The sequence below is a fragment of the Mytilus galloprovincialis genome, chromosome 11 (assembly GCF_965363235.1).
Source record: "Mytilus galloprovincialis chromosome 11, xbMytGall1.hap1.1, whole genome shotgun sequence".
Taxonomy (NCBI): domain Eukaryota; kingdom Metazoa; phylum Mollusca; class Bivalvia; order Mytilida; family Mytilidae; genus Mytilus; species Mytilus galloprovincialis.
The window spans coordinates 14,590,085-14,648,462 of NC_134848.1; the positions used below are offsets into that span (position 1 = coordinate 14,590,085).

At 33.9% G+C, this 58,378-nt stretch overlaps 3 protein-coding genes across 3 annotated transcripts; all 3 read left to right on the forward strand.

Annotated features, from left to right (window-relative positions):
* The first annotated feature begins 15,947 nt into the window (after positions 1 to 15,947).
* LOC143051686 (uncharacterized) lies at positions 15,948 to 27,886 on the forward strand. The gene is made up of 2 exons (XM_076224597.1): positions 15,948 to 16,159; positions 26,050 to 27,886. Exons 1-2 carry the CDS (start codon positions 16,070 to 16,072, stop codon positions 27,262 to 27,264), a joined length of 1,305 nt encoding a protein of 434 aa, XP_076080712.1. The 5' UTR covers positions 15,948 to 16,069; the 3' UTR covers positions 27,265 to 27,886.
* A 2,670-nt stretch (positions 27,887 to 30,556) lies between these two features.
* On the forward strand, positions 30,557 to 32,270 carry LOC143051681 (uncharacterized). Its single transcript, XM_076224590.1, has one exon. The coding sequence runs from the start codon at positions 30,753 to 30,755 to the stop codon at positions 32,265 to 32,267; it is 1,515 nt and encodes a 504-aa protein (XP_076080705.1). The 5' UTR covers positions 30,557 to 30,752; the 3' UTR covers positions 32,268 to 32,270.
* A 411-nt stretch (positions 32,271 to 32,681) lies between these two features.
* LOC143052046 (uncharacterized) lies at positions 32,682 to 38,932 on the forward strand. The gene is made up of 2 exons (XM_076225019.1): positions 32,682 to 32,771; positions 37,835 to 38,932. The coding sequence occupies exon 2, from the start codon at positions 37,880 to 37,882 to the stop codon at positions 38,930 to 38,932; it is 1,053 nt and encodes a 350-aa protein (XP_076081134.1). The 5' UTR covers positions 32,682 to 32,771; positions 37,835 to 37,879.
* The last annotated feature ends 19,446 nt before the right edge of the window (positions 38,933 to 58,378 follow it).

Here is a 58,378-nt window from a genome sequence, read left to right on the forward strand (position 1 = left end):
ATTACGAGGTCCAATTTGTCAGCCGTCATCACGTAAAAACGACGAATCAAAAAATTCAACTTTATATATAACTAATATAGTACAAAGGTGTAGATTAAAAATTACACCACTCCAGGCCCTTTTGTTTTCCACGTAATTAATATTGCCAATAATTAAGAAGTTCCGGGTCGAGTCCGATACCGATACCAATAGTATATTCACCTGTTACCGATTACCTTATCTGTACGTTCCGCATCTGACAGGCGCACCACCAAACGGTGTATTCAGGATTAATATGCTATATAGTATTACACGGGTCATAATCACAGGGTTGACACTATCTAATTGTCAAATTGTTACCTATCGTAGTATTTTAATCAGTTAGACTTTCTAAGATAACAATACGAATACTAAAAATCTGGACTAAAATAAGGCGTATAGGTACAATTTTCAATTTGTTAGCGGGCATGACGTAAAACAGCGAATCAAAGAATTCAATATTTATAACTAATATAGGACAATGCTGTTGATTAAAAAATACTCCATTCCAGGACCTTTTGTTTTCCAAATAATTAATATTATCAATAATTGATAAGTTCCAGTTCGACGGGTTCAAACAGAAAGATTTGAAAGCAGAGAAAACTGTGTATCTTATATTCAGCATGACTTTATCAGATGACAATACTAATACTAAAATAAGGCTTGCGCATAGTTATATACTTTAATTAAGTCACGGACCCGCGATATACGGGTGTGTTCTAGTATTTTATATACATGTACTTCGATGTTAATTGTTAACGTTTTGACAACAGAAGCAAGACTTGTACATTTCGTTCAAATCTAAGGGAGCTTCCATATGTCATTGAATTTTATTTTTATGGGGGGAGTAAGACCGAATAGAGGGGAAAATAAAAAAGCTTGACAGAGAGTACAACTAAAAGAAATGCAGAACAATGTGTTTCGTCCTAGCCCGCCTAAAATTCATATGGTAGCTCCATTTGCCTATTCCGAAGTACGTATACACCATTAGACTCGATTTTTTTTTTTAAAGTTTTTAAGTCTACTGTCACTAGACAAACTCCGGGGAGTAATCGTTTCCGTTCCGGAACTATTTTCATTTACTCCATTAGTGTAGAGTATAGGGAAAACGGTAGTATTACATTTTCGTAGCATTAGGTTGGCCTTTTGTGTACCCAAGACAGGTGAAGGAAGTCAACTTAGGAGCGCCGTTATTGGATGTAAGGGTACAATATATTTTTTTATTTATCTATGAATAACTGCAGTGTTTATATTTACAATATAAATTTTAAAGCCTATTGAAATATTTTAGAGAATTATTTGAAAAGGCTTTCAAAATTTTATAAATTTGCTGCAAAATGAGGGTGGCCATGGATAACACAAACAAGCTCCGTTGGAAATTGGTCATGATACTATTTGGCTTCAATTTTTAAAATAGAGTAATAAAGTACTAACACCACACATGACTGTTTTATCCCGGTTTTTATTATAAAAAGTGGTAAAATTAGAAAATGTTAGTATTGTCGCCTATGGCAGAATAAATAGTACCGTTTTCCCTAGTATGTAAACTGGAATCCGCTTGTATTACGCTTCACTTAGACTATGAACCAAGTGCAGTAGTCAGTCGAGAACCAGCTTTAAAGTAGTATGCGGACACGTATTCGGATCGGAACTTGAACTGCCGGGGAGTTTGGTCACTAGATAGTTCTTACTTTGAAATGTCATTAGATCGATTCCTACTTTTGACCATGAACTACTTGGTATTTCGTGTGATATAAGTATTCTTAGACCGAAAGTGGTTGCCCCGAATAAGGTACAAACAGAATTAACGAAACAAAAACAAAAGCAACAACTCTATTACAGTGAAACCTGTTTAAACCGAACCTCTTCGGGACGAGATTTTGTTCGGTTTTTGTCGATGTTCGGTTTTATCAGGTTTACAACGCATACCATTTGATATGACGGTGCTTAATAACGTGTTTGGTTTATACAGGTTTTCGGTTTATGGAGGATTCGGGTAAGCCAGGTTTCACTGTACAATCAAAGAACAAAAGATTTGCCAACGTTAAAAAATGGAGAATTAAACCGTAAGAATACAATCATCAGAATTCAACAAAGAGTGGAATAAATAGACTATCAAACAACAGGTCAACATCGGGCCATGTGGTCATAAAACTTTGGAGTTAGTTTTTTGTACTCGTACTCGAATATCAACCAATCAAAATGTTGGATTTCATGTTTCAAGCATGATTTTTGTGTTCCAAGCACTGAGAAAAGTTTTATGACTTCAACCCCAGATCGTATGAAGTTGATGTTGGAGCACCAACCATACGTAAAAATCGTCACCAACTTAAACACACACTAGAAGATGATAATAATGAACACACAGAAATTAAAAGAGACAATTCCTACTTTGAACAAGGAGAAAAAAACAATCAAGACCATTGTGAAAATTATTCAGAAATCGAAAATGCGAACGAAACACAGATAATAACACGGTCTGGAAGAGTAGTACAATCACCCAATCTCCCATACAGACAGAGTTGTCGTCCTTTCCTCCTCTATGACGACAACTCTGTCTGTATGGGAGATTGACAATCACCAGCACAATTTAAGGCTTTTGTTTGCGATTAGATCACAAGTGCGTACAGGGCACGATAATCTCTGAAGTGATCTCGTGTAAATAATGTAAAAAAAATATATACATACTCGTGTATTAGAGAAGTATAGTGTTTTCAAACAACCGCTAGGATATATTTCATGTATGAAAAGCAATCATTATTAGGTCTTTCCACCTTTCCGTGGAAAGACCTATTGAATTTGTTCTGATTATTATTATTATTATTATTTTTTTTTTTTTTTTCTTCCGCCTAATTTTTTTTCTTGCGTATTATTGATGTTTCAAAAGATGTCGCTTAGATATTTGGAATATGGTATCGTATAGTTTATACGCTTTAAAAATTTACAACTGTGTAACAAACTACTTTACGTTGTAAGAGTTATCTCCCCAAACACTGTTTTTCTTGTGGCCACAACTCCTTCGCAACCGTTAAAGATTACGACAAATTTATTTTACCAAATTGCTCGTTGCATCTTCAGGATTAGGATATTCATTTGGACCGAAGCTTTACGGAGACTCCATATGAGAGTTATTCCCCCTTTTCCCTTAAATTAAGTGATATGCATTTCTAAATGGTAAACCATAAGTGATAAAGACATAGGGTCTTTAGATTTGGGGTCCTTGGTCGAAAATAATAAAAATGAGGTCAAGGTCAAAGGTCAAGGTCATATTCTAAATTTTGATTTTGGCTTATTTTCATTTATTTTCAAATACCTTATGACATATCGACAAATAATTTTTCATAAATTGTTAGTTGCGACATGTCCTTACTTGTATATTTTGATTGAAAGGGTGCGCAGACAATAAATAGGAGTTTTTGCCCATCTTACATTTAGAATTACGCGTAAAGTGATATTACTAATAAACCAAACATATTAAAGACCTTGGGTCTTTTGATTTAAGGTCTTGGTTTGTGAACTTGAAATTGAGGTCAAGGTCATAGGTTAATATGACGTTCTAGATTTTGACCTTTGCTTTAAATTCATATAAATACATCATACAGCCATAGGAACTAACATTTTAAACTGATTTTTAATATTTCAATATCAAAATAGATCTTTTCTAGTGGAAAGACCTACAATTGTTCTCTGAACAATTGGTTTTTAATTTTATAATAATACTTTTACCTTAACTTTATATTTCATTTAGTCAGTAAATTTCATAGGTGTTGAATATGACTAATTGGTAAAATAAATTTTAGGTAATTATTTTATTTAAAGAAGGAGAAAAAGAGGGACGAAAGATACCAGAGGAACAGTCAAACTCTTAAATCGAAAATAAACTGACAACGCCATGGCTAAAAATGAAAGAAGACAAACAGACAAACAATAGAACACATGACACACCATAGAAAACTAAAGAATAAGCAACACGAACCCCACCCAAAACTATGGGGTGATCTCGGGCGCTCCGGAAGGGTAAGCAGATTCTGCTCCACATGTGGCACCCGTCGTGTTGCTTATGTTATAACAAATCCGGTAAATAGTCTAATGTAACAATACTATTAATATCAGTCAGAATTAATTTAGATATACCTGCACAGCCAAAATGTAGTAAGGTAATAGATTGCTGATCACTGTAGCATGCGCACTCTCTTGTTATCGTGATGCTAATAAAATATGTAGAATGGAACTGCCTTTGTGTTCATCGCCTCAATCCATTCCGAAACACAAGACACGGACATTTTACACTAAATGGATGGATGTGTTAAGCTTTTTATATAACAAACAATATTCTGATTTCTAACTTCTAAATAAACAATTATTTACCTTTGAATGTCATGTTTAGTTTTCTGAGCTTCAATTAAAAAACATAAATGATTTGATGCTTTCATGATACGGAAAAAATATCAATGGAAAAAAGAGCATATAAGCTATCCACTTCTCTAAGTAAAATGGTCGTTCCCTTTCTGAACTTGTTCGACTGACATACCATGTAACATACATCATACAAACACTTACTGATCTTTATAAGAGGGTTTGGATGTGGTTAAATGATTAAAGAATAATGCACTTAAAAAATGAAGATTAGAGAATAACGGGCAAAAAAATTGAAGATTAGAGAAAAAAGGGGTTAATTTTTTGAAGATTAGAGAAAAAAAGGGTAAAAATTAAATGTTTACAGAATAACAGACCCCCATCCAGACCCTCTTATAAAGGCGGGAAGCAATTATTAAATGTAGAAAAGTACTACTAGTATCTATGTCATCTTCGCTCGCCAAGGGTTCCGACCAGTCCCCTTCTCTCGCCAAGGGTTCCGACCAGTCCCCTTCTCTCGCCAAGGGTTGCAACCAGTCCCCTTCTCTCGCAAAGGGTTGCGACCAGTCCCCTTCTCTCGTCCTAGCGAAGATGAATCATTGTTAACCTTAAATCTTTTAAAAGCAACAGTAATGTCCAATTTACAAACAATAATATGACTTTTTTTGTCATGTGTACATCTACCTAAAATATGATAAATGTAAACTATGTTTTTAAAACTATGCCAAGAAGGATAACTCTAAATGGTTTCTTATTCAGTATCTCAAATCACTATCAATAATTGGGAAATAAGGGAAGCACCATCTTACTCTGAAATTTACTGTCATACAAGTGAGAGGTTTAGCTAGCTATAAAACCAGGTTCAATCCACCATTTTCTACATTTGAAAATGCCTGTACCAAGTTAAGAATATGACAGTTCTTGTCCATTCGTTTTTGATACGTTTTGTTATTTGATTTGCCATGTGATTATGGACTTTCCGAATTGATTTTCCTCTGAGTTCAGTATTTTTGTGATTTTACTTTTTTTTTTAAAGGGTGGGTATGGTTTTTCGCTGAACAAATATTTTAATACTATATAACATATTTCTTCATATCATCATCAGGGGAAAGAAAGACAAATCGACAGATTTTGACAGTTCTTTAAAATAATAAATAATTTGATAATTGCGTGTTCAAAGAATTTACTCGTTCAGAGAATAAGTACAAGTTGTACACAACATAGCTTAAGACGGTGTCAAAGGACAAAACTATACACGGTAGTGAGAGGTCATTATTTAAAGTTCTGAAGTTAATAAAGGAACGACCATTAACTTCAAAATGGGAAGGGGGTGTTATGTTTCTTTTTTTCACAAAAAACTATTCTAATTCCCAAATTGTCTGAAAAATATTTTGTTCAAGCAGAGGTCCAAAAAAAATCTGAATCCGAGTTTTTTCATACTTTATACATGTTATAGTGTTAGATTTTGAACATGTAGCTTGATTAACAGCGTTGAAAAAGTAAATAAATGTTTTCGAGCTTTGACTCAAACAAAAAACCATAACCACTCCGCCCACTGTCTTGATGTTAAATGGTTGCTCCCTATAGAGAATCAGCCCTCGTCGAAAGCTTTGAATAATGTTAAGAAATTGCTACTCGTTCGTCAAACAGTTGAATAATGCATGATCGGTTAAACGTTTCTTTTCAAAACCCTGGATCTGAAGCTGCATTGTGCATCCCAAAATGTCCAACTGTCTGTATATCCTCATTATTACACTAAATAGATTATACATTTAAAGGAATTATAGCCATTAAAACGGAAATTTAAGAACTATACATATAGAACTAAAGTATTTTTTTTACAAATACAATAAACTGTATGTTACAGTCTAAATGGGAAAGAAAAATGATCTATGTGTAAAAATTATGGACTTTTTTTTGTCAAAATAAGGTCCTCCTCAAGCTCCTTATTATTGGAAACACCCCGTTAAACACCAATTCCGCACATGTTTAAATCAAGAAACATGCTGCACCGTTTAGCCCTTCAAGATTAAAATTCTAAAATAAGACACTATCTCTAAAAGAAATTTTCAATCTCGTGCCCTTGAAACACATTTTAAAACTTATCAGTAAAGTTCGATAAACTTTAGACAAAGACAACATGGACATCAAAATAATTTTATTGTGCACTTTATTTGGTAAGTTTTCTAAAAGGCAAAGAACATACAAATCAAAATATAAAATATAAAAATAAATGTACATTGTATTACCGGTAGTGTTGCGAATATTAAATAATTTTCAACTAAAAAATCTTATCTATTGTTTAATGACGCAAAATAGGTTAACAAGTGTTGAAAAACTGAATCCACCATTTTGCAAACGTTAAAATAAGGGGGCTAGGGATCCCACAATTCCTATTAGGTTGTTCTTTTTTAATAATATTTGAGCTGATGTTGAAATTCATATTAAATTTACTTACTGTCAACAACCAGCTTATCAAATGTTCAATAGATCTGAGACTATATATATACAGTGTTCTTAGAATAGTAATATTAAGACAACTCTCAACTCAAGTCACAATTCATAAAAGTTAACCATTATCAGTCAAAATACGGCCTTCAACGCAGGGCCTTTGCTCACAACGAACAACAAGCTATGAAGGGCCAAAAAACAAAAACAACAACAAATAACAACAACATTCAAACAGGAAAACCAACGGACTTAGATATAGGAAGATGTGGTGTGAGTGCCAATGAGACAACTCTCCATCAAAATAACAATTTAAAAAAAGTAAACCATTATAGGTCAATGTACGGCCTTCAACACGGACTTATCTATATAAAAAAACGAGAAACGAGAAACACTTATGCACCACATCAACAAACGAGAACCACTGAACAACAGGTTCCAGACTGGGGACACACTATAAAGATCTATAAAATGTCAATTGAAATGGCTTAACTTGATCAAATGACACATAAACAAAAACCAGTAATTACTAAACAACTCTGAACATGTCAAAATGTTTTACGTTCTATAATTTCTGTTTTCAGCTGTAACTGTTACAGGTGAGCATTGTGGTGCACCGTCAGATTGTAAAACAACAAGATGTGCGCATACACATAATACAACTTGCTTGTTTGGAACATGTGCCTGTGTGGAATATTTCGGCAATGGTAGGTTGTTTTAACGAATAAATGAGGTTTCGCTCTTTGTTTTGTGAATAAGAATGACTGTTATGTGGGATGAAATAGGAAAATGTGGTATGAGTGCCAATGAGACAAAATTGAATAAAAGCAGACAACTCTGCATCCAAGTCACAGTTTATAAAAGTAAACCATTATAGGTCAAGGTACTGTCTTCAACACGGAGCCTTGGCTCACTCCGAACAACAAGCTGTAAATTTCTTAAGGGCCCCAAAAAATATTAGCCTTAGTGTAAAACCATTCAAATGGGGAAAACCAACGGTCTTAACTTAATATAAAAAACGAGAAACGAGAAACACTTATGAACCACATCAACAAACGACAACTATTGAACATCAGATTTGTTAGTTTTTGTTTTTTGTTTTTGCTTTTTTGTGTCCCTTTTTGTATCAATATTTATAAGCACGGGATATTGCCAATTTAATTGTATATAATATATTTTTTAATGTTTTTTTTTCAGCATGTAGCGACTTTGAGGACTGTAAACAGGATGACTGCGTCAATGGCGGCCATGGACATTGCTTTGAATACAAATGTCTCTGTCTACACCATCCTGTTGGTCATGGTCAATAAAACTATTGTCATGTAAATGTTTTTTGTTTTCTTGTGTATATTTCGGAGTTTAGTATGACGTCCATAATCACTGAACAAGAATACATACGTGTTTAGTGGCCAGCTGATAGACGCCTCGAGGTGCAAGATTTTCTAGCTGCATTAAAGATCGACCCATTGGTGGCCTTCGGCTGTTGTCTGCTCTATGGTCGGGTTGTTGTCTCTTTGACTTATTCTCTATTTCCATTCTCAATTTTATGTAAAATATATTTTGTTTTGAATATAATACTCGATTTAATTAACATCATATTCATATATTCAATTCAAAAATCGTTTCACTTCAAGTCGATTTTTTACTAAAAAGTAACAAAGTGCCGCTAATGGTTATCAATAACCTACGCAATAGGCATGACCGTCATCATACAACAAAACAAAATTGAATGAAAGCAGACAACGAAATGATCAAGGAAAAACTAACGAAAAGACAAATAACAGTCCACAATATACACCACACAGAAAGCGCAACACGAACCCTAGACTGACGAGTGTTTTCCCCTGGTATGATAGCTACGATTTGAGACATACTTATCAGTCTACACGAACCCTATCAAAATAAATGAATTCGAGTGCTACGTACAGATTATCATTTATTGCTCCGCTTGTTAGCCATTCCAAGTCCAGATTAATGAAACTAATGTACAGTGAGACCTGACGTAACCGAATCCTGTATAAACCGATAACCTGTATAAACCAAACATTTTCGTACATGTAAGCACCGTCATATCAAATAATGTGCGTTGTGAACTTGATAAAACCAAACATCGGCCAACATCGAACAAGTCCGAAGAGGTTCGGTTTAAACAGGTTTCACTGTAATACTTATCAATATACTATGAGAATTGGCCTTTTCTGAATCTAACTCTAGGACTACTGACTATGGGTAATATTATTGTTCGTACACCAATATGAAAATAAAGTAACGTCATTGTTTTTAAAATCCATTCACGGTTTAGAACGTTTTAAACCAATCACAACGTTTTTGGTGTACGCTTTTGCCCAGAATGCATTAGATTCTAAAACGGCAAATTATTGTCGATGTACAAAAGTGTATCAACAGTCATCAAACAGTGCTACTGCTTGTGGACAAAGGCTACGGCAAATAGTTATGTACGGAGGTTTTTTGATAGTTGAAAATGTAAATTATCTACGAAATACCTTATTATCGGATCTGCTCCGCCTCTTCTAGTTTGTTTTAAAATTGCTTAATAAGCGTCTAGTGGCAAATATTTGAAGCACGTTCAAAACCACATAACGTCTTCTGTGTTATCAATATATAAAGTGAAACCTGTTTAAACCGAACCTCTTCGGGACTTAAGATTTTGTTCGTTTATAAGGTTTACAACGCACATAATTTGATATGACTGTGATTACGAACATGTTTGGTTCATACAGGTTTTCGGATTATACAGGATTCGGTTTAGTTAGGTTTCACTGTTCACACTTAAAAAAAATGGTAGTCTCAAAATGTCTATCTTTAATTTACTGTAACTAATAACCACAAAATACGATTTTCACAACAAGTATTTAAGCAACAGTTTCTCGTTTTTATCTATCAAATCCTATATAAAACAACGACAAATATCAAAAATATGGCGGTGATTAGTATGGAAGCGTATTAGCGCCACACAAATGCTCTGACTTATAGTTTTACTTGGTTAAAACGCTTCCGTACATTATTCATGTTAATTAGTACTTCAAGAATTCAATTGACACATATCCATTACAAGAACGGTATACAGCCGTTTGATTGTATGGGAATTATAAATACACAAACAAGTCTATTTTCAATTGGTGCGTCAATAAACAACAATGCCCGCTTAGGACATTGATAACAAGAATGCTATAAAAGTCGTTTGGTTGTACTGGATTTAAACAAACACGCCTAGATTGGTGTTCAAACAAACAAACAACTATGTCCGGTCAGGACATTGGCTCAAATTAAGAAACTTAAAGTTTAGAGCCCACTGAACTCCAGCTAAATATACCAGAAGCTATGGCAGTATGTTAATAAACCTTCGGAACTGTACGAAATACGAAATGTAGTATGAAAGTTTCTAAAAGTTACATTGCGAATATTTCAGAGTTATAATAGTATTATGTTTCCTAATTTTACCGAATAGTGATCGCTTTAGTATCGGCAGAACACCAATGCATGGTGATATATTATGGCGATGCACCCAAAATAATTGCAAAGGTATTTCAGCAGATTTCTCTCTCCCCCCCCCCCTACCATTTCAAGTCTTAAAGCATCCCTTCAGCCAGCAGAATCTAAAGAAAGTATTCAAATTTCGTATTTACGTACACTTCAGTGGCGGATTGGAAGTGCGGCTCTTTTATGCTGTATGTTCCCCTCTTGAAATAGACTTCAACAAAATCGTATCTCCACGCTCTGTGATATTTTAACCATTTTGGCCACGAACTGTTATGCCCTTCCATCGCACCCCGGGTCGATTATGTATTATGATAAGCCATATGTAAAATTTTAGTTATTTTTTAAAAGTTTTTGAGAACTAAAACTTGTCAAGGATAAAGCAAAGAAAAGTTAAGAGAGAACATTTTCCCACAAAAATTTCAATGGCTAATATCTTGAAAACAAGCACATTGACCTATATTTTTTGGCTCTTTTGATTCCTTTATTGATCCCCTATTCATATAAACTAGTGTTTTGAAAAGTTCATTATTTTGAAACTGAGAAGCGAACTCCCTTAAGAATGTTTGCTTCTCTGTTTGAGGATAACTAATAGCTTTTGAAACGACTGTTTTTAAATAATAGTATATAAATAGCAGAACTTAAAAAGTTACCCGGCCACGTCCACTTTGTGTTTGAAGTATTTGTATTTTTATCCATCTGATGAGTTTAGCCTTTTTCAACTGATTTTTATAGTTCGTTCTTATGTTGTACTGTTACACCACTGCTGTCCCAGGTTAGGGGAGGGTTGGGATCCCGCTAACATTTTTAACCCCGCCACATTCTTATGTATGTGCCTGTCTATGGCAAGCCGTTCTCGTCAAAACTATGTTTAAACCCTTTTTCGAAAAAATTACACAATGAGATTAAAAAACCTAATTTAACACACTGAGAAATCGAAATTACACACTGAGATTTTAAAATTACACCCTGAGATTAAATAAATTGAAAAACACACACTGCGAATTGTTAATAACACACTGAGATTTCAAAAATACACATTGAAGATTAATATGCAAATTACTAATGAATATTCATGAGATGAATAATTCAACAGATTACTATCTTGGTCTCTAGAACTCTTGCCATTATAATAAAAAGCGGTTCCTTCAATCAACGTTCATAATAAATTTCAAGACTTAACATCGTTTTTTGCAAACTCATATTCATAAGTTATTTGTCATATAATTCAGATAAATATTATTGCTAACGGTTTATCGGGATTGTTTGCTTAAAACTGTTTAAGCATAGGTCCTTTTTCAAAAGTCTTTCAACTGTTACCCTGATTTCGCAAGGTAATCTTTTATATTTTTGTTGTTACGTTTCTATGTAGTGGAGTTCGTGTTGTTTCTTAATTATTATTTATAACTGTTGATGTAAATGTCCTTTGGTTTTTGTGAGTCTTTGTTTACTCGATGGTTTTGATTGTTATTGTCTTATAATAGACACTTGGGTGAACATGTCATTGCATTATTTGTCTTTTTGTAGATTGTTCCAATGATTTCTTATAATTTTAATAAAGTTCCACCATTTGGTTATATCAGAGACATATAAATACATGTCTCTGGTTATATTTTGTAATGAGAGTAAGTGGGTATTTTTCTTGTTCTATTAGTCTTTAACGTTGTATTGCTAATGTATTTTATAAAACATTTGGCACCAGATTGAAGGACTAACGAGTTATGTCCCCTAGTTGTTTTAAGCTTGTAATAGATTAAGATTACGTATGCTAACTAGATATGTGGTTGTCGTTTGTTTGTGTGTTACATATTTGTTTTTCGTTCACTTTTTGTGCATAAATTAGGCCGTTACTTTTCTCGTTTGAATTGTTTTACATTGTCATTACGAGGCCTTTTATAGCTGACTATATGCGGTATGGGCTTTGCTCATTGTTGAAGGCCGTACGGTGACACATAGTTGTTTATTTCTTTGTCATTTGGTCACTTGTGGATAGTTGTCTCATTGGCAATCATACCATTCTTCTTTTTTATATTAAAAAGTAGAAAAAAACGACAGGTCCGCGTCATTGATTTTATGATATAATTAATTGAAAATTTGATTGGGAATGATTTTCTCTAAATTCTTTATACGTTTAACCAGGAACATATGTATTGACTATTACAAAAATTAAATTTTATATAATATGTAATAAAATCACGAAGGAGTTACATGTAGCTGGCAAAACAGTATTGACATTATATTGATAAAACTAGAGAATTGGAAATAACGGAATATCAGACTAGAAGTAAAAAAAAACAAGAGTATCCAACTTTATAAATGAACGCAATTGTGAGACATTTTAATCATGGTGTCAAGAAATAGGACAAAGTAACCTTGTAAAAAGTTCCTTACATCCAAGAAAAAAACGTTATTTGTGATGGTAGAGAAGATTAAATTTTTCCCAATCGTCACAACTCGGCCGATTCCGTACCTCATAAGGAGAGAAGTGGAGTCACCCGAGGATTGCCGATTGAATTTTTCCTGAATAACTTTCGTTGCATCGTCCAATAACCACGAAACATTTGTAAAAAAAACAACAGCACTGTACCTTACGTTTTTGGTCTCAGATCTCTAAATATGTAAAGTTCATTGAAGTAAATTTTTAGAGTAATTACACCAAAAAATTAGGTATCAGAAAAGGCTAGATGTGACCTCAAGATACATAAATAGTTACTGTAAATTAATTAACATTCATTTGGCGATTTGGTTTTTGGAGGATCGTTGCATGATGTCTCATAAAAATAAACCAGCTGAGACCAGTTCTATTTTTTTACAAGAAACACGAGATATAAATCGATCGATCGAACCTAGTATACATTCGGAACATTTAACTCGATTTTTTTCATTCAAACGATCGATACTTGTCCTCGGTGAAATAAAGATATACAAAGAGCCACCTACCAAAATACAAGTATGCGTATACGTAACTAATGAAATGTATTACATGTATTAATCACGTGGTATTAATACCGGAAACACCTTAATTTGATTTCCTGTCAACGTTATTACAGTTAATTATTAATTTACAACTAATGTGACCTCTGTGATGACCTCTGTCACCTTATCGAACAGAGACATAAACCGGCATACATGTACCTAAAAATCATAAAATGGAGATATGTATTATATGTATATATGTCTCTTAACAAACACATCGATCTCTCTATATATACCAAACGAGTTTTACAAAACCACAGATATGTATAAAAAGAAGATATAATATCACATGAGACCACATGACATGGCTTTTAAGTGTCATCTGGAATGGCTTTTTATCCTTGTTGAAGTTTGTACGGTTACATATAATTGCTTACATCGACCTCCTTTGGACTCTGGTTGATAGTGGTCTCATGGCTATAAAACCTATTTTCCGTCTTATTAGTGTCCTTATTTATAAATATACAGGGTTCTCACTAAGGCGAGTCCATGAGTCCTCACGGGACTCATTAAAATCTATCTGGACTCATGCAGCATTTTCAAAACTGGTGAGTCCAAAGATGCACCAAGAATGAAATATTTTGTATAAACTGAACACAGTTGAACACAAATATCATCATTTTGTAGCAAAAGTTTAAAAGTAATCTGAATTTAATGTCATTTAATTGCTCTGTTAGGTCATGGAAACTAAAATAATACACCATATTGCAATAAAATATCCTCTTCTTGCTGTTTGACACACCATGGCTAAAAATGACGAGTCCCTGGACTCTCCTTCAAAAATCCTTAGCGAGAACCCTGAATATAGTCAAACTGATACTGTCAACCAACTTATTATCCCGGATACTTTATTTTGCGTATAGTCCTTCCTAAATTATTTCGCGATGATTTAAATTCACGATTCCTAAATATACTTGATATAGTTAGGAAGGAAAAATCCAAATTTTACTTTTTCACCTTGCGAATGTAGCGGAAACAAATCGCTCGCGAAAATTAGTTTACAGAATTTGCCTGACCCTGGATGGTAGGTTACTAGATAAATTAAGATAGTAATGAAGGTGATAATTGAACATCTTTTTTAATTCAATATTTAACAGTTAATGGGCTATGTCGTAGATTTCAGTAAAATTTTGAATACAACCATGACTCGTTGAACTATAAATGAAAATCGAAAAAAAATTCATTTATCTCTTTTTTTGGGGGTAGAGGGGGGGGGGATTCTATGGAGTAGAAGTAGAGATTTCATAATTTTGAAACAAATTTTCGGATGTTTTGAGCCTCTTTTGTGTGCTTTTGATACAAATGTTCGCCCATTTTGAAAGAATTTATATATAATCAGTAATATTTCAAATGATAAATTAGTTAAATGCATCATTTGTTCGATTTTCAGTGGTAGTTCATCGAGCCAAAGTTGTATGCAAAATGTTACTGAAATCTGTGACATAACCCATTTACTGTTACTTGACCTTAAGTGGTCATAAGACTAATAAAAGAAAAATAGAAAATAAAAGAGGGATGGTCATTGATGTACAATTATAAAGGTCTGGATTTGGGTTACAGAATAAAGAATAATGGACAAATACTGAAGTGAAACGGGGGGGGGGGGGGACCCGAAAATGAATAGAAAGAATAGAACATGCAGAAAAGAGAATAACAATTTATTCAAATAATTAAAATGGTATATATAAAAAAAACAACAACATAAACGATGGAAACCAACCTCTTATTAGACCAATACAACAAATATTAAAAAGAAGAAAAGGGAAAGATAGAAAAGCAAAGAAACAATTTAATAAATATTAAGATTTAAAGAATGGAGAATAACAATCAACACAAATAAAGAATAGATAACATGGTAAAAAAGATACAAAAATAAAGGGCCCAAACTACACCCTCTTATTTGACCAATAAACTACAGTCAAACCTGTTTAAGAGACCACGTAAGGGAGATAAAAAAAAAAGGGGGGGTCTCTTAAGACAGGTGGTCTTTTAATACAGGTCCAATCTATATGAAATATACTACAGAGGGATCTAAAACAGTGGTCTTATAAATGGGTCTCATTGGGGTCTAAGCGTGACGCGGGATTGCCGATTTTTCGTAAGTGTGACACGTGAAAGTCAAATGATTGTGCCGTTAAAACGGGAAATGAAGTCTAGCGGGACACGGGAAATTATAAAAATAATTAGAATTGCTTACGTACATAGTGTAAGCGGGATATGGGAATCTAAGAAAACATTAAGCGGGTTCCGGGATCAGAATCCCCAATGAGATCCCCTTATAATACAGGTTTTCGCTTAATACAGGTGGTCTCTTGAATGCTTGAGCAGGTTTGACTGTATATAAATATTAAAATGATGATAATGGATGGAGTGCTAAAATAAAAAGAATAGAGAATAGAGAAAATGAACCCCAAAAAAATGAGGACCCCATCCAGACCAATAAAAGCAATATTAAAAATAAAAACAGGACTGATCATTGATGGACAAATATGTCGTTATAATTATATTTCTATATTATCCCATTTGTCATTTATGCGTCTTTTATTATATGGCTTCCGACATGTGCCCACTTGATTATTTTACAACAGTACACGTAAAATGGGTCAAAGTGAATGTAAACTGTCCAGAGTTATTGCTAATTGGTAAAACCGTATTACTAGTTAGACTGTTGAAGGTGACACATTCTGTCACGAACTGTGTTTGGACATTCGGGTCCATTTTGTCCTCATCTGACGTCAGGTCAACACTTGGTCCGTGGTCAAGACGTAGAGATATGGATTTAAATCACATTTTCGATTTTGTACTTTGTTGTTTTTTTCTACTGCAGTTGTGTGAGTTTTCACAGTCGCTTTATGTTGCAAAGGTAAGTTATTTTTAGATTTAGATTTAGCAGACGTTACATTTTAAGCGGCAATTTTACAATATAAAAAAGGCAGTGGCTATTCGTCCGGCTAGCCGGACAAATAGTCAAAAATGTCTATTCATCCGGCAAGCCGGACAAATAGCATTTTTACGGTTTTTCGCTATTTGTCCGGCCAAATATATAATGATGAAGATATAACATCGTGGTTTGAAGGTTTTGAATGAAACGGTTTGTTTTATAATATATTGTCTAACCTCGGATTATGAAAAAAAACTCATTCTTTAAAAAAAAAACAAAAAAACTATACATTTGATTCAGATTTTTTTTATTCTAATATTCTAAAGGAACTTGGGTATTGGATGGGGGGAGGGGGGCAAAAATGATTCTCTCTTTTGTTGTTCTGCCTATGAATTTCCTGTAAGGTAAATAGTCGGGCCAATCATTATTGGCTTCATCTATAATTTCAAAAGATCCTGAATTTATAGTTTCTGTGAAGTTTGGTTAAAGTAAGGTCCCCATATAATTATGCACGATTCTTCATTTATTTTTAATTCATATGAAATTTGAGAAGGGCAGGCACGTGTAACCTGTACCCAAAAGAAGGATTGTGTTTTCGATAAGATTTTTTTAGAAAAAAATGTATATTAGATACAACAGAAAAAGGGGGGATACCAAAACCCTGGTGTCTTATTCCCAGTCCAGGCATATCAGTATGTTTATAGATCTGCGTTGTAGTATATCTAAAAAATAATACATCCAAGCAAGTTTGATATAGTATTTTTTCCGAATGCGTTTTGCCTCCATAAGGTAAATGGAGGTAAATCATCAATTTCACTTTAATTTCAGGCTTATTCCTCACAGTTAACATATATCACTTCTATAGACATTTGTTTAAAGCAATCACATTCTCTCTGGTTTTCTCTGTGACATCTTTAAATATGAATCACGATCTCCAATTCTCAACACGTCCATTGCATACGCGCTTGTGTTATCCGACACCGCGTGTGTTATCCGACACCTCATCCGGGACACTTTCCACGTCACATGACACTTTTATTGATATTGAATATTTGCGCATCCGCAGACGGATGGCCGGACGAATAGAGATTTTTAACTATTCGTCCGGCTAGCCGGACGAATAGACACTCCGTATAAAAAATGACAACACACGTTATAAATTACATGCGTCCATCCGAAGCGCTTCCCTTTCTGGATTAACCTTCACCAGGAACTTCATCAAAATTTAATATTTTCAAATACTACAAGAAACCGACAAAAAAGGACGGATTTTAGAGTTTATTTGGAATTTTATATACTCATTCTGGTTATAATCTTGCCATTCGATCAAAGCAGAAATACAAAAAAGCAGAGGTACATCCAAACCGATTTTCTGGAAATACAAAGGTACTTCTGAGCGATCACTTAGTCAAACACAAAATATATAATTCAAATCATTACAAAATATTATTAAATACAATAAAAGTTCTACCACGCAAACATTGATTTGTATCCACTGACAAATCGAAATTTTGAGGTTTACCGAGCATTTAAAAAATTTGAAAATTAACTATCGATAATGTATAAATATTGAAGTCAATAGGGTTAAGTGGTAGATTCTTTATATTCTTAACTCGAATAATTCAAGCCCTTTCCGTGTCCGATTTTCTCCCACACGATGTTAATGTAGCCTTCGTAGATCAGCGGAATATAACGACTGAATTATTCGGGTTATTATATTCTTAGAATTTAATGGAAAATACAGAGTTCATTGTTCCGAATGACGAAGGTGGTAAATCAATATAGATAAATCTTATCGACGTGCGGATTATCAAAATTTATCAAACTGAATAAATTAAAACTCACACAGCATTATAGAACCTCGTATCCGGTTTTTTTAAACTTTGTTTGCATTGATTTTTATGAAGTTATGAGGTATCATAATTGTAAGATAAATAGGAATAAAAAAAACCCCATCAAAACGAAAATTTCTAGCAAAAATATTTGGTATCATATCAATGATGTCACCCGGAACATTAAAAAAGTAGCAGTCATCTTAGAAAATGAAAATGGTGGTCATCAGGGCTGTCGTGTGTTTACTATCGTCTTTAACTTTTAAGCACGTGAAAAGCCGGAAGTCGTAAATGAGACCGCAACTCAAAGAAATTAAAAACGAATCGACAGCACGTGTTCATAATATGTTATTTAAATATAGACACATGTCTTCATCGAAAACACAACTCAAAGAAATAATAAACCAAACGACAACACGTGTTCGGACTATGTTTTTAAATATAGTCACATGTCTATAAATTGTGGCTTAGTCTTTAAACTCCTTACAGGGATGAAAAAATTTGTAAAAAAGCATCATTCATAATTTTAAACTTTCGTGTCCGAATGACATTGTAAAATAACTTTCTTTAAATAACTTTTTTTTATCATGGTGCATCATATGTCTTATTATTTTATTGACCATGTTTTTTAATGTATAAACATATAAAGATATGATTACCATAGATTCTTTATTAAAGCACAAATTACACCCATAAGAGGGCCAAAGGCATGACAATTACATATACTACCAACAATGTAATGATGACATTAAAATTTACATAAAAATAAAAATAAACCAAAACATATTAAACATAGAAACAGTACAGACATCTGCAACTTTAGGTCAGCGTGCGGTCAATAATGCAGCCATCACGTTGAACTACATACATGTATATATAAATTAATAAAAAAACAAGTCTAAATTGAAAACAACGTTCAAACCTATGATTGCGTTGGATAAACACCGCAATTTGTATACGTGTGCATGTAAAACAAAAGAGTAGGTCCGGTAAGAGGGGCCGATTTTGGCCTCAAATTTCAGGTTCATCTGACGAAAGATTCTGGACACTTTTTAAACACTTAATTGTCTGTTTCAGTTGATTCAATTAGTGTATGTGAAAAATTTAAATGAATTTAGTCATAAAAAAAACGCCTCGATCCAAGCTTAAATATGAAAAATCTATCAAATATGCCCAAAAATTTCACTTTTCAGATGGTTTTTGTCATGAATGTGGCCGCATCCGTGTTCATCCTCAAACTTTATGTATGTTAGAGTATGTACTATCATCAAATACAACTTATATTTCAATATTAAGAATGAACACAAATGCGGCCACTTTCATTTAAGACGAAAACCGTCTAAAATTTAACTAAAATTGTGTAGATTTTAGTAATTTAGCATGACCTAATGATGCTACTACCCGATATATGTGCATTGTATTGTCAAAACAGCCCATATTTATGTAGCAGAAGCATTCTACTTTCCAATGAATAACTTAAAGTTAACATTTTAACAATTTTGTAAAACTGTTATACTTTAGGGTCAAAAGGGGGTTTTACTGGACCTACTCCTTTCGTTGAATAGGGATCTAAATATAGCGTAAACAACATTTTCCAAAAGACCAAAAAGTGAAAAAGTATATTTTAACAAAACTAACAGGTCGAACAACTGATGTTCTTTAACCCTGCTGACTGTCATTGACGATTGCTAAACAAATTGATCACAAGATGTATCAAAATGGATTCATTTATTTCAACATCAGACACCTTGACTTGATTGTATCGAACAAAGGCAAAATTGATTGATTCCGACTTTTTTAGTACTTGCCACACACAAGAACAAGCAATACATTTAAAACACAAGCCACAGACACTTGTCTCTAAAAAAATACCTATATAGGTAAAAAATTCTGTACATACATGAAATATGTGCCACTGGACTTTTAACAAGTAACAATTATGGTAATTGTTGATTATAACAATTTAGAAATTATTATATTTGAGGCAATTATATTTAAGGCAAAATTGAAATATTTCTGTACATTCTTGTCTTTTCTGGTTAAATTGCCAAAATTTGAACTTTTAGCTTATGTGTAAATGTGGACAATGCAGTATCATATTTCCCACTACACAACGGTAGTTAACTTTTTGTCCAACCTTCAACTTTTAACATTGTTAGACAAAGTTCTTGATTTACAAGTTATATTGTAAAAAAATGTAGTATAATTGCCAATGAGACAACTATCCGCCGCCGATTAAAGGTTAAGGGTTTAAAAAAACTACAGGTCACTGTACGAAGTTCATAATTTACAAGCTACATTGAAAAAAAGAAAAAAGTATGATTGCCAATGAGACAACTTTCCGCCACCGACTCAAGGTTAAATGTTTAAAAAAAAACTACAGATCAAGGTTAAAGGTTTAAAAAAAAACTACAGATCAAGGTTAAAGGTTTAAAAAAAACCTACAGATCACTGTACGGAGTTCTTATATTTACTTGTTTACAAAATTATATTGCACTTGTTGACAAACAAATGATTATGAATAATTCATGGCCTTAATTGGTTTTCAGGTCCACAACATTGTTTTATCCATGATTAGTAAATAACGCCAAGTTTTTGTCATACTATATATATAATATTCGTTGTTTTATTGTCTTTTTACCTTCGATAGTCTCAGAAAATATTGTCTGAACTAGTAGAAAAAAATAAACAAATAAACAAGTCGAAATGTGATTACTCATGCTACACCCACTATAAATATTCGGTAAATATTTAGTCTTCGATGCATGATTTTTTAATAAGTTGTTGGTGGCTTTGAACTAGCTGTCAGTGTGCGAGTACTCTCAGATCAGTACGTAGTGTCTTTTTGTTGTTAAGATGTACAAGTACCCGGCCACGTCCACTTGTATTTGTAGTATTTGTATGTTTATCCATGCGATGAGATAAGCCTCTTTCAACTGATTTTATAGTTCGTTCTTATGTTGTACTGTCAGTATACCACTGTCCCAGGTTTGGGGAGGGCAATCATACCACATCTTTTTTTAGGAAGTTGCAATTGATTGTAAATACATTTTTCACACAGGATAGCATGCTCACATGTCACGGTGTCGATCAGACCAGTAATTCAAAATCCATATCTATTCAGTAATGTTTTGTTACTTTCACAGCTTTAAAAACATTATACCTTTAGTTAAACGGAAGCAAGTTTGCCACAACCGGTTTTTTTTTATAAAATGCTACGTTTGCGTCACTTGTTTTAAAATCACTTAGAATCATTTCCGCCGAAACAAAAATATATGATTGCGAAATTAAAAGAAAAATTGTCTTGCTTCCTCCTTTATCCGGGCTTGGGACCGGTAGTTTACACTTGCAGAGTTAGAGTCATTTTAAGTCATTTTTTATAGAACACTTTGAAAGAATAAAACTATGTACAGATACATTAAATATATGTTATATTAAAGGCTGTAGTTTCTATTATTACACGCACAAAGTGTCTGCCGCTCAAAACTCCTTCTGCATATATCTCATACTTTTGAATGGCATTAAAATGTTTCCATATCTGAAAGATGTCTATTTCTTACTGCTGCTGAATTAATTGGTACTTCGCAATTTAATGTAACTATGAAGTAGCTTGTAGCTTTACTATATTGTCCTTAAACACAGACATTAAAGGACGGGATCCATAAAACAGTTGATTGTAATTCATTGTTATTTTTGTCGAATGCCTCTGCTCCATGTCATTTGTGCATTGTTGGTAAGTCTTGCGGTAGGTGGGATTTCAGCCCATACGGATTGAGGGACCAAAGCACTATCATCAAATATTTATTGATCATTAATATGTATAATAAAAATGTGTTTATATGTAAATTGGCACAATTCATACATTTGAAAGAAAAAAATGGCGCAAATGATACCGCTGAAAAACACTTTTCACAGTAATTGGCGAAAAATGTCTACTGCCGAAAGATGATGTTAAATTCAAAACATATACCTGGTTTTTGTGAAGTTTAACTGGCAGAAAAAAACAGGTATATCTTCTGAATGAGATATGTATCATCTTTCTATATGACAATTTTCAACCATTGTTTAAAGTCTTGTGAAATGCTAACTATTTCTAAAAAAAAATGGAAATTTGAAATATATATATATAGTCCTCAATTGTTAATGCAAATTCGGGGACAAGTAAATTTTTGTCCAAAACGGTTAAAATATATTTCTTTTTCAACAAAAGTTTAGTTAGTTTAAGTATTAAAACAGTTGCATCGATCAAAAGCAAAATTAATACACACTATTTTTTTTTAGTTGGAAATTTGAATGGGTAAATTGATGGTCATGCAGACACCAGTATAGCTAGTAACAAATTTCCATAAGTTGATAGCATATTTTATTTTGTTTATAAGGCCATCAAAGATACCAAGCTTGTAATTTGTATGCAATTCGCAGATTTCGTCTACATAAAACTCATATTGAAGCCTACTTTTTAAAACAATCCATCTCGATCATTCGGACATATTCAAACCTAATATATCTGAATACTAAAGAGTAGCCTGAAATATGCTTTTTGAATGTAGGGTATAATTGGTAAACTTGTTGGAACCTTGGATTAAGGGATAGAACAGTAAGGATGTGGGATCTGGGTTAACAACTATATATCACTATACGGCCTTCAACAATGTGCAAAAACAACTCAAAGTAACGAGATAATTAACTGCCTGATTTATCGGTTTAACTTTCAAATAAAGAACAAAAACAAATAGAATGAAATTCAAAACAGTGTGGCTGTGGCCATTGATTGACACATTAAATTCATCCATTGACTGGGACAATTTACATGAACGTTTGTCTGTAACGACCACTGTTCACGACGTACCTACGATAGACATTTAAACTGTGGGGTCACCAAAGGTTTCTTAACGCCTTTAATTATAAAATAATTCAAAAAATTAACCAGGAATAACCTTTATGTTTTTATTTGTATAATTGATATAAATCAAACCATCGTGTTATTTCTGATTAGTTTTTCGAATTTACTTTATTAAGGTGTTGAGAACCTTTGGTGACCCCATAGTTTAAGTGTCGTTAAAAAGTACATAGTGAGCAGTGGTTGTTACATACAAACGTTCACCTAAATTGTCCCAGTCAATGGATGAATTTAATGTGTCAATCAATGGCCACAGCCACACTGTTTTGAATTTCATTCTATGATTATCAGAAACAAAGGACAGCCACTGAATTATAGGTTCCTGAGTTTGAATTGCACATACAAAATGTGGTGGGTCTAAACGTGTTTGCTGGCGCCCAAACCCTTCCCCTAACTTGGGACAGTGGTGTAAAAATATAAAATAGTTACAAGTACAGTAACACCTGTTTTAAGATACCTCAAAATGGAGAGCAAAACTAGTGGTCTCATAACACAGGTTGTCTTTAAATACAGGTTCAGTCTATATAGAATGCTTTACAAACAGACCTCAAATTAATGGTCTTTTGACAATTGACATAGGTTTTGCTGCTTGTTACAGGTGGTCTGACAGGTTTGACAGTATGGAGTAAATATATTAATTTTAGGGCAAAATCAAATAACTCGAGATCTAAATCAGGTCAACAATCTGAATCTGTTCAGGAGTTATTTATTAATCTTAGTTGCGTATTCATGTAAATGTACCCATTAAACGGTTCATTGTTATAATGTCCAACATAAACATGTTGCGGACCTGTTTTTGTATTGTTATGAGTTACAATTTATGACTAAAATTAGCAAAGACCCATCAAAACATTTGATACAAAAATTTAACAATACTTTTAGATATTTGGATGATATATTGGCTCTAAATAATGACGACTTCAGTATGTATACTAAAGAAATTTATCCTGTAGAACTTACTTTAAATAAAGCTAATGATAACAATGACCACTGCCCTTTCCTCGATCTTGATATCTATATCATAAACGGGAAGCTTAATACAAAAATTTATGATAAAAGAGATGATTTTTCATTTCCTATTGTTAATTATCCATTTTTAGATGGTGACGTTCCCTTGTCACCATCTTATGGTGTTTATATATCTCAACTTGTACGATTCGCTCGTGTATGTAACAATGTATTAGATTTTAGCGAGAGAAATTTATGTATTACTGAAAAATTATTACACCAGGGTTTTCGATATCACAAACTGGTCAAAACATTTACTAAATTTTATCACCGGTATAAGGAAATAAATCGTAAATATAACTCAACATGCAGACATCTTATACGTTCAGGTATTTCACATCCAAAATTTTATGGAAATATTCTTTATAAAGCACAAAAATGTCAGTATTCTCCTCAGAAACTAACAAAACCTTTAAATAGACTTATTAAAAGGGGATATAGTTACGATACTGTTGTCAGGTCATTAAAGATTGCATATTTTGGCTTTAACATTGATTCACTGATAGGGTCTTTGCATCGGAACTAAACACATTTATTTCTAAAAAAAACAGTTGTTGGCATGACACGGGTTATGTTCTTCTCATATATTTCATGATAGTATGATATTAAACCCCTAACGGGAGGGATTGTACCTGATATTCATATGATGAAGACATAATCTTTCAATCAGTTTAATTGAGGTCTGGAGCTGGCTTGTCAGTTAACTGCTAGTAGTCTGTTGTTATTTATGTATTATTGTCATTTTATTTATTTTCTTTTGTTACATCTTTTGACATCAGACTCGGACTTCTCTTGAACTGAATTTTAATGTGCGTATTGTTATTCTTTTACTTTTCTACATTGGCTAGAGGTATAGGGGGAGGGTTGAGATCTCATAAACATGTTTAACCCCGCCGCAATTTTGCGCCTGTCCCAAGTCAGGAGCCTCTGGCCTTTGTTAGTCTTGTATGATTTTAAATTTTAGTTTCTTGTGTATAATTCGGAGTTTAGTATGACGTCCATTATCACTGTACTATTATGCATATTTTAGGGGCCAGCTGAAGGACACCTACGGGTGCGGGAATCCTCGCTACATTGAAGACCCATTGGTTGCCTTCGGCTGTTGTTTGCTCTATGGTCGGGTGGTTGTCGCTTTGACATATTCACCATTTCCTTTCTCAATTTTATGACTATACGTTTCATCATTTTTATTAGTGGCCATTTATCATGCGAGCAGCGGCAATATTTCATTCCGAATAAATATGTCCGATATACAGATAATTTTCACACGTTAAGTGTGAATTATTGCTTTACACCCACGCACATGGTCTAATGTGCAAAACTCGATAATCCACGAGACCTTGAGTTCGAGGGCAATATTTCATTACGAATAAAGTTGTACGATTTACAAATAATTTTTAAGCGTTAGTTGTGAAGAATTATTGCTTTACACCCACACACATTGTTTAATTTGAGAAATGTGAACAAAAAAACAGTTTGTTTAAATATCATATTTTAGTCTGCTTGCTGGTAAAGGGGGGGGGGGGGGGGGGGGTGATAGTAAATGATGGGCAAATACTTTTAACAAAAATGGTTTTAAAAATTAAGAATAGGAAAAAAGTACACAAATCATCGATTTATACAGACTAACATTGTGTTTCCAATTATTTGTTTTGCAGTCTGTTACATTTAAATTCATAAGTCTAGTAAATCGATATATACATATATATATATATATTGGCTAAAAGAAAAAGACATGTAAACACCAACACAAATAACACTATAAAAACACAATATAGAGAACTAAAGACCGAGCAACACGAACCATTCGTCTCAACTCGGACGTTTCCGTACCCTAATTAGTGATAGAAGGAGAGTAGCGGATTCTACCGAGGATTGCCGAATGCAACACGAACCTCACCAAAAATTGGAGATGATCTTAGAATCATATGTGCTCCTAAATGCCTTTGTTAATAAATTTCCGCGCGGTGCATGTTGAATTCGTTTAAAGAATTTTTTTTCTAAATCTGCTTTTAGGTTCTTGTATGAATGTTTTGTATATTTCTTAAACTTATTATAAACTTTGACGCTTTTATTCTGGATTTTTTTTTAGTAACTGATGTTGCTTTAATGCTCATTACTTTATTTTTTAGAGTCGTCCTAACTATGGAAAGACATTGAACGTTTACAAGCCAGTCTATTTAGCAAGTGGCAAAAATGTACATAATTCACTACATGGACCAATCAGTGGAGGAGGTTATAGCAACTTTGGTTCACGACTTCCGGTTATGCCCAATGGATATGACAATGGCTATGCAGCACGAAAATATGTCAAACATGTCAAAGGAAATATGGCTAAAAAGATAGTTAAAAAGACCATTATAAATTCCAAAACGGATGTCAATATTAGGAAGGATCAACCCCTCACTGTTGTGTTCAATCGTCCTAAGCCAGTTATCGTTCTTGATCGACGACCAATTATAAATGTTATAAAGAAAGTGGAAAATAAGGCAAAGGTTGTTAACAAGCAAAAGGTCAGTCTTGTGGGTACTGTTGGTCGTGCAACTGGACAGAAAACAATAAATGTTGCTCACGGTGGATCAAAATCAAAGGTCAACACAGGTGGCGCACGAATTAATATGAAGGGAGGTAATGCCATAGGTGGTAAAGCAAAATTAAGAACAGGTGACATAAATTTAAACTTTTACGACAAAAAACCTGCTGGAGCATTTCAGCGTCCAGGTATGATTGAAGCTGCGATGGTAGCTGGAGGATTTGGTCAGGTAGTTGGTCCACAGTTTGCAATGGGAGGTCAAAATATTGACATATCTAGTCTATTGGACACTCCACCTCTTCCTGATATTCCGATAGTGCCTAGTGTTCCTAGTCCAGGAGCTTTCGATGTAATGGATGCAATAGCACTCAAAACAGCAGTAGCAAGACTAGAACAGAAAATAACCGGGATGCAGCACAACGTTAATATCAACAATAACAACAACAATAACAACCAAAATGTAAACAACAATGCAAACAACGTGAACACCAACAAATTAAACAACAACAACTTAAACAACCACAACGATATAAATAATAATGTTCATGGTGGATTTGATATGGATAATTTAATGATGGCTATGATGCTAAATGGCGGAGAATTGAGCGACGCAATGGTTGAGTCCATGACCAGAAAGTTGACAGGTGTCGGTGGTGCTCCTGGAGGAGTAGCAGGATCTGGAGGTACCGGAAGTGGTGGTGGTGGCGGAACTAAAACCATTAAGATCAGTCCCGAAAATACCACAGGAAAATCAGTCGTTCTTAAAGTAGACGGAAACGTCCAGATATCAAAGAGTAGTATTTTGGGACAATAATCTTATTATTTTCTGTTCTTTTATAAATATATTGAGATAGCAGCCTGTTTTATTATGAACCAGTTTGTCTATTAATACATTCAGATGTTCTTAATGATAACATGTTTTGTTTTCTAACGCATCGTCCTTTTAGTGATAGACTGGTAAAATTGCCTCATCAAGCTGTTTATGTAACCCTTCATGCGTGACTCCAATTTTTCCACGCCTCTGCCTTGCAAATAGAATGCATGTCTTATTTGGTGCTGTAAATATTTTAGGCGTCTGGATTTTATTTACAAAATAGAGCATTATGGGGGAAATACTGCCGAAAAATGAACAAAAGAGATAAAGATATGAAACAAAAGGCAAAAAATAAAGATAAGGGAATAGTTTTGAACAAAAAAAATATTCAGAAACGGAAAAACACAATCTATGCCCTCATATATAACACGTTGATCTGGAGCACTTATCAAAAACAAGTTCCTTTTAAAATACTTTTTATCAGAATCATATCTAAATATCTATCCGTATTTAACTTAACTTATTTATTTGTGTAGTTACCATTTGTTTGCATTTTGTAAATATGCATTTTGTTTGTCATAATGATATTGAGTTTTGTATTTTTAATAAAGATTAGATTGGTTTCGTTTTGCAGACTATAAGTCCTTGAAAGTACTAGTATGTTGTACTATGAAACCACTGTACCCGTTTAGGGAGAGGGTTGGGATCCCGCTAACATGTTTAACCTCGCCACATTCTGTATACACAGGCCTGTCTCAAGTCAGGAGCCTGTAATTCAGTGGTCGTCGTTTGTTGATGCGTTACATATTTGTATTTCTTTCATTTTTTGGTACATAAAAAATGCCGTCAGTTTTTTCGTTTGAATTGTTTTACATTTGTCATTTCGGGGCCTTTTGTAGCTGACTATGCGGTATTGGCTTTGCTCATTATTGGAGGCTGTAGTGAGACCTATAGTTGTTTATTTCTGTGTCAGTTGGTCTCTTGTGGAGAGTGTCTCATTGACAATCATATTTGTTTAGGAGCCAGCTGAAGGACGCCTCCAGGTGCGGGAGTTTCCCGCTGCATGGAAGACCTATTGGTGACCTTCTGCTGTTGTCTGTTTTATGGTCGGGTTGTTGTCTCTTTGACACATTCCCCATTTCGATTCTCAATTTTATACTACATCTTCTTTTATATACACCCACCTCGTGTCAAATACTTCGAGACATTGATCTATAGACCGAAAACAAATCGCAAAAATATCAGGCTTACAATCTTGTACCCCAGACAAGCGTTTCAATTTTAATAAAAATAAAAGTGCTTGTTAGCACTGAACGGTAAAGGTTGCTTCAGTTTATCCGTGGGAAGTAAAATTTAATATTGCATTAATTGTAGTTGATTTAACAGTATTTCTACACAAAGAAAGATAACTACAATTCTTGAATTGAGATGACTTTAACAATGACATCATTTATCACTTTAGAGCAGATACTAGATTCCTGCACCTTGAAAAAGTTATGTAATTTTCTTGATAAGTGTAACATCATTTGGTGCCTTGAATATCTGAACATATATTACATCGATAAATTTCTTGAAATGTTAATGGATAGGATGTATAGAATGTTATGCTCAATGCACTATATTTTGTGTATCAAAAAGGTAGTGACAAGTCTTAGAAGATTTAGATATCAAGTAAGTACCATAAGGTTTTGATTGGATTTCATGCAATCTTTACCTAAAAACCAGATCATTTGACTACGATTGATATTTGAATCTGACAACACACCATATCATTATGACTATTCGTTCTGGTATTTATTATATAAATCAATTCAATTTTAATATTATGAAGGTGTGTATGATACCATTAAAACCGAAGGATTCCGAAGTGTCTTCAAAAACGGAAGTAAGAACTGGGGTCTTTTTGTTCTCTTTAAACTGTTTGTCCTTTTTGTCATTGACTTTCTCTGCTTTTCTTTAATTGCTGATTTCTTATATACATGTATATCTATTTTCTTATCGTAGCGAAAAGCCACGTGCTGAAACGCTTACTCCGCTGTTTACAATGCAAATCATTTGTATAAGCTTTGCTTATAAGGTATTGACAACACTCAAGCCAATGAAATTTCAGCTTTCTTATTTTTAAAGATGTGTATCATTACGATACAACCAGAGGATATCGAAATGGTTTTCAAACAAAAATATAATGAAGCATTGTCAGAACTTAGTAAGCGAAGCACCGAAATGGGACAAGTATTTTAATCAGAATGCAAAACCCTTGAGGTGTTTCCAACTTTGTCTTAACTGGACCTTTTGATCAAAGCTTTTCAAATTTCAATATGTTGTTGCTGGATGACAAAGTGGTTGTCACATGGGGGGGGGGGGGGGTGACTTAGATATTTTCTTGGTAGGGTGTTCCATTTTTGCCTCAAAAACGTACCCATTTTAAAATAACATTCACTGAAATTCAGTACCTATAGTTATATAGATATTTAAGAAAGAATGACTTATACTTAACTACAATATTTAACTTGACCCATGCTTATATAAGCACTAACTCACCGGGGTTCATTTGGGAACTTATTTGAAAGCACTTTGTTTGAAAGGTGACATTACCTTAACATTTTAAGTATATTCTATGGATTCTATAACACCACAAACTCATAGTGATACCATTCACATATACAGCATAGTATTTCTAATTTTCATATTTTTTCTCACCAATATAAAATATATGTGTATCTATACCACCTATTATAAAAGTGGTCTCTCAAATCAAGAGCTTTTTCTATACATACAAATAGGTTTTAATTCTTTTTCAGACAGAGGATTTAAATTTTGATAAAATTTGCATCTTATAGAAGTAAGTCGGTTTAAACTTGATCTATATAAGTAGTGTTGTGAATAAAGACGACGCTTATCTTTAAAAGTAATGAGAAAAACACTGAAAATTGGATAGAAACTTAACTAAATAAACACATGCAGACAAGTGTGCACCTAATCGATAGTCTACACATTTTATTTTAAAATCATCTTTGACAATTTGGACAAGTTGTCGTCAATCGGCAATCCTCGAGTGAACCCGATACTTTCCTCCTATATAGTTAGATCTATAGATGAACGGAATCGACCGAGTTTAGACGAGTGCAATTGTCGGATGGTGATTTTTTTATAAATCATTTTTGACAATCGTACATGTAGCCTTCGGTCAAATTGTCATATTGTGAATAAAACAATAATAGAAGTTTCCACTGGCAAAAACTTAAGCGACCTTTACTCCAATGTAGCCTGCAGACAATTAACAACATTGTACAGAACAAGGATGATAAAAACTACTGTCAAAATTCAGTTCACATTCACATCGAAACATAAACGATTATGGAACCTGCTTGACCATTGTGACCATTCAAACATTTGGTCATTCAATACTAGTATTTGAATTTTTCTTAATATATATTATTTTATTTTACTACAACTTCGTTTCGAATGGAGATATAATCCTTATCCACATGATGTATGGTATAGAGGATTTAGTAACAATTGACGATAATCCACACGAAAGAACACATACTGAAGATAAACCACATGACTGTGATGTTAGTTCGAGAGAATTTGTTCAAGGTAGCAACTTAAAGAGACACGCGAGAACACATACTGAAGATAAACTACATAAATGTGATGTTACTTCGAGAGAATTTGTTCAAGGAAGAGACTTAAAGAGACACGCGAGAACACATACTGGTGATAAACCACATGACTGTGATGTATGTGGTAAAGCGTTTAGTCGGCTTAGTAATTTACAAAGACATCAACGAATACATACATGCGCTAAACCTTATGACTGTGATGAATGTGGTAAAGGGTTCAGTCGAAAATATAATTTACAGAGCCACATGAGAAAACATACTGGCGATAAACCTCATAACTGTGATGTATGCGGTAAAGAGTTTAGTCGGCTTAGTATTTTACAAAGACACCAACGAATACATACATGCGATAAACCTCATAACTGTGATGAATGTGGTAAAGGGTTCACTCGACAATATAATTTACAGAGCCACATGAGAAAACACTTTGGCGATACAATAACTCACAACTGCGATGTATGTGGTAAAGGGTTTAGTCAATTAGACAATTTAGAGAATCACATGAGAATACATACAAGCGAGAAACCTCATGACTGTGATGTATGTGGTAAAGGGTATAGTAATAATAGTAATTTAAAGAAGCACATGCGAATACATAGAGGTGATAAACCTTATGACTGTGATGCATGTGGTAAAGGGTTTAGTAATTATAGTAATTTACAGATTCACATGAGAACACATACAGGTGATAAACCTTATGAATGTGATGTATGTGGTAAAGGATTTGATCAGCATAGTAACTTAAAGAGACACATGAGAATACATACAGGCGATAAACCTTATGACTGTGCTGTGTGTGGTACAGCGTTTACTCGGCGTTATAGTTTACAGACACACATGAGAACTCATACAGGTGGTAGACCGCATGTCTGTGATGTATGTAGTAAAGGGTTCATTCATGTGCATGATTTACAAAGGCACATGAGAACACATACAAGTAATAACCCTAATAACTGTGATGTATGTGGTAAATGGTTTAGTCGGTATTCTAATTTACAGATTCACATGAGAACACATACAGGGGAGAAACCTTATGACTGTGATGTATGTGCCAAAGGGTTTAGTCAGCATGGTGCTTTAAAGAGACACATGAGATCTCATACAGGTGATAATCTTCATGCCTGTGATGTATGTGGTAAAGGGTTCAGTGAGCGTTTTAGTTTACAGATTCACATGATAACTCATACAGGTGATAAACCACATATCTGTGATGTATGTGGTAAAAGATTCAGTCAGCGTAAAAGTTTACAGATTCATATGATAACTCATACAGGTGATACACCACATATCTGCGATGTATGTGGTAAAGGGTTCAGTCAGCGTAGTAGTTTACAAAGACACATGAGAATTCATACAGGTGACAAACAATATGACTGAGATGTACGTTGTAGAAGGTTCAGTAGGCGTAAACGTGTACAGAGACACATTAGAACTCATACAGGTGACAAGCCGCTTGACTGTGATTTACTGTAACAATGTATGTGTAAATGTTTTGTCCTCATAGTAATTTACTGATAGATTGACGTGAGATAACATGTAGGGGATAATTAACCTCACGACTGTTCGTGTTTTTGTTGTTGTTAAATGTTCAGTCATCATGTTGAATTAAAGAGAAATACATACTGGACATAAAGTAAAACCTCATCAGTCGTCTCAACTCGGCCGATTCCGTATATAGCCTGAAATACATACTGGACATAAACCTCATCGTTCGTCTCAACTCGGCCGATTCCGTATATAGCCTGAAATACATACTGGACATAAACATCATCATTCGTCTCAACTCGACCGATTCCGTTCCCTCATCTAAAAGGAGAGTAGCGGATTCTACCGAGGATTGCCGAATGAAAACGCAATGTTTGTAATTGAGGATTGAGAGAGGTTTGTAATTTACAAATAGATTCATGATAACATACGAAAACTTATTTAACTAGCAATGTATGCCATCAATCTTATTATTTGTTTTAAGGATGTACTTGGGTGAGGTTTTGGAGTTTGTGTAAGGTGTTCGGACTCCTTGGTGTTTTCCCTACGATACAATTTAAGTATTTATTGATGCATCTCTATCTTGGTCTTCTCATATCGATTATATAATAAAAAAAAATAACTCTTTTTTTAGCTTTACTGAAAAGTATAAGGAAATATAACAAAGCTAGACAAATGTATTATATTAAGTTATAGATATTTCATATCTTTTGGACAGTTTTGTGGTGTTTCGTAAATTATACCATATCTTTTGTTGAAACCCCCGGCAATAACCTCACGAGACGAAGTCGAGTGAAGTTGCCGAGGGGTTTCAACAAAAGCTATGGTATAATTTACGAAACACCAAAAAACTATCCAAATGATATGAAATATCTGTTTTAACCTATCGCATATATTGCTGTTTAAAAATGTGTATTTCATATATTTTTGTTAGTTTACTTTAAAAATACTTTTATAACAATCAGTCAAATTACCCTTTTTGGACCTTACATTAAGCTCCGCCTTCTTTCTGAAATAAGCTTCTGGAAAAGCGGGAACATCAGTTCGACAAGATTTTTCGACAGTGATGGATGCACAGGGGTGTGGAAATATATGTTGTGAGCACTTGTCCCTGGGCAAGTGAAACTATAAATTTTACTTGTCCGGAAAAAAAAGTTACTTGCCCTGATGATCCCAATAAATATTGAAGTATTTCTTCGTTAGCTAATATGTGATTCTTACTATTAAGCACTGTTAAAATTGTGACTCACAAACAAATGAAATTCATTTGTCTATATGTGGAAAAAAAATAGGAAAGAAAGAAATGGGTTAACATAAATGGGACAGAAACCTAACAGCAAACCAACCAATGAAATGACATGTAAAGGACAATTTTGCAGCAGTTTTTGAATAAAGATTGTAGCCAGTAGGTACAAATACTCAATTTGAGGAGAGAACAGTAATTGAAGAAATGTAAACTAGTAAATAATCGATAAACTATTGATGTTGTGGTGTTTCTCTCAACTGACACTCTTGTTATTGATTATTTATTATTGTCTTGATGATCAATTAAAGCGTCCCTTTTAATTTACCACTTCGACTACAAATAATATTGACCTTTCATCAATAAATAAGACAAAAACTTAATTTATTTTGCGATTTTCCATCCTAGATAGCCAGGGGCAAACTGATATCCACCATGTCTGAAATTCTCTGTTTTTTATTTTAAATACTGTGTCCTCCATTTGCGTTTTATGTTTTATACTCGACTCATTACTCTTTTTGTCTTGCTTGCCTGGCTTATCATTTAAAAGTATTTATCAATCTGAATTTCAATACAAAATTTAAAGAAATGACACATCCGGTAAATGATGGATAAAACCTAATCGATGATCCTGGGTCAATGGACAAAGCCAATGCAATTTTACGCGAATCGGGTTCGTATACTTATTTTAATTGTAATCCATCTATTTCCAGTATTATGTAATATTTATTGTCATGAACATTGATGTTTTTACTTGCTGACCATTGGTTTCTTTTACATAAATTAAACATTTTTATACGTTTTGAAATCAATTTTATATTTTTGTTGGAATTGAACTTTGTTTTGTATATTTTTTCACTTGTCCACGGGCAACCAAGACAAACATAATTACTTGAGTGTCCGGTTGTTCAAATGTACGAGTCGGGCGAGTCGGGCACATCTACATTGGTTACCGGTAACGTTACAGACAAAAGAAATTGGATGTTCTACATATGGCTGCAAGAGATATTTTAAAAGTTTTCCGGAACCCCAGATTAAAAGTTGAACTTCATTTTTTTTATTTTATCAGAATGTTAAATGTTCGAAATGTTTAAATTTTTATTGTTAATTAATTTTATAATTCTGTGGAAATTTGAATCTCAAAAATCTTTTAGTGAGTTTGGATGAATAATTCCACGTTTTAATTTGTACCAGAAGCCCGAGTCACGCATTAATTAACAGGGATTTCAAAATGTCCACGATTAAAATCGCATGTGATGTGTATTCTAGATAATTTAAACAAAATGTTCAGCTTCATTTAAATACCAATTTATTTTTAATTCTCAAATAATAATTGTTATTTCTTAAGCAACCTCGTTAACATTATTTATATCAAATCGGATGAGAATCCAGGGGTGCATTTCTTTAACCTAAATTTGTAAGATGTTTCAGTTTGAATGTTTTGAAATCAATAACATGATTTAATGTAATATAAAACGAAATGTTTTTAAAACACCCAAACATGTTTATGTTTCCTACAATATGTTGCTTTTTTCTGTTTTCTGTTTCTATAAAACAAACTACCGTCAACGATACTATAGTAGTTGTAACAGCTCATTCCTTTTTAGATCTGCAAAAGTCATGCTCTACAAATTTGATTAATGAAAGTTTTAGCACAAAACTATTTCTATTAAACTGCACAATATGTATTGTCACTATCAATGTACAGGTGAGAAAATGCAAATAGGTGTAGCAGGTATGTTGAATTAGTTGTTCCAAATTGCTCTTTCAATCAGTTATGCCAGTATTTTAGACTCACCAGACTGAGGGGAACATCATCCATTGTCCAAAATCTATTATATGTACAAGTTTATTTAGTGGTCAAATTTATCAAATTATAATCTCCAGCTTGTTCGCAGTTGTTTTTAATTTGGCTTACTCTTCTATTGTGCATATTAGGATCATCGGATGCATATACTGAACATAACAGAGTAGGGATTTTTAATTGGTGGTCTGACACCTAAATAGAGGGGTCAATTTATTTTAAAATTTTACCTTGGGATCAAATAAAAATAGGAAATAAAATGGGGTATCAAGAAACTTTTGTATTTTTGATTTCAAAATGACCAGCCCCCACTCCAACGTAAAAAATGATAAGTCCCTTGCATGATAAACATAATTTTATGCACGCTGGGCTAAAGGCAGTAACATTTCATGCATTAATGCTATTTTCTGTCAACTTATAAAAACATTACCTATATTAGAAAAAGAAATTACGTTAATTTTTTTTTTTTTTTTTTTTTTTTGTATATTATTCACTGTAAATAAAAATTAGATCCCACGCAAGCGCGGCATAGTAAAATCAGTGACCGGCACGTATGTTGATTGAGTGCTGAATTAAAAAAAAAAAAAGAAGATTACATTAATCCTTGATAAAATTAATAATGCTGACATTAGTTTTGTATCAAATCCCTCCATACATCTTTATGGTGGTTCGCCTGACTTAGGCGGAACTTGCAGATTAGGTAGACTGTGGGAAACCTGGAAAGATAACGTTGGTTTCTTTCCCTCGACTAATATTTTCCCTGTAAAGAAAAGGTAGGCTTTTTAACAATGTTTAAAGTGATGAGAAGTCAATGATTTTAATTTTATATTATATTTAACAAACTGGAGTGAAAAATTTATAGGTAGACTTGATGATGTTTATAACGTAAAATCAAACAAGATAGTATTGACTCGTACAAACTTATACATGTAATATATTAGCTATTCTAACATGACGTCCTTCAAACGCTTTGTCCTTTGAGTACACACCCGTGGTAAAATATGAATATGTTGCCAGGGTTGTTCCGATCGTACTCTCACGTCACATTCTTATTTTTTATGAATGAGGTACCCAACGTCATAGAACGATGACGTAAGAATATAAGCATTTTACGGAAAATTACACGCTTGTGAAACCGAAAATCATCACAAGGAAATGAAAACAAACGATGATAAAATGTGGTATAATTGTTTTATAAGCCATTTTTATTATACATACAAGATAAATAGTAAATTATCATTTAAATTCATCCAAAAACTATCTAAATACGTTATAATGGTAAATAGTTTAACCCTCTTGCTGCGACCATTTTTAAAGTTGCATTTCATACATGTATGCCGGAAAATACGACAGTTCGACGTCTGTGACGTTACATGTTAGAACAACGACGTCATATGATATAGGATGTACAACATCATGAACGTTACATTTGGGACCCTTTGGAGAAAAACAAAACACTATCTTTTTGTCTTTTAATTGAAAGAAATACAGCATCATGAATGAGCATGGGTGAGAAGCTTGTATAAAGTTAACCAAGGACATATGTGTAACTCCGGCACTGCCTGGTGTGGACATATGTGTCCCTCCGGCACTGCCTGGTGTGGACATATGTGTCCCTCCGGCACTGCCTGGTGTGGACATATGTGTACCTCCGGCACTGCCTGGTGTGGACATATGTGTCCCTCTGGCACTGCGGGTGTGGACATATGTGTACCTCCGGCACTGCCTGGTGTGGACATATGTGTACCTCCGGCACTGCCTGGTGTGGACATACATTGTATGTGTACCTCCGGCACTGCCTGGTGTGGACATATGTGTACTTCCGGCACTGCGGGTGTGGACATATGTGTCCCTCCGGTAGCAAGAAGGTTAAGCTTGTCCCTCATTCAGTTTGCTCCCTCCTTTTACTCCAGTTTGATAGTGCGTCCACCTAGAGCGTTTTGATCCAAAATAATTGCTTTATTTGTCATATTAGAATAGAAATAATTCATGCCGGGGGCTTGAATATATTGTGATTTTACAACAGGTTGTCCCTTTATCACTGTTTATGTTGATATTTTAATATCAAAATAGATATGCTATATACAGTGAAATCTGGCTAAACCGCACCTCTTCAGAACTCAAAATTCTGTTCAGTTTTGGCTGATGTTAGGTTTTATCAGGTTTCATAACGCATACATTTTGGGATGATAGTGCATTAGAACATGTTTAGTTGTTATACATGTACATGTTATATGTACATGATGTATATACAGTGATATAGGTTTTTAGTTTTTTGCAGGATTCCGATTTATCATGTTTATAGCAACATGAGCAAGGTTTTACTGTGCATGATATATGTGTAAATTGCAGAAAGGTATCAAAAGGTTTACATGTACATATGTGACGTCTTTTTTTTTTTGTTCGTTACAGAGTTGTACAAGAACCCACATACTGGAGATAAACATTATCAATAAGATGTTAGAGGGAGGAGAGGATTTAGTCACACTCAACAGTACACTACAGAGACACGTAAACACACAGTCTCAGGCTGAGTCGGGTAAAACACATCATAAATGTGATGTTTGTGGTAGAGAATTAAGTCATAGTTATACCTTAAAGAGACACATGAGGACACACACCGGTGAAAAACCATATAAATGTGATGTGTGTGGTAGAGAATTTAGTCAAGGTTGTGACTTAAAGAAACATTTAAGAACGCATGTATATACTGGCGAAACGCCTTATAAATGTGATGTTTGTACTAGAGAATTTTCCCGAGGTAGTTTCCTAACTAGACACATGCTAATACATACTGGAGATAAACCACATGACTGTGATGTATGTGGTAAAAGTTTTTGTCAGAAAAAAGATTTACAGAGACACAGGACAACACATACAGCTGATAAAAAGTTATGTAGCCTTGGCAATTCGCAGAGACACATGAGAACACATACTGGAGATAAACCTCATTACTGCGAGGTATGTGGTAAAGGGTTTAGTCATCGTGGTAATTTAAATGTTCACATGAGAACACATACAGGTGATAAACCTTATGATTGTGATGTATGTGGTAAAGTGTATAGTCAGTCTAGTAGTTTACAAAGACACATAAGAAGGCATACAAGTGATAAACCTTATGATTGCAATGTATGTGGTAAAGGGTTTAGTGAGCCTTTTGATTTACAGAGACATATGACAAAACATACAGGTGATAAACCTTATGACTGTGATGTATGTGGTCAACGGTTTAGTCAACTTAGTCATTTACAAAGTCATTCCAAAATACATACAAGTGATAAACCTTATGACTGTGATGTATGTGGTAAAGGATTTCGTCACCTTGGTAATTTACAAACTCACATGAGAACACATACAGGGGAGAAACCTTATGACTGTGATGTATGTGGTAAACGGTTTAGTCGGCTTGATAGTTTAAAGAGACACATGAGAATACATACCATGCATACTGTGGATAAATCAGACAATACTCACAATAAGATGTTAGTCGTTGTGGGTCAGTGTGAGTGATACATTTTTTTTACATAGACACACGAGAAGGCATACTAGTCAAATCAAGGAAAATCTAATTTCGTACTAAATTCCATGAATTCAGAGTTTCAAAGAAAGCATACTTGCGACAAACAGAGAACACATACTTGGGACAAACAGAAACACATACTTGCGACAAACAGAGAACGCTTACTTGCAACAAACAGAGAACACATACTTGCGACAAACAGAACGCTTACTTGCAACAAACAGAGAACACATACTTGCGACAAACAGAGAACACATACTTGTGACAAATAGAGAACACATATTTGCGACAAACAGAGAACACATACTTGGGACAAACAGAGAACACATACTTGCAACAAACAGAGAACACATACTTGAGACAAACAGAGAACACATACTTGCGACAAACAGAGAACACATATTTGCGACAAACAGAGAACACATACTTGGGACAAACAAAGAACACATACTTGCGACAAACAGAGAACACATACTTGGGACAAACAAAGAACACATACTTGCGACAAACAGAGAACACATACTTGAGACAAACAGAGAACACATACTTGCGACAAACAGAGAACGGTTACTTGCGACAAACACCATACATATGAGGTACATGCTGAAAAGTTGTTTTTAGAAGAAATACAGTAAAGAGGTCTACACAAACTGGAAATAACTATTTTAAAAAGCTTATATATCATGTATATATACATGATATATGTGATGTATTTAGAAGAGGGTTGTATGATAATGACATCTGATCATGACAGACACATGAAGACTGTGAGGTTTAAATACTATTGGCGAAACATTATTAGAAATGATGATTCATATAGAGATACAATGTACAAAATGATGTATAAGAACACATAGAAATAGTAATGTATAAAAACACATAGAGATAGTGATGTAAAAGAACACATAAAGATAGAGATGTATAAGAACACATGTATAGAGATTTAAAGATATATAACATGTATAAGAACACATGTATAGAGATTTAAAGATATGTAACATGTATAAGAACACATGCATAGAGATAGAGATATAAAAGAACACATAGAGATAGTGATGTATTTAGTCATGGTAGTGGATGCAATTTTTTAAGAATCTAATCCTTCATATAGACTAAGAGATATATAAGAACACATAGAGATAGTAATGTATTTAGTCATGGTAACAGATGCATTCTTTAAGAATCTAACCCTTCATATAGACTAAGAGATATATAAGAACACATAGAGATTGTGATGAATGTAGTAGATGTTTTCTTTAGAATCTAACCCGTCAAAAGCACTCAAGTAATTTACATACATGACATATATCAATATTGTATAATGCATAGATTATGTAGGTTAAAGTTGAATTTGAAATTAAGATCAATTAATATATACATATATTGTTTACCAAATAAATGTTATTTCTTTGTTCATGTTGTTGAACATGTGTTTAAGGATCTCCATGAACATGATGAAAGTTTATCTGTGAATTTATCTATGTTAAAACATTAATTTAATTTAATTGTGATATATATATTTGAGAGTTCATCCGGGTATTAAATTATGTTAAAACATTTCAAATGTAATTGTAATATGATAATGACATGTCGGGAATGTTTGTGAGATAAAAATGAAAAGAAGATGTGGTATGATTGCAAATGTGACTACTTTCCACAAGAGACCCAATGACCGATGACACAAAAATAAACTTATATCACCACCTTCAATAATACTCAAATATTGTAAGCTGTAGGATAACTATATGAGGGTTTGGATGGGGTTAAATGATTAAAGAATAATACCCTTAAAAAATGAAGATTAGACATGTTAGAGAATAACGGGCAAAAAAAATGAAGATTAGAGAAAAACTTGAAAAAAGGGGTTAATTTTTTGAAGATTAGAGAAAAAAGGGGTGAAAATTAAATGTTTACAGAATAACAGACACCCCATCCAGACCCTCCTATATGTGTGTATGGAATGACTGTAATGGGTACATGTTAGTCTGACAGGTTTCATATAATATTGACCATAATATTATCATGGTTCATTGGTCAACATGGTCAATGTTAAAGTGTTTTGTGTTTTTGTCTGGATTTTTCAAGTACTTTAAGCAACAGGTCAACTATAATTGAATGATTGTAAAGTAAACAACCAAGCAGTTCTAACCAGTTTCACATGACCTTGACCTTATTCTCATGTTTCATTGATAAATTTCATTTTTTGTCTTGTTTTTAAGTACTATTTAAGGAGGTAGACCTAGGTTAAGGGAAATAACTCTTAAAATCATCAGTACGTTTGAGTCAGCCATTTTCATAAATATGTTCTAAGCTTCTAGGATACAAAGATTATTTCGAATCTGTTTCAGGTAAATGCTTAAAATTCATTGACAATACTTGACTGTTACAAACGCATAACTGATTTAAAGAGTTATCTCCCTGAACCAAGGTCTACCCCCTTAAGTAATACATGTAGGTAAACTATATTTAATGTTCAAGATGATTGTAAGTTATACATATTGTAGTTATGGCCTGTATCATCTAACCGTGACCTCATTTTCATGGTTTACTGGTCAATGTTCAGTGGCGTAGCTGGGTCATTTTTACGTGTACGCCCGAACCTTGGCGAGGAATATGAGGGGTGAAAACCGCTCAATGTTAAAGCACCTGCTGGTAGTTGGTTCGAAAGGGACGAAGCCCCCGATAGCTATCGAGAATGAGATACCATAACTATGTTCCTGTCAGTAAAAAATCATTGATAACAACATACCTTTTGAATCTAAATGTTTTTTTTTTGTTAAATATTGTAATATGTTAACTTATTCATGGTGTTAAACTGGAAGCTAGCCTAATGGTCGTTGGTTTTAGAGAAAACGTCCAAACCAATATTACTTTTAAATAAGTTTAAAGGGTGTCGTGAGTGAGCATACAATCAACGGAAGCAGATTTTTATGAACACGGGAAAAAAAATATTTCTAAGAGGTGCAATATAAAAAAAATCTGGAACACCTAGGATTTCTTCCCACAAAAAGTGAATCAATTTATCATTCCTTTAAAGGGATTTTTTAAAAAAATTAAAATTTTCTTTTGTCAGATATTTTTTTCTTGATCTGGAATATTTCACGACAATCTATGAAGGTTTATAAATTGAGCATGTAAAACAATTAATTGCGTAAAGAAGAGTCCGGGTGGGTATCTGTCTATCAGAAAAGAACAGAAAAATGAACGAAACCAAATGCTTTCAAAATTTTAGCTTTAGACATTAGTCATAGAAAAAGCTTCTTCGGCATTTTCATAAATTTCGATGAAGGTTCGACAAGTAGTTAATGTAATTGAGAAATAACAAAATGTAAGCCCAAACTGCGACCACTTATTAATTGCAGAAAGAAATACATTTTGTCCTTAAAATGCGGGAAAATTAAAGATATAATTGCATTATTATATTGCTCTGAATACTCTTTTGATCATAAACAGTTTCTGTACAACTTTCGTAAAATTTCACGGAGATTCATTCAAAAGACTTTATCCACATTCGGAACCTAAATATTGACGCCGCTTTGTCTCGTTTTTGGGACATAAATCACAGGCTCGACAAAAATATAAACAGCATATCGAATCGGAGAAGATAGTGAATTGCTATATTTATAAGAAAAGTACGTAGAATTCATAGTGGATTCAGACTTTTACAAAAGATTCGAACAAATATATTAAATGATCTATTTGAGTAAATTTAGTCCCTTTTATTCAAAACTACAATCCATTAAAAAAAGAAGCACAAGGCTGATGTGCTTTTGACTAGTTTTTCTTATTCTATGTCGATTATTTGTTTTATTTTCAAAATTCAAGTGTACGCCCGGTGTCATATGGTATTTTGAACCCCCTAAAAAGTGAACCCGGGGTCAAAATACCATGCGGTAAAATGACCCCGGGGTCATTATATCGCATGGTATTTTGACCCCGGGGTCATTTTTCACATATGGTATTTTGAACCCCCTGCGGTATATTGAACCCCCCTGTTTTTGATAAATAGTATTGCAGATAATCTAATTTACAATTTATTGGCTATCATTTTTTTTAGTTGTGCTTTTAAGTAGGGGGTTCAATATACCGCAGGGGGGTCAAAATACCATGGCTAAGTAAAATTTTCAAAATATTTTTTCCAGTATATTAAATACATACAAACTACTTATTGGAGTATTATAACTATGTTGAGGAGTAAGAATAGCTTGAATTTTTGAAATTCAAGGTCTATAGTAGGGGGTTCAATATACCGCAGGGGGGTCAAAATACCATGGCTAAGTAAAATTTTCAAAATATCTTTTCCAGTATATTTAATACATACAAACTACTCATTGGAGTATTATAACTATGTTGAGGAGTAAGAATAGCTTGAATTTTTGAAATTCAAGGTCTATAGTAGGGGGTTCAATATACCGCAGGGGGGTCAAAATACCATGGCTAAGTAGAATTTTCAAAATATCTTTTCCAGTATATTAAATACATACAAACTACTTATTGTAGTATTATAACTATGTTAAGGAGTTGGAATAGCTTGAACTTTTGAAATTCAAGGTCTATAGTAGGGGGTTCAATATACCGCAGGGGGGTCAAAATACCATGGCTAAGTAAAATTTTCAAAATATCTTTTCCAGTATATAAGATACATACAAACTACTTATTGGAGTATTATAACTATGTTAAGGAGTTAGAATAGCTTGAACTTTTGAAATTCAAGGTCTATAGGGGGGGGGGGGTCATTATACCGCAAGGGGGTCAAAATACCATGGCTAAGTAAAATTTTCAAAATATCTTTTCCAGTATATTAAATACATACTAACTACTTATTGGAGTATTATAACTATGTTATTAAAGGAGTTAGAATAGCTTGAACTTTTGAAATTCAAGGTCTATAGTAGGGGGTTCAATATACTGCAGGGGGGTCAAAATACCATGGCTAAGTAAAATTTTCTAAATATCTTTTCCAGTTTATTAAATACATACAAACTACTTATTGGAGTATTATAAATATGTTAATGAGTTAGAATAGCTTGAATATTTGAATTTCAAGGTCTATAGTAAGGCGTTCAATATACCCCCTTCTATACCTTGAATTGCAAAAATTCAAGCCTTCTTACTCCTTAATATAGTAATAAAACTCCAATAAGTAGTTTGTATTTATTAAACTTGCTGGAAAAGATATTTTGAAAATTTTACTTTGCCATGGTATTTTGACCCCCCTGCGGTATATTGAACCCCCTTCTCTAGGACTTTAATTTCAGAAATTCTGGCAATTCTAACTCTTTTATGTAGTTAGAATACACCAATAAGTAGTTTGTATGTATCAAATTTGCTGGAAAAGTTATTTTGAAAATTTTACTTTGCCATGGTATTTTGACCCCCCTGCGGTATATTGAATCCCTACTCTATATAGGCCTTTAATTTTAGAAATTCTGGCAATTCGAACTCTTTTATGTAGTTAGAATACAGAAATAAGTAGTTTGTATGTATTTAACTTGCTGGAAAAGATATTTTGAAAATTTTACTTTGCCATGGTATTTTGACCCCCTTGCAGTATATTGAACCCCCTTCTCTAGACCTTTAATTCAAAAAAATTTGGCAATTTTAACTCTTTGGTGTAGTTGGAATACACCAATAAGTAGTTTGTATGAATGAAACTTGCTGGAAAATATATTTTGAAAAATTTACTTTGCCATGGTATTTTGACTCTCCTGCGGTATATTGAGCTCCCTACTCTAGGCCTTTAATTTCAAAATTCTGGCAATTCTAAACTCTTTTATGTAGTTAGAATACACCAATCAGTAGTTTGTATGTATTTAACCTGCTGGAAAAAATATTTTGAAAATTTTACTTTGCCATGGTATTTTGACCCCCCTGAGATATATTGAACCCCCTTCTCTAGGCCTTTAATTTCAGAAATTATGGCAATTCTAACTCTTTTATGTAGATAGAATACACCAATAAGTAGTTTGTATGTATCAAACTTGCTGGAAAAGTTATTTTGAAAATTTTACTTTGCCATGGTATTTTGACCCCCCTGCGGTATATTGAATCCCTACTCTATATAGGCCTTTAATTTTAGAAATTCTGGCAATTCGAACTCTTTTATGTAGTTAGAATACAGAAATAAGTAGTTTGTATGTATTTAACTTGCTGGAAAGATATTTTGAAAATTTTACTTTGCCATGGTATTTTGACCCCCCTGCGGTATATTGAACCCCCTACTCTAGACCTTTGATTTAAAAAATCTGGAAATTCTAACTCTTTTATGTAGTTAGAATACATCAATAAGTAGTTTATATGTATCAAACTTGCTGGAAAAGTTGTTTTGAAAATTTTACTTTGCCATGGTATTTTGACCCCCCTGCGGTATATTGAACCCCTACTCTAAGCCTTTAATTTTAGAAATTCTGGCAATTTGAACTCTTTTATGTAGTAAGAATACACCAATAAGTAGTTTGTATGTATTTAACTTGCTGGAAAAGATATTTTGAAAATTTTACTTTGCCATGGTATTTTGACCCCCTTGCAGTATATTGAACCCCCTTCTCTAGACCTTTAATTCAAAAAAATTTGGCAATTTCAACTCTTTGGTGTAGTTGGAATACACCAATAAGTAGTTTGTATGTATGAAACTTGCTGGAAAATATATTTTGAAAAATTTACTTTGCCATGGTATTTTGACTCTCCTGCGGTATATTGAGCTCCCTACTCTAGGCCTTTAATTTCAAAATTCTGGCAATTCTAAACTCTTTTATGTAGTTAGAATACACCAATCAGTAGTTTGTATGTATTTAACTTGCTGGAAAAGATATTTTGAAAATTTTACTTTGCCATGGTATTTTGACCCCCTTGCAGTATATTGAACCCCCTTCTCTAGACCTTTAATTCAAAAAAATTTGGCAATTTCAACTCTTTGGTGTAGTTGGAATACACCAATAAGTAGTTTGTATGTATGAAACTTGCTGGAAAATATATTTTGAAAAATTTACTTTGCCATGGTATTTTGACTCTCCTGCGGTATATTGAGCTCCCTACTCTAGGCCTTTAATTTCAAAATTCTGGCAATTCTAAACTCTTTTATGTAGTTAGAATACACCAATCAGTAGTTTGTATGTATTTAACTTGCTGGAAAAAATATTTTGAAAATTTTACTTTGCCATGGTATTTTGACCCCCCTGCGGCATATTGAACCCCCTTCTCTAGACCTTTAATTTAAACAAATCTGGCAATTTTAACTCTTTGGTGTAGTTGGAATACACCAATAAGTAGTTTGTATGTATTAAACTTGCTGGAAAAAATATTTTGAAAAATTTACTTTGCCATGGTATTATGACTCTCCTGCGGTGTATTGAGCCCCCTACTCTAGGCCTTTAATTTCAAAATTCTGGCAATTCTAAACTCTTTTATGTAGTTAAAATACACCAATCAGTAGTTTGTATGTATTAAACTTGCTGGAAAAGATATTTTGAAAATTTTACTTTGCCATGGTATTTTGACCCCCCTGAGGTATATTGAACCCCCTTCTCTAGGCCTTTAATTTCAGAAATTCTGGCAATTTTAACTCTTTTATGAAGTTAGAATACAACAATAAGTAGTTTGTATTTATTAAACTTGCTGGAAAAGATATTTTGAAAATTTTACTTTGCCATGGTATTTTGACCCCCCTGCAGTATATTGAACCCCTACTCTAGACCTTTAATTTAAACAAATCTGGCAAATCTAACTCTTTTGTGTATTTAGAATACACCAATATGTAGTTTGTATGTACTAAACTTGCTGGAAAAGAAATTTTGAAAATTTTACTTTTCTATGATATTTTGACCGCCCTGTGGTATATTGAACCCCTGCTCTAGACCTTTAATTTCCTAAAATCTGGCAATTCTAACTCTTTTGTGTAGTTACAATTCACCAATAAGTAGTTTGTATGTATTTAACTTGCTGGAAAAGATATTTTGAAAATTTTACTTTACCATGGTATTTTGACCCCCTCCCCCTTTTTTACCATGGAAAATCAAAACTACCCTTATATTTATATATACATATGTTATAATTACAAATAATTAAATCATTCAAGCTACATATGGTCTAGTTATAATGTGTCAATAAGTATTTTGAATGACATTTTGTTGGTAAAGACTTCAGAGCACTTATACCAAGCAAAGATATTTCTTTTAATTAAGCATGGAAAATGTACCTTCCCTTCTTGTATGAATGATTTTTTAATCTATGATAAGCTTTTAATAGAATAATGTAAAATGTTCTAATATTCATCTAGGATGAAAAAAACAGGGGGGGTTCAATTTACCATAGCGGTATTTTGACCCCGGGGTCAATTTACCATGGGGTTCAAAATACCATATGACACCGGGCGTTTTGACGTAAACGTAGCTACGCGCATGATGTTTACTTTGTGTGGGAATGTTTTTTTAAATTCTTGATTTAATATAGGTTAAGTATATTTTTTGAATGAAATAATTATATGGGGACGGAGTCCCCAATAACAATAGAAAATTCAATAAAAAAAAAATTCGGGAAAATTTCCCGAATTTTTCATTGTACTAATGAACTCAAAATCGTTCAAACTTTTTTTTGTCGTGTTTTGAAATCCCGGACCTGCGCAGAAATGTACAATGTACTTCCTCTTTTCGGTCTCGTTTGTATGAAACTTTGAGTAAAATATATATTTATCAGTCTAGTATAAAATAGGAAGGAACGTGCAATACCAATTTCATTTTTAATAATTCCTTGATATGAAAAAACGTTACCTGATGATAGCGTTTCTTTGTTTACATTGCACATGACGTCATAATTTAAATAACGTCACAACTAAAATCCCTAACAACAGAACCAAAATCGGAAACGTTACGGTATTTCCGTTTCTTTTTTTTTTAACAAAAAAATAATTCATACAGACTTCGTCCCCATTTACAGGTAATGCCTGCCTCATATTAAGATGAACTAATTTCTTGTCTTCCTGGCAGGTATTTTCTGATCCTGACCTCATTTTCGTAATTTTGTCAGTCTATTAGATACTATAAGTATTGAATGTTTGTAAGAGTTACATGTCTGTACATGACCTCATTATCATTGAACATTAATGTAATAAATGTTAAGCATATGTGATACCTGTGGTAAAACTTTCATTTAACAGACTTTCAACATATGATTTAGTGATGAGTAAAATAGGCGAGACATTCATCATTTGCACTCCGTTATTCGTGGAAGAAGCCGGTGTTCCTGAAATAAACCAATCTTGGGAATAAACCGATTCCACGATCTTCGGAAGGAAAATAGACACATATCGTCAAAATTATTCTTATTTTAAACTAAAGGTATTAAATTAGGTGTGTGATTAAGAAAGAAAACTTGTAGTCGGGTGAGATTACACACAGCGATTACACGTGTTGAAGGTGTAAACTGACCGTCGACCGTCAACGCTTGCAGGGAAAAGAAAACGCATATTAAAGTCACCGTACAGCCTCAACGTAGAGCAAACCAAAAGTCCATTATATTCATATATAAAGACCCCCCCCTTTTTTTTTTTAGCTCACCTGGCCCGAAAGGCCAAGTGAGCTTTTCTCATCTCTTTGCGTCCGGCGTCCGTCGTCGTTAACTTTTACAAAAATCTTCTCTGAAATTACTGGGCCAAATTAAACCAAACTTGGTCACAATCATCATTGGGGTATTTAGTTTAAAAAATGTGTCCGGTGACCCGGCCAACCAACCAAGATGGCCGCCATGGCTAAAAATAGAACATAAGAGAAAAATGCAAAAACCAAAGCATTTAGAGCAAATCTGACATGGGGTAAACTGTTTATCAGGTCAAGATCTATCTGCCCTGAAATTTTCAGATGAATCGGTCAACCCGTTGTTAGATTGCTGCCCCTGAATTGGTAATTTTAAGGAAATTTTGCTGTTTTTGGTTATTATCTTGAATATTATTATAGATAGAGGTAAACTGTAAACAGCAATAATTTTCAGCAAAGTAAGATTTACAAATAAGTCAACATGACCGAAATGCATAGGGGTAAAATGCAGTTTTTGGATTATAACTCAATTTTGTGATGAATCCATCTGCTTCCTTTGTTTAATATTCACATAGATCAAGGTGACCAACTTTAGAGCCTCAAGTTTTTTTGTTTTTTTTTTTTTTTTTATCTCTGCTGACAAACACATGTGAACACATACTGGTGATAAACACAATTAATGTATTATTGACAGCTAGAACTCAAATACACATGTTGACAGAATCATATTAGTGATACACATAATCAATGTTGTGTAATATGTTCAATGTTTTACTGACCACCATAACTCATAAAGAGAAATGTTGACACATTCTGGTGATAAAACTACTCAATGTGGTGTAAGTGTACAATGTTTTACTGACAGTTAGAACACATAGAGAGATACATGCTGGTGATAAAACTACTCAATGTGGTGTAAGTGTACAATGTTTTACTTAAGAAATAATTCATGGGGGCTTGAATATATCGTGATTTTACCACGGGTTGGCCCTTTATGACAAATATTTTACCCCTGAGCGATAGCGAGGGGTAAAATATCGGCATAAAGGGACAACCCGTGGTAAAATCTAGATATATTCAAGCCCCCATGAATTATTTCGATTCTGATAGGACACATACGGCAATTCTTTTGGATCGAAGCGCTCTAGGTGTAGGCAAATATTTGCCGTTCCCATAAATAAACGCACTAATAAACTAGCGTAAAAGAACGGAGCAAACTGCATTAGTGACATGCTTAAACTATTTAAAATAATGTATTTAGACAGTTTTGGATGAATTTGAATGATAATTTATTTATATGTCTTATATGATGTACAATAAAGGGCTTTTGCCACATTTTAGCATCATTTGTGTATGTTTCCTTGTGATGATTTTCGGATTCACAAGCGTGTATTTTCCCGTAAAATGCTTACATTCTAACGTCATTGTTCTATGACGTCGGGTATCTCATTCATAAAAAAGCATATGACGTGGGAGTACAATCGGAACAGCACTGGCAATATATTCATATTTTACCACGGGTGTGTACTCAAAGCGTTTGAAGGACGTCATGTTAGAATGACAGTTAGACCACATAGAGAGATACATGCTGGTGATATCATAAAACTAATCAATGTGGTGTAAGTGTACAATGTTTTACTGACAGTTAGAACACATAGAGAGATACATGCTGGTGATAAAACTACTCAATGTGGTGTAAGTGTACAATGTTTTACTGACAGTTAGAACACATAGAGAGAAACATGCTGGTGATAAAACTACTCAATGTGGTGTAAGTGTACAATGTTTTACTGACAGTTAGAACACATAGAGAGATACATGCTGGTGATAAAACTACTCAATGTGGTGTAACTGTACAATGTTTTACTGACAGTTAGAACACATAGAGAGATACATGCTGTTGATAAACCTTATCAATTTGGTGTATAAGTTTTTAATGTTTTACTGACCACCGTAACTCATAAAGAGAAATGTTGACACATTCTGGTGATAAAACTACTCAATGTGGTGTAAGTGTACAATGATTTACTGACAGATCGAACAAATAGAGAGATACATTCTGGTGATAAAACTACTCAATGTGGTGTAAGTGTTCAATGATTTACTGAGTTAGAACACATAGAGAGATACATGCTGGGGATAAACCTTATCAATGTGGTGTTATGTTCAATTTTTTACTGACCACCGTAACTCATAAAGAGAAATGTTGATACATTCTGGTGATAAAACTAATTAATGTGGAGTAAATATTCGATGGTTCACTGACAGCAAGAACTAGTAGACATGTACAAATGGGAATGAAAACGGGGAATTTGTCAACTCAACAGAGGAACTAAACACAACCAAAGTCCTCCACCACACACCCGGAGTCGAGCTTCAGCTTGCCCCTAAATTACAGAGGGCCCTCATGGGGTTTTTGATTATGTGATTACTTGGCCGTTTTTTTAATGATTATTTGATTATTAAGCCAAATATTTCATGATTATTTGATTACCTAGGACTGTATTTTTAGTTTATGATTATTTGATTACTAAAGATAAGCAAATATTTAATGATTATGTGATTATATTGGCAAAAAAATGGTGATTATGTGATTACTAGGACCCCCCCCCCCCCCCCCATGAGGGGCCTCTACAATGCTGAACATTTACATATACTGATGATAAGCTTTCTCAATGTTATGTTAGTGTTTACTAGCAATACGCAGTTGTCGACAAATGGAACTTACTTGATAATATACGTTTTTATGATCAATAAGAACAGATGCACTATAGCTTATTCGTAACAAACTTACCTTTATTTACCGTCTATTATGCGTCATCAATATAGATGTTGACATCTAGAACCAAAATTTCGCTAAAAATTACTAAATAATTCCTGTATGTCATGGTCTTTACTTTATCTTCTTCTTCCAGGCATGGAACCGAATTCAATATTTGAATGTATGAGGTCCAGCGAAAACTAACGCAATGTCGGACATCACAGATAGTTTTCTCTTGGCTATTTACAGGATACAACGTTCTCTCTCTATATACAATTAAAACTATTACAGGATGTTACTGTCTATTTTAGCAGAGCATGCCTTCAGGGCAGCTCTGAATCCTTCAACTGTGTCAGCTGATGTTGGCAGTTGGTTCCAGTCTGTAATGGTCCTTGGAAAAAATGATTGTCCGAAGGCGTCTGTTGTGACCCTTTCTTGGAAGAAGTGTTGTTTACCTCCGGTCCGGCTGGCGTCAGATATTGGTGCCTATCTATGTCTATCAGATTATGTTGAATTTTGAACAGCATGCATAGCCTATTTTGTTTCCTGCGGTCTTCAAGACTTTTCCATTTTAAAGATGTTACCATTTTTGTTACACAGCCAGGTGTGCGGTCTGTGTAGTTGTTGTTTACAAATGTTGCTCCTCTTTTCTCATGTTTCTGTACCTGTTCGATTGCTTTTATTTTAGCCTGTTTCGTAGGTTTCCATAATGTGCAAGCATACTCAACCGAAGGTCTTACTATTGTTGAATATGCTGCTGCTTTGACCAGTTTAGTGCAATCTTTTAGGTTACGTCGCATGAAGCCGAGTGTTTTGTTTCCTTTACCCACTATAATGTCGATGTGTCTGTCCCAGGTTAGATTGTTGCTGATTGTAACTCCCAGGTATTTACTAGCTATAAAGGTGTCCAATGAGTGTCCGTGTAATTTGTAATTAGTTGGTATTACAGGACGGTTCTTGGGTTGTATTCGAATTACCATTCATTTTTTATACGACCATATTGGTATGACGTTGGCGTCGTCGTCGTCGTCGTCGTCGTCGTCGTCGTCCGAAGACACATTGGTTTTCGCACTATAACTTTAGTTTTTAAAGTCAATAGAAATCTATGAAATTTAAACACAAGATTTATGACCACAAAAGGAAGGTTGGGATTGATTTTGGGAGTTTTGGTCCAAACAGTTTAGGAATAAGGGGCCAAAAAAGAGGCCAAAATAAGCATTTTTCTTGGTTTTCAAATAATAACTTTAGTATAAGTAAAAAGAAATCTATGAAATTTAAACACAAGGTTTATGAACACAAAAGGAAGGTTGGGATTGATTTGGGAGTTTTGGTACCAACAGTTTAGGAATTAGGGGCCAAAAATTAAACTTTGTTTGATTTTATCAAAAATTGAATAATTTGGGTTCTTTGATATGCCGAATCTAACTGTGTATATAGATTCTTAATTTTTGGTCCCATTTTCAAATTGGTCTACATTAAGGTCCAAAGGGTCCAAAAATAAACTTAGTTTGATTTTAACAAAAATTGAATTACTGGGGGTTCTTTGAAATGCCGAATCTAAACATGTACTTAGATGTTTGATTATGGGCCCAGTTTTCAAGTTGGTCCAAATCGGTGTCCAAAATAATATTTGTTTGATTTCAACAAAAATTGAATTCTTGGGGTTCTTTGATATGCTGAATCTGAACATGTATTAAGATTTTTGCCTATGGGGCCAGTTTTCAAGTTGGTCCAAATCGTGGTCCAAAATTAAACTTTGTTTGATATCAACAAAAATTGAATCCTTGTGGTTCTTTGATATGCTGAATATAAACATGTATTTAAATTTTTGTTTATAGGCCCAGTTTTCAAGTTGGTCCAAATCGGGGTCCAAAATTAAACTTTGTTTGATTTGAACAAAAATTGAATTCTTGGGGTTCTTTGATATGCTGAATCTTACCATGTATTTAGATTTTGGATATTGGACATTAAAAGATAAATGTCCAATTTAAATTGTTTAAGTTTTTAAGTTTAAGTTCTTAGACCACATTCATTCTGTGTCAGAAACCTTTGTTGTGTCAACTATTTAATCACAATCCAAATTCAGAGCTGTATCAAGCTTGAATGTTGTGTCCATACTTGCCCCAACTGTTCAGGGTTCGAACTCTGCGGTCGTTTAAAGCTGTGCCCTGCGGAGCATCTGGTTTACATTGAAGCTCATTTGCCACTTATCTTCCCAGTCCTCTAATGATGTGAGATCTTTCTGCAGTAGGTCACTTTCTGTTTGGTTACTGATAGTTCGATGGAGGAGGCTGTCGTCTGCAAAAAGTCTATGCCGGGAATGTCACAGTAATCATTATATATACCCTGTCTGAGACATTCATAACATATAATACTGTTGAAATTCAAAATCTCTGTGTACACGTCTCTGTGTAAATTTGTATACATGTATATATATTGAGTTACTTTGTTAATGACCAGTTAACAGTGGCGGATCCAGAAATTTTCATAAGTGGGGGCCGACTGACTGACCTAAGAGGGGCCCGCTCCAGTCACGCTTCAATGATTCCCTATATAAGCAACCAATTTTTTTCCCTGCCCCCCCCCCCCCCCTAAATCTGCCTCTGGTTAATGTCTTCATTTGTTTTTGTTGTTGCTATATGTCACAAACTGTAAAGTTTATATAGGCAAAAAGGACTAAATGTAATTATATCATGGATACCAGGACATGCCAACATAGCTAGCAGTGACGAGGCTGACATCCTTGCAAAAACAGCGGCATAGGAAGCAAAAGAACTACCACCGGAAAATAACGTCATAACACTACAGGACGTCAAACAAGCAGCATTAAAATGTACAGGAAATAAATGGCAGAGAAGATGGGAAATATCTGAGAGAGGCAGGGACCTTTATGAAAAAATACCAACTACGAAACACTCAATTATATATGATTTTCCAACTAAAAGACATTTCAGTATATTCGCCCAACTAAGTACTGGCTATACAGAACTCAACTACTATAAGAACCGAGTATAGGCCAAACCGCAACGCCATAGAGTCGTGCAACTGTGGAGCATCTGAAACTCCTGACCATTTCCTTCTGGACTGTCCCTTCTATGAGAACGAACGAGAAGATATGTTACACCAAATATCCAAAGAGGTCGGGGTCAGAAACCTAAATTTAGCTACTATGCTAGCGAGACTGGACGGCGAGAACACAGAAGAGACAAAAGCCAAACTACGAACAGTGGCACTTAACATTGACAGAACAGGCAGATTTAATACTACTGTTCCTCAATCCCAATCTTAACCAGCGCATACCAACTTTTTTTGTTTTCCATTTTTCCAGACTCATTAAAAATTGCCCAAGTGGCACCTGTTCACAAAAAAAACAGTGTTCTTGAAAAAGGTAATTATAGACCAGTTAGTGTTTACCTGCTATATCTAAAAAAAATTGAAACAGCCATAGAAAATCAACTTACTAAATACTTTGATGATATTTTCGACCATTTTCTTGCGGCTTTTCGAGCTGGTTATGGCTGCCAGTCAACATTCCTCAAAATTTTGGAAGATTGGAAAAAGGCACTAGATAACAATAAATATTTAGCGGCTATATTAATGGACCTTAGTAAAAGCCTTTGACTGTCTCCCACATGATTTACATCTTTTGAAATTGGAAAAATATTGCCTTAGTCCATCTGCTCTGGAGTTACTCAAAAGCTATCTGACTGCAAGAAAACAGTGTGTAAAAATAGGCCAGAGTATCAGTCAAATGCAAGATATATATAAAGGTGTTCCTCAGGGATCTATACTAGGCCCTGTATTATTTAATGTTTTCATAAATGATATTTTTCTCTTTGTCAAACACTGTGATTTATACAACTATGCTGATGATAACATCCTCTCAAAAACAGGTACTACTTTTGAATCAGTTATTAAACCCTTAGAGTAAGATAGTAATTCCCTAATCTCATGGTTCTCTTTCAACAAAATGCAGGCAAACCCAGAAAAATTCCAGGCAATTTCCATAGGTAAATAAAAAAACACACACTCAAAATATTATTTTCAACCTAAATGGATTCAACATAAAATTTGACGACGAAGTGAAACTTCTCGGTGTAAGAATAGACTTTAAACTGGATTTCAACACTCACATCTCAAATATTTGCAAAAAAGCTGAACGACAACTAAACGTTCTAAAAAGAATTGTCACTCATCTCACCAGACTTTCAAAACTTACAATATACCACTCATTTATCATGTCAAACCTCAGCTACTGTCCTCTTACATGGCACTTCTGCAGTGAACAAAACACAAAGAAAATAGAAAAATTACAAGAAAGAGCACTCGGATTTATTTATGACGACTACACAAATTCTTACAATACACTTCTTGAACAGTCTAAGCTACCAGCACTAAAAATCAGAAGATTGAGAACCATGGCATTAGAGACATATAAAATAATTAATAAATCAAGTCCAGAATTCCTACATAATTTAGTAAATATTAAAGAAAATTCATATAACTTCAGGTATAAAGGCAAAGCAGATATACCACGGCCAAAAACAACAAGGGATGGTAAGAAAAGCTTTAGTTATGAGGCAGCAAAACTCTGGAACTACTTGCCAAATGAGGCAAGGAGCTTATCAATTTTGGCCAGTTCAAAAATTTTATCTCCGCCTGGTGTTTTTCAGAAAAAATGTACATGCAGTTCTTGTAAATAATGTACTTACTTGCTGCCCCATAACCTGATCTCGAAGCCTGCTGTTTTTTTTATGTTTTATCTCTTTGCAGTTATTTTTATTTTTTATTTAGCCATTTATTTCTTTTGCTTGTGCATTACCTTTGCTATAGCTGCATGCAGTCTTTTGTTTGTGCTTATAGTTTTCTAAAGTTTCTTACAATTTTTTTTTATTTATTTTTTTTTAAATCTATATATGAAATGATGAAATCTTATTATATATTTCAAATTTGAGATCAATCCTTTGAGAAATGAAAAAGTTATTAGCATTTTTTATTTGGTCCTGTCATTCGGTCCAGTCATTAGTGTAACCCCCAGTTTATCCAAATCTCGCATATTCTCGCATGAATTTTAATTAAACGCTTGACCCACTCAGAATTCTAGGTCGCGAATAAGCTTTCCCTGAACTACTGTATTCCGAACCTAAATATTGACGCCACTTTGTCTCGTTTTTGGACATAAATCACAGGCTCGACAAAAATACAAACAGCATATCGAATCTTGAGCAGATAGTGAATTGCTTTAAATATAAGAAAAGTACGTAGAATTCATAGTAGATTCAGACTTTTACAAAAGATTCGAATAAATATATTAAATGATCTATTTGAGTAAATTTAGTCCCATAAACTATCGCCCAATATCATTGACTTGCATCTGCTGCAAACTATTAGAACATGTTGTAGCTAGTAGCATAATGAAACATCTGGAAAAAAATAAAATTCTATATGACTTACAACACGGTTTTCGATCCTCCCGCTCCTGTGAAACTCAACTTATATCATTTATTCAAGATCTTGCAAATTCAAATAATAAAAACATCCAAATAGACATCATAATAATGGATATTGCAAAAGCATTCGATAAAATTTCACACCACCACCGCATGTATAAAATTGGTTTCTACGGTATAAATTGTAATGCATATCATTGGATTCAAGATTTCTTAACAAACAGAACACAAACAGTAGTCCTTGAAGGTGAAACATCAAATAAAATTCCTGTAACATCTGGGATACCTCAAGGTACAGTGCTTGGTCCAATTTTATTTTTAATCTTTATTAATGATTTGGCAGAATATATTGAACACAGTACATTAAGATTGTTTGCATATGAGAGCATTATTTATAGGGAAATTAAAAAACCAGATGACACACTTAAATTACAGTCTGACTTAGAAGCGGCCGGCAGGTGGGAGCAGGACTGGCTCATGCATTTTCACCCTGATAAGTGCAACATTCTCAGTGTAACTCAAAAACGGAAACCTTTAGACTTCACTTATAAATTACACAATCACTCTCTAGAAAAAGTCGACTCTACAAAAGATTTAGGCCTAACTCTTCAATCAAATTTAAAATGGGACAAACATATCGATAACATGACATCAAAAGCAAACCAGTCCCTTGGATTTATTCGTAGAAACCTAAAAATAGCATCACCGAAAGTTAAAGCTCACGCATATAAAGCTCTTGTGCGACCAAATTAGAGTACTGCACAACAATTTGGGACCCACATCAAAAACAGCAAATTTCACAAATCGAAAAAGTTCAAAGAAGAGCAGCACGCTTCTCATGCAACCACTTCCATAACACCAGCTCAGTTACTGAAATGATGACAGATCTAAATTGGTAGCCACTCGAAATTAGGCGCTTACGATACAGACTTGTTTTCTTTTACAAAATTATACATGAAATTGTTGCAGTCCCTACACATAACCTTTTGATCCCACTAGACAATAGAACCAGACATAGCAATCCAACTCATTTAGGCAAATACAAACATCCAAAGACAGTTATAAATATTCATTTTATCCACGAACTGTTATAAATTGGAATCATCTGCCACAACAAATAGTATCATGCAGTACAGTACAGGGATTCAAGATTATGATCTCAGAATCTGCTCTCATCCCCATATTCTATCCCTAACTATTCTGTTATCAAATGTATATAGTTTTATCACAATTCATTTTTTTCAAATGTAAATACGTTATGTTGATTTTTTGATTTTGTTATTTTTGTTGCTAAAGTGTAAATTATAAATTTCATAGTCGACGCCCGGCGAATAATCTTCAATAATTGAAGGATCGCTAGGAACCTAAGGGAGCTACCATTTGATTTTTATGGGGGGGTGGGGGGGGGGGGGGGGGGCTAGGATGAAATTTGAAAAAATAGGCAGGACAGGAGTTTTGAGTAAAAAAAAAGGCAGGATGAGACACTTGCAAAAAAAAAGTCATACCCCATAAAAATCAAATGGTAGCTCCCTAAAGAAGAAGAAGAAGTCCCTTTTTATTCAAAATTACAATCCATTGAAAAAAGAAGCACAAGGCTGATGTGCTTTTGACCAGTTTTTCTATGTCGATTATTTGTTTTATTTTCAAAATTCAAGTGTACGCCCGGGCGTTTTGACGTAAACGTAGTTACGCGCATGC

Bases quoted from the DNA above. Each gene is read 5' to 3' on its own strand.
- LOC143052046 (XM_076225019.1), top strand. From the start codon at position 37,880: ATGTTAGAGGGAGGAGAGGATTTAGTCACACTCAACAGTACACTACAG.
- LOC143051686 (XM_076224597.1), top strand. From the start codon at position 16,070: ATGGATTTAAATCACATTTTCGATTTTGTACTTTGTTGTTTTTTTCTA. The intron at 16,160-26,049 runs GTAAGTTATTTT...TTTATTTTTTAG, and splicing joins AGTCGCTTTATGTTGCAAAG to AGTCGTCCTAACTATGGAAA.
- LOC143051681 (XM_076224590.1), top strand. From the start codon at position 30,753: ATGATGTATGGTATAGAGGATTTAGTAACAATTGACGATAATCCACAC.